Source organism: Delphinapterus leucas, chromosome 2 (genome assembly GCF_059928025.1).
Source record: "Delphinapterus leucas isolate spDelLeu-1000000601 "Yukka" chromosome 2, BTC_Dleu_Yukka2, whole genome shotgun sequence".
Taxonomy (NCBI): domain Eukaryota; kingdom Metazoa; phylum Chordata; class Mammalia; order Artiodactyla; family Monodontidae; genus Delphinapterus; species Delphinapterus leucas.
Genome location: NC_143130.1, coordinates 93,650,680 through 93,722,768, shown reverse-complemented (window position 1 = coordinate 93,722,768; position 72,089 = coordinate 93,650,680). Strand labels below are relative to the sequence as shown.

Genomic DNA, 72,089 nt, shown 5'->3' with positions numbered 1-72,089 from the left:
AGGAAGAAAAACAACATGAACATTTTTTTAAAAGAAAAAAGTTCTAAATATTAGATGTAGAACTTCCTGCATTTCAATAGGACATCTTGTGTGTTCCACTTTGGAGACTGTTAATTGCTCTGTCACATAGCATAGTGTATCACAAACTTGGCTAATGATTGAAACATCTGAGAGGTGCCTATTAAATATACAGATTCTGCTTTTGCATATATTGCCCATGTGATCAGGAAAAAGAGCATACTCTCTCCAGCTTGCCAGCAGCCCTTGACCCTCCCTATTGTGTTCTACCCAGTCCACTACATTTTTACCTTATCTACCAAACTCATGTAGACATTTGAGTTTTTGATCTCTGCTTTAGGGAAAAAATAGAGGGGATTCTGACTTTTCTGAAAAATTGAGATAAATTTTACAGACAGAAAAATTCACTGATCTTAAAGTGTATAATTAGATGAGCTGGGGCAAATATGTACATTCACAGGACCAGCACCCCAATCAAAATATAGAACAATTCCAGAGCAGTTCTCCTGAGTTCCCTTACCCTGTTGCTCTCCACCTGGGTGCCCCTTCCCAGTAAAGTCTTTTGCTTTGTCAGCAAAAAAATAAATAAATAAATAAAAATAAAAAAAATATATATATATACACATACATACACACACACACATATATATATAAAACAATTCCATCATTCCAGAAAGTTCCCATCTAGTCAATCCCCATCCCTCACAGGCAACCACTTTTTTAATTACTATCATCATAGATATGTTTGGGGACACTGAATTTTATTACTTCATTGTCTAGCCCAGATCATCTGGGAGGAAAGTTTGATAGGGAAATTTGGAATATAAGCATTAGGCAAGGGTCAAGGGTTTATTTTAGTGGGAGTATGACTTATTTTTCTTAAGAATTGAAGCAAGAAGTTATTAATAATGACACCTGCTATTTATTAAACAATAGCTATTTTCCAGGCACAGTACAAGGCACTTCACACATCACAGGCAGTCAAGGTATACATCTAGGCAACAGCAGGAACCCAACAGGATGTAAGAACAAAAGTTGAAGGAAAGGAGCTGCCACAGGCACATTAGTGTGAATAGGTTGGCTGACTATTGTACATGGCTGTGGGAAGAAGTGAGAACTAAAGCTAGAAAAGAATATTAAGGCCACATCATAAGTAGAGCATTGTGTGCTGTGTTATGGAGTTTAGATTTTATTCTACAGTTGCTAAGGAACCATTAAAGGCTCTGAAAAAGAGCCTCCAGAGAAGGATTCTTAAGGATTCAGCATGATATCAGTGAGGGTTGAAGATACTGCTTGAAAACTGGGGGGAAAATATGGAGGTAGGATCAGGAAGGAAAGGTCCTGGTGTTGATTTTCCTCCCAAAATAGAAGTGAATTTTCTGAAATGTATAAGAAAAAGGATGAAAGTACCCTTGGTCTGAGGAATGTGGTAATGCACTGGTACTCTCTTGCCCTTGATGTTAGCAGTTTCATTTTAGCACAGCCAGCAGGGCTGTGCAAGTCTTTTGAGCTATGGCAGCTCTTGGGAGAAGGCTGTTGGTCTGAGGTAGCAATGATAGGAATTGAGAGAACAGCTGTGGCGGTTTGGATTTAGCTTTCAGGTACCTTTCTGGAAAAGTGGAAGCTCATTTGACCAGAGTGGAAATGGATTAGAAGAGTTTGGACAATCAAATTTATCCACTTTATGACCGATCTAGCTTTAGAACAAGTTAGCCTCACAGTGAGATAATCTGGCAATTTAAATTAGCTGTTTCCTGATGTTCCCTGAGGTTACGGCAGGGAACTAAAGCCAAACTTCTTGAGCTATAATATGTGAGGATTTCATCAATCACTGATTAAAATCAAGCTGTTCAAGAAAAGGGTTAAGAGAGACAGAGTGGAGAAGTCAGAGGCATCTTTCAGCAAGGATTGGTCTTTCTATTGTCTGATCCACACTGAATTCATCCCTGCAGCAAATGTTAAGCACACCTGCCAGAAGAAACAAGTTACTCTCTGAGAACCTAAAATTGTTAAGATGGATAAACTTTTAGATCCTTTCCTTAGCTATATCAGTTAGATCCCACTGATTTCATATTAAAATCTGCATACTGAGATGACTATCCCAAGGAGTGTTAATAAAGTAGGTTTCAATGATATCATTGGCTCAGTGTCTTGTCTCTAAAACAGTAGTTTCCCTGCAACAAGAGCAGGGAACAGCAGCGGCACTTGCACAAATGCACAGGCACTCCCAATGGTTCTCTCCTACTGGTTTCCTTATTTATCATCGTTTTAGACATTTGTTAGTACATAGTATTTTGAAAGTAAAACATGTTTTCTTTTTCCATCTCCAATTTCATAGTTCAGTTTCATGGTATTATGTAGATGGATTTCCAACTTTGAGAAAATGTTTTTTGTTTCACTATCCAGGGACTATTTACAGACAGCTCTAACCTGATAACCCTCCTGTGTGGGGAACATTCATCAGGGCAGCATTGGACATGGGCCCTTCCCTGCCCCCTTAGCTTTCAGCAGGCAAAAAGATCCTACAGGGCATAGTCCTTTCTCCTGTGGAGTGGCATGGAGAAGGCATGTGGCCCCAGGTATGACTCTGCCAGCATCACTGACCCTCTAAAGGGAGGGCAGAGGGGCTGCCAGTGTGGTGTGACAAGATAGAGGTAGCAGTTACCGACAGCACTTGGCTTCCCTGCTGAGATGAGAGCCTTTAGAGAACAAATTTCTCTCTTCCTTTCCTCTGAACGAGGCCAAGTCACAGAAGTAGCAGCTGCTGTATTCTCCAACCAGAAAAGAGAAGGTGCAGTGCATTGCTGGGCATGGACCACTCATTAATTCTTTCATTCATCTGCTCATTTGCCTAGTATTTATTAAATTCTGATAGTGTGATAGACCTATATAGTTAAAAAGATGAATAAGACAGTCTCCAAGAAGCTCACAGCTAGTGGGGAAGAGATGTGAAAATAGTTATAATACAATAAAAGAAATAATGCAGTGAAATAAAAGCTATGACAGAAATATCTGCCAGGTGCTGCCGAGGCATAAAAGAGGAAATAACTGACTTCTCAGTAGCTTCCTTGGAGTCTAGAAGATGGAAAATTGAACTTTTAATTTATATTCAGCTCCATGGAGTCCTTGAAGATTAATACCTACTTACATTTCTTGTTATATTTCAAGACAAAGTTAATTTGAAGGGGCATTAGTTTTGTAAACTATTTTCTATACAAATGTTAGTGCAATAACCATAATAATAGCTATGACCATTTATTGGGTGCTCACTATGTGCCAGGTACTGTTAAGCACTTTACATACATCATCTCATTTAATCCTCACCACAATCCTATGAGGTAAGTATTATTATCTCTATTTTTATTTTAATTTTTTTATTTTTGGGCCACACCATGCGGCTTGTGGGATCTTAGTTCCCCGACCAGGGATTGAACACATACCCTCTTCAGTGGAAGCATGGAGTCCTAACCACTGGACCGCCAGGCAATTCCCTATCATCTCTATTTTATATACGATAAAATTGAGGCTTGGAAAAGAAAAGTAACTTTGGTTTATGACTTTGTTTTTGTTTCCCATCTCCTGGTACCAATTATATGGTAAAACCTGGTATGTAGTTTCTTAAACATCACTGTCCCACTGCACAAAACTTCATTTTTAAATAGTGAAATAAAAGCTCGAAGTGCCTTTTTGTGAGATTTGGGACCTCTTGCTACATAGGTTGTGGAATCACAAACTTTGGAGGTGGAAGGGGAGTCTTAGGAACTCATATTTTATGGTGGAAGAACTGATGCCCAGAGGAGTTAAACATCTTAACCAAAGTTACTCATTGTTCTGGTGGGAGACACAGCTTCTCTCTTCTTTTTTTTCTTTTTTAATAAATTATTAGTTTGTTTTTATTTTTGGCTGTATTGGGTCTTTGTTGCTGCTCATGGGCTTTCTCTAGTTGAGGCAAGCGGGGGCTACTCTTCGTTGCGGTACGTGGGCTTCTCATTGTCTTGGCTTCTCTTGTTGCAGAGCACAGGCTCTAGAGCGCAGGCTCAGTTGCTCCGTGGCATGTGGGATCTTCCCGGGCCAGGGCTCAAACCCGTGTCCCCTGCATTGGCAGGCAGATTCTTAACCACTGCGCCACCAGGGAAGCCCAAGGCTTCTCTCTTCTAGCCCACTGTTCTTGCCCCAGGGCCAAAGACTCAAGAATGTGCAGACTTCAGGTTTTCATACAATCATCTTTACTAGACATTGTTAAACATTTTAGCCAACAATAAAACATTCAAGATGAAACAAAAAAAATTTCTTTTTTTTACTTGGGGACATCGTTTCTAGGTGATCATCAGCATTTCATAGCCATTTATTTGACAAAGAATTTGATCCAATGAATGCCATGTACTGTCAAGGTAAGCAAGACACAGCACAACCCAGCAGTTGTTCATAACTTAGGGAAGGGGCAGACATGCAATCAAACAATTAAAATAATTATGTACAAGCATGTACAAAGGTTTAGGGTGCTATAGAAATGTGTAAAGCGATGATTCTCAGCTGGTGGTGGGTCCCACTCCCATATACCCAACAGACACTTGGCAATGTCTGGAGACATTTCTGGTTCTCACAACATGGAGGGGGGGGGCGGTGGTGGTGATACTGGTGATCAGAGGCCAGAAATGCTGCTAAACCTTCTAAAGTTCACAGGTCAGCGCCCCAGCAACAAAGACTTAGGCAGCCCAAAATGTCAATAGGGCTGAGGTTGAGAAACTGTGGTAGACAGCCAGAAAAATATTTTCTACAAGGGATGGGTGAGGGGGTTATATCTTGGGGGACTGGTTGTGGAAGAGTTTACTGAAGAGATAATGATTGGGGTTAGGGAGGGAAGATCCCCAAAATAAGGAACAACATGTACAAAGCCACAGAAGCGTAGCATATTTGGGCAATCCCACACACTGGTGGAAGAGTTGTAGGCATTAAGGCTGGACAGCTAGGCAGGAGCTAGACATTCAAGAAAATATATTGAGTTAAAGGAATTATTGTAAGAAAAACTGGTTCCATGATGGCTCTTTATAAGTCACTCAGGAGCACAGTCTAGGTATGTACTGCTATGAGCTAAAACTGCTAAAGAAAGCTGTTTGAAATGAAGCTTTTCTCACCTTGCTTCCTTATGGTCTGAAGTTTTCCAGGCATTTGTTACTTTCTCAGAGACAGAGTCCAAGCTGTTTCAATGGAATGTGAGCTCTGAGAGGTGGAATAACTATTAAAGCCACTTAGCTGGTGTCTCAGTGCTGTGAAGAAATTGTGAGCAGGGATAAGGTAGTTCTTGCTCATGTGTTAGACTTCTAGGCAGATGATAATGATTATTTCCTCTTTCGTAGAGTGCCCTAGGACAGAAATGGGGATATGTGACCCTTAAGATTAGACTGCCACCTTGGATCTAAATGCGTTGCCTTCCCCTCCCTCACAAAAAATGGTGGGCAGGTAGGCCATTCCAATCAGGGTTTCTCTTTCTCTTAAGCTAATGATGATCAAAGCAACTGACAAACTGTCACGGAATCTGCCGGACCTCACTCTGGCCTTCCCCGCCTCCCAGCTCCTGAACTTTCCCTCCTTCTGTCATGCTCTGGGCCCATTCTTAGCAAACTAACAGGTCACAGCCTTCTGGTCTGCAACCATCCTAGGCCTATTGAGCCAAGTGCCTGCCTCTGTCCCCTGGTGGCCTGATGATAGAGCTTCATGGAGGTGAGTTACCTTTTTCTAACTTAGCTGATTTCTGGAGCATAATGTGGAAAACTGGAACAAAGAAGAGGGTATGGATTTTACAGCATGAAAGAAAATTCAGGGGGATAGTTAACTTGTGGCAGCTTATAGCTTCTATACTCTCTCTAGGCCTTGGAATAATTGAGAATTTAGAGAAGAGAGTTTGGTAGAAAAGTGATGAAACCTACCAAAAACTTTTGAGAAAAATTAAAATACTATACAAAAAAGTATATACTATACAAAAATGTACTTTCTTTATTAATGTAATCACTTTATTATTTTAGATTGAAAAAATTTATTATGTATAACTTGATTTGCTCATTATACTATCACACTTGGTATTTTATACTTAAAGTGGAGTTGATTAAACATTTTAAATTGAATTCCTTCAAGATCTCTTCGGAACTAAAAATAAATGCAATTATATTCTGAATTTAGTGTTTTCTTGATTGTTGTACAGATAAAAGAAAATGTTTATTTACTACAAGAAAGGTAAAAAACCTCACTAAAGTTCATCAAAAAGAGATTGTAACACTGAGCCCTTAGGTTCTGAGTTGTTATTTCCACCAGTTACTTTTTTGTGGTACGCGGGCCTGTCACTGTTGTGGCCTCTCCCGTTGCAGAGCACAGGCTCCGTACGCTCAGGCTCAGCGGGCATGGCTCACAGGCGCAGCCGCTGCGCGGCATGTGGGATCTTCCCAGACCGGAGCACGAACCCATGTTTCCTGCATCAGCAGGCGGACTTTGCATCAGCAGGCGGACTTTCAACCACTAGCGCCACCAGGGAAGCCCCACTTATCTACTTGAAAAAAAAGTTTTTAGGGCTTTCCTGGTGGCGCAGTGGTTGCGAGTCGGACTCGCAACCACTGCGCCACCAGGGAAGCCCCACTTACCTACTTTTAAAAAAAAATTTTTAGGGCTTCCCTGGTGGCGCAGTGGTTGCGAGTCGGACTCGCAACCACTGTGCCGCCAGGGAAGCCCCACTTATCTACTTTAAAAAACATTTTTAGGGCTTCCCTGGTGATGCAGTGGTTGCGAGTCCGCCTGCCGATGCAGGGGACACGGGTTCATGCCCCAGTTCGGGAAGATCCCACATGCCGCGGAGCGGCTGCGCCCGTGAGCCATGGCCGCTGAGCCTGTGCTTCTGGAGCCTGTGCTCCGCAACGGGAGAGGCCACAAGAGGCCCACGTACAGCAAAAAAAAATAATAATAATAAAATTTTTTTTACTTTTGTTGGCGTAATGTTGTGTTAGTTTCAGGTGTACAGCGAAGTGATTCAGTTATACATGAACATATGTTCATTCTTTTTTGGATTCTTTTCTTTTATACTTATCACAGAATATTGAGTAGAGTTCCCTGTGCTATACAGCATGTCCTTGTTGCTTATCAATCTTATACATAGTAGTGTGTGTACGTTCATCCCAAGCTCCTGATTTATCGCTCCCCCCACATTTCCCCTTTGGGAACCAAAAGTTTGTTTTCACTATCTGTAAGACTGTTTCTGTTTTGTAAATAAGTTCATTTGTATCATTTTTTAAAAAAATCAGATTCCACATATGAGTGATATCATATGATATTTGTCTTTGTCTGATTTACTTCACTTAGTATGATAATCTCTAGGTCCATCCATGTTGCTGCAAATGGCATTATTTCATTCTTTTTTATGGCTGAGTAATATTCCATTGTATATATGTACCACATCTTCTTTATCCAGTCCTCTGTTGATGGACATTTAGGTTGCTTCCATGTCTTGGCTATTGTAAATAGTGCTGCAATGAACATTGGGGTGCATGTATTTTTTTGGATTATGGTTTTCTCCAGATATATACCCAGGAGTGGGGGTACTGGATCATATAGTAGTTCTATTTTTAGTTTTTTAAGGAACCTCCATTCTGTTCTCCATAGTGGTTATACCAATTTATATTCCCACCAACAGTGTAGGAGGGTTCCCTTTTCTCCACACCCTCTCCAGCATTTATTGTTTGTGTTTATAAAACACATGAAATAAAGTTCCTAAATGGCATTCACTTCCAAAAGATACTGCATTCACAAGGATTAAAAACTGGCTCTAGTAGGCAAGACTTTCTCTTAAATCACCTTCAATTGGCCAGGTTCTTCTACAAGTTTTATCTTATACAGAATGTATCTAATTTTAAAGTTTTCAAGATAGTCTGAGTGGCTTAAAATGCAATGTTTTTTGTCCTTTCATATTCCCTGATGGGCATAATTTTCTGAGTTTGATCTTCTGAGCACATATTGAGAGAGGGTGGAGAATAAACATTTTTTCCTCTTCACTTCCACAGTATTTCCCATTCAGCCTAGTACAAAAAAAAAAAAGGAATAATCTTTTAGAAAATCATTTGTTATCTTTGGTTAATGGAATTAAATGAATCATTAATATGTAAAGGGATGGTAAATTTAAAATTCTCACTGTACAACAGAACCATAGGAAATAAGACTAGAAATATGAGTTTGCAACATGTTGTAGAGAATTCTGAACTCTGGGGCCCTTTAAAAAAACGTATTTTGGTAGGTTATGGAGAGCAACAGAAGAGTCTTGAGGCAGAGGAGGGTTAGCAATTATTATTTCTATTAGCATTATTAACTAGACTCTGCAGCTGATAGATGACGGAGAACGAAGAAGAAAACGGCCAAAGATAATTCAGATTTCAAAACTGAGATACTGGTAGTGCAGTAGAAATAGGGAAGTCAAGAGAAGGAACTGATTTACAAAGAAAGGCACGCTCCGTTTAAGTCGTGTTGAGTTTCAAGGACCCAGTGGTGGGCTCGGAGATGTGGGCTCCCAGAGATTCAGATTTGGGAGTCACCTCTATAGCAGCTATACATGAAGTTATGGGCATGAATAGCTCACTTGGTAAGAAGAGAGTATAGAACTAGAAGATAGCTGAAGACAGTCCTTGGTGATTATTTACTCAGGAAGAGAAGAAAAGGAAGAGAAACCAGCTGAGGCAGGGGAGTGGTCAGAGGCAAGAGAACTAGGACAGTACTGCACCACAAGAGCCAAAGGAGAGACTCAATAAATCGAGGAGAATGAAGAATAAGTCATTAAATGAGTGTTTAGCAAACTCCATGGCAAGCTTTAAGAAAACAGTTTCTATAGAGTGCTGGGGTAGAGGGTCTGTAACAAGAGCAGAGATTCAGACAGGTTACCTTAAGCAAAGAGGTAACCTCACTTATCCTGAGGATAAACATCCATCCCTCTAAACACATTTGTTGAGGCCCTACTATGGCAAGGTGTTGTGTTAGGTACAGGAATCCAGGAAAAGCCAAAGGACAGTGCTGTGGTTAACATAACAGAGCCACTCTCCACATTTGTTTCTATGTGTAATTCTTGTCTCTACCAACTAATTGACTCTTTCCACCCTACACCTCTGCATTTTTTTGCCTCCTGTTTAAAATTCATCTCTTAGATTCTGTTTCCTTATGATTCTCCATGCCATGACCTTTCTGTCCCAAACTCTACCTCATAGAAATCTTTAAGCTTTTGCTTTGACTGTCAATTTTCTGATTCTCTCTTTTGTTTCCATAGCTAAATTTGCAAGAGGTTCTGGTTTGCCCAGATCATCTTTTTTCATTGAGTTGTTGAACAGCCCATGGAATCAGTCAGAAGCCCACCTGTATTTTAATCACCTGTGGCCCGGGAGAAGGCTTGAAGGCCACAAGCTATGTGCAGGCTTGACCTTTAGCATGAACTATGGGAACGACAGCAACTGTGATTAATGTATCGAGTAGGTATTGGGGGTGAATCTCAGTTGTGCGAAGAACAGTGCATAGCCTTTTCTATAACACTGTTTATATTGACTTTGAGTCCCCATTCCTGTGGCTGGAAGGAAATTCAACTTGCAGTCTTTGAAGAGAGGCATCCATATTGATTATTGCTGAAAGTTCATTTACTCAATCTGGTTAAGATGTGTATGGAGGACATATTGAAATAGCCTCCCCCTTCCCTCCCCCCAACCCTTCTCTAAATACATAAAAAGGTTGGATAAATTGTGAAAAACAGTTGAAGCTTTAGTTTTCAAGTGGCAGAATAAAAACAGTGATTTTTTTCCTCTTCTCAGAAATTCATCCTTCTTTAACTCAAAACTACAAGGAGAATGAAAAATAGACAAACTTTATTTGTGATGTAACTAGAAACACCTATAAGCCTGGACTACAACCTATGAGTAAGAACTGCCCAATATAGTGAAAGTCAAACAGGAATGTGATAATGGATGCCTAAGGGTGCAGATTTTATACAAAGTGAGAGTGACATAGCTCTCCAAAGAAAGTGACCCAAGACCCACAAGTCCTTATTGTACTGAACAATAAGAACAGGCAAGCAGACTGAAGTAGGGGCTTTTTTTCCACCCATTTGACACAAAGACTTGAGATACAGGGAAGGTGAAGTTGAAAAGGGACAAACAGCTATATTTGTAGAAAGCAGTCTGTTGGTGAGGAATAGTGAAGGACATAGACTCTGCATTGTAAGCAACCCTGAAATGCTAATCATGGGAAACAGCAAGGGCTATAAGAACTCATGCAAATACTATTTCATAAAGAAAATGGCCTTAAATATGGTGCTGCCTCCACCCTCTTGCAAGTCTCTTGCAAACAGCTGATTCAGGAAGAACTCACCTCATTCAGTGTTTAAAGAAACAAAAATATAAGTAGCATCCATCAAACAAGAGTGGGGAGAAATGTCCAGAGCAAAGCGCAGAGAACTATGGAGTTAGAGAATATGATAAGGAAATTAAGAGGAATGTGGGCTAGAGTGAGAGACTCTGACATTTGTCTGATAGGAGCTTCAGAAAGACTGCAGAGAATACACGAGAGGTAATATTCCAAGAGAAAATGGCTATATTCGGTTCAGGCAGGCAAGACCCCGGTTTGGGAAGATCAGGTGTCAGGGGTAAGGAACACAGGCAGTGTGGGAAACTAGGGAGTAAAGGTCTAGGGACTCAAGCTAAAGAATTTGGATAGAAAGAGGTGAAGATATAGGTATAGAAAGAGAGCAAAAGAGTCATCAATGAGTATGGAATTTGATGGATGGTGAGGCAAAGCATTTTTAGCCATGTTCCCTTGGCTAGAATAGATCTATGAATGAAACTAAGCTCACAAACAGAGGCAAACACAAAGTTATGACTGGGAATGGAGGGTTAGAAATGAAGAATAAGGAGTTCTGGACACTCAGATTCTCAAGGGGGTGTACAGAAGATGGAGACAGCTCTGGTCTTAGGGTTAGAATTCTTTAGATTCCCTCAATTCTACCACTGACTTGAGTGTCAAAGCAAGTTCTGAGTTCTAGTTTTCCTTTCAAGAGCATGAGACTAACCCATGGACCAATCCTCAGGGATTCTGCCTCAGAATAAATCTTGTCTATATTTAAGTTTTTCATCCTTCAGAGGCCACAATATGCAAATTGAAAAATAGTGTATGTACATTTAACATTTCTTTTCCCCCCATAATAATCTTCCTCACTTTTGTCTGCCCAAGATTTGATCTTTTAAGTCCCATCTTAGATATCCTATATATTTCCCTTGACCACACCCACTAGTCATGCATCAGGGACCCATCTATTATGCTCTCCTAAAACGTACTTATCTCCATTATATTGATACAAATGATCCTCCTACTTTGAGAAGGTTTCATCTCAGTCCCCATTTTTATACTCCTGGATCATAGTTTTTTGTTTTTTGGTTTTTTTTGCGGTACGCGGGCGTCTCACTGTTGTGGCCTCTCCCGCTGTGGAGCACAGGCTCCGGACGCGCAGGCTCAGAGGCCATGGCTCACAGGCCTAGCTGCTCCGCGGCATGTGGGATCTTCCCGGACCGGGGCACGAACCCGTGTCCCCTGCATCAGCAGGTGGACTCTCAACCACTGGGCCACCAGGGAAGCCCAGGATCATAGCTTTTCATCTTTAGCATTTAGGAAAAGGTAAGAATACAGAGAGCTGGTAATGGAATATGCTGGGAACAGTGGATCCTGGCATTGGAAAGTCTAAGGTGGGCAAGGTCACTTCAGGAATTCTGGCAGAAAATTCTGCAGGAAGTAGAGTCCAAACTCCTGGAATCTGGGAAGTCAATGGTGACAGCAAGGTCTTCCACACAGTTAAGTCAGACAAGCCCCACAGGGTCCCTGAGGCTCCAGAAATTCAGTTCTGGTAAAGATGTGACCTGTGAGATGAAACACCAGACTTTCTTTCAGGCCAGCCTCTCCTTGCTGATTCCAGAGCAGAAACAGGCTCTATCCATGGCTGGTGCTCAGATGAGACAGAAAAGGGTGAGTGGAGTGGGTAGGGAAGTACCACCCCTAGACCTGGGCAATGAAGGGCTTTTCCTTTGGCTTATGCTTTAAGGCTCCCACTCTGACCCTTCTCCAACTACGTTCCTCTTTACAAGATACGGAGTCCATGAGACCACAGAGCCCATGCTCTCTCCTACTTTAAATTACATGACATGTATCCAGGACTCTAAAATTCTCTGTCCAAAAGATTCTGAGTTCACCGTTAGAACTTCCATAGCTCCCATAGGCAACTGTGTGCCTAAAGGGCAGTTGTGTGTAGGGGTGTGTGTACATGTATGGAGCTTGGTTGTGTGGGCTAGGTTTTCCACACACATGCTTATGAGGTATGGGACAGGGTGAGGGGGTTGGGAGGGGAAGAAGAATGGGCCAGGGACTTCTAGTTGTACTTTGCCTTGACCCACAAGTGCTAGTGGAAACCCAGATATGAGCAGTCCATGGGCAGAGCTTCTATCTTACCCACTTCTATGCCCCAGCAAGTACGGTCATTAGAACAGAGTTGGAATTATTCAATGTTTACTTCATCAGACTCTTAGGTATTGAGCTCAGAGCCACTTCTGGTGGCTAGTTTTTGATAATAGTAGCTATAATACAGCATTCTTCAATGCAGGATACTGTCAATATAAAAATTCTTGCTCTGGAGTCAGATATAGCTTCAATCTTTTAAAATTGAGGTAAAACTTATGTAACATAAAATTAACCATTTTATTATTTTTTAACCATTTTAAAGTATACAATTCAGTGACATTTAGGTCATTCACAATACTGTGCAACCACCACCTCTATCTAGTTCCAAAATATTTTCATCGCCCTCCCAAAGAAACCCCATACCATTAAGAAGTCACTTCCCACTTCTCCGTCCCCCAGCTTCTGGCAACAACTAATATGCTTTCTGTCTCTATGGATTTACCTATTCTGGATATTTCATATAAATGGAATCATATAATATGTGACTTTTTATGTCTGGCTTCTTTCATTTAGCATAATGTTGTTGTAGCAGATATCAGTGCTTCATTCCTTTCTATGGCTGAATAACCTTTCATTTTATGGATATGCCACATTTTATCCATTCATTAACTGATGGAATTTGGGTTGTTTCCATCTGTGGCTACTGCAAATAGTGCTGCTATTAATATTTGCATACAAGTTTTTGTTTGAATATCTGTTTTCAACTCTTTTGGGTATATACCTAGGAGGAGAGTTGTTGGATTATATGGTAATTCTCTGGTTAACTTTCAGAGGAACTGACAAGCTGTTTTCCACAGCAGCTGCACCATCTTACACTTTCAACAGCAATATACAAGGGTTCCAATTTCTCCATATCCCCACCAATATTTGTTATTTTCCATGAAAAAATATAACAATCTTAGTGGGTATGAAGTGGGATATCACTGTAGTTCTTATTTGCATTTTCCTAATGATGTTGAGCATCTTTTCATGTGCTTGTTGGCCATCTGTCTATCTTCTTTGAGAAATGTCTGTTCAAGTCCTTTGCTAATCTGTAAATTGAGCATCTTTTTGCTGTTGATTTGTAAGAGTTCTTTATATATTCTGGATTCTAGACCCTTAGGTATATATATTTGCAAATATTGCCCCCCACTCCCACTATTCTGTGAATTGCCTTTTCACTATCTTGCGAAAAGAAAACTAAAATCAGTTTCTTTTTTTGTGATGTCTTTATCTGGTGTTAATATCAGGATAATGCTACCCTCATAGAAAGAGTTAGGAAATGTTCCCTTCTATTCTATTTTCTGGAAGAGTCTGGAAAGGAGTGATGTTAATTCTTCTTTAAATGTTTGGTAGAATTCACCAGTGAAGTTATCTGGTCCTGGGCTTTTCTTTGTTGGGAGGTTTTAAATGATTGATTCAATCTCTTGTTATAGCTCTGTTCAGATTTTCAATTTTTCCTTGGGTCAGTTTTGGTAATTTCTGTGTTTTTCTATTTTATCTAGGTTATCCAATTTATTGGCATACAGCTTTTCATAGTATTCTCTTATAATTCTTTTCTATTTCTGTACAGTCTGTGGTAATGTCCCTACTTTCATTTCTTTTTTATTTTATTTATTTTATTTTTGGCTGTGTTGGGTCTTCGTTGCTGTGCATGGGCTTTCTCTAGTTGTGGCGAGCGGGGGCTACTCTTCGTTGCGGTGCGCGGGCTTCTCATTGTGGTGGCTTCTCTTGTTGCAGAGCACAGGCTCTAGGCGCGCAGGCTTTAGTAGTTGTGGCTCATGGGCTCTAGAGCACAGGCTCAGTAGTTGTGGCACACAGGCTTAGTTGCTCCGTGGCATGTGGGATCTTCCCGGACCAGGGCTTGAACCCGTGTCCTCTGCATTGGCAGGTGGATTCTTAACCACTGCACCACCATGGAAGTCCCCCTACTTTCATTTCTGATTTAGGTAATTTCAGTCTGTCCTCTCCTCTCCTCTCTTTCTCTCCTCTCCCCTCCTCTGCCCCCTTTCATCTCTCTCTCTCCACCTCCCCCCCTCCATCCCTCCCTCTCTCTCTCTGTCTCTGTCATCAGTCCTGTTAAAGGTTTATCAATTTTGTGGATGTTTTTCAAAGACTGAACTTTTGGTTTCATTACTTTTCTCTATTGTTTTTCTATTCTTTTTCATTTATCTCCACTCTAATCTTTATGTCCTCTTTTGCTAGCTTTGTGTTTAGTTTGCTTTTCTAAATTCTTTAAGGAGGAAAGTTAGGTTGATTTGTGATCTTCCTTCTTTTTTTAATGTAGATGTTTATCAGTAAAAATTTCTCTGTTAACACTGCTTTCACCACATTCCATAAGATTTTGTATTTTGTGTTTTTGTTTTCATTCATCTCTAAGTATTTTCTAATTTCACTTGTAATTTCTTCTTTGACTCATTGTTTAATAGTTGTTCCTTATTTCCACATTTGTTAAATTCCAGGTTTCCTTCTCTTATTAATTTATAATATCATTTCATTGTAGTCAGAGAAGATAGTTTGTATGATTTTAATCTTCTATGACTTATTTTGTGTCCTAACATATGGTCTATGCTGGAGAATGTTCTCTGTGCACTTGGTAAAAATATGTGTTCTGCTATTGTTGGGTAGAATGTTCTATATATGTCTGTTGGGTCTAGTTGGTTTATAGTGTTGCTCAAGTCCTCTATTTCCTTACTGATAGATACTCTGTCTAGTTGTTCTATTCATTATTGAAAGCTTAGTATTGGAGCCTACAACTATGAATGTAGAACTACCTATTTCTAACTTCAATTCTGTCAGTTTTTGCTTCACATACTTTGGTGCTCTATTGTTAAGTGTGTATATGTTTATAATTGTTATCTCTTCTTGATAGATTGACCCTTTTATCAATATATAATGTCCTTATTTTCTCTTGTAACAATTTTTGTCTTAAGTCAATTTTTGTTTAATATTGGTGTAGCCACTCCATCTCTCTTTTGGTAATTATTTGTACGAAATATCTTTCCCATCCTTTCACTTTTAACCTATTTATTCTGGGCTTCCTTGGTGGAGCAGTGGTTAAGAATCCTCCTGCCAATGCAGGGGACATGGGTTTGAACCCTGGTCTGGGAAGATCCCACATGCCGCAGATCAACAAAGCCCGTGCGACACAACTACTGAGCCTGCACTCTAGAACCTGTGAGCTACAACTACTGAAGCCCACGCGCCTAGAGCCTGTGCCCCACAACAAGAGAAACCACCGCAATGAGAAACCCACGTACCGCAACGAAGAGTAGCCCTTGCTCACCGCAACTAGAGAAAGGCACACACAGCAACAGAGAACCAAAAGCAGCCATAAATAAATAAATAAAGAAAGAACTATTAAAAAAAGTGAATCTCCTGTAGACAGCATATAGTTAGATCATGTTCTTTTTATCCATTTTCTCAATCTCTGCCTTTGAATCACAGGTTAATCCATTTTCATGTAAAGTAATTACTGATAAGGAAAGACTCACTTATGCCATTTTTCTATTTATTTTCTACATGTAATATCTTTTTTGTTTCTAAATTCTGTTACTGCATTCAAATAAATTTGTTCTTAGTGTCCCATTTTGATTCCCTTTCCTTTTCTTTTTCTATATATTGTTTTTATATATTGTCTAGTATTTTTCTTTATTGGTTACTCAGGGGATTAAAATTAGTATTTGAATTTTCTAACAAGCAAGCTACAAATTCAATTCACATTAATCAAGTGTGAATTAATACCAACTTAGTTTCAATAATACACAAAAACTCTGTTACTTCCCAGCTCCACTTCTCCCTTTATGTTGTCATTGTCACCAATTACATCTTTATACATTGTATGCCCATTAATGTATGCTTATAATTATTGTTTTATGAATTTAAAAAATGATAAAGCAGTTAAAAACCAGAAACTGCATGGGCTTCCCTGGTGGTGCAGTGGTTTTGAGTCCATCTGCTGATGCAGGGGACACGGGTTCGTGCCCTGGTCTGGGAAGATCCCACATGCCGCGGAGCACCTGGGCCCGTAAGCCATGGCCGCTGAGCCTGCACGTCCGGAGCCTGTGCTCCGCAACAGGAGAGGCCACAGCAGTGAGAGGCCCACGGTAGACATATATACATGTAGGGGTTTAAAAACCAGAAACTGCAACAATTTTGTCTTTTATATTTACCTATGTTTACCTTTACCATTGTTCTTTATTTCTTCATGTCTTCAAGTTACTTTCTAGTGTCCTTTCATTTTAGCCTGAAGGACTCCCTTTAACGTTTCTTGTAGAGCAGGTCTACTAGTGATTACCTCCATCAGTTTTTATCTCCTCTTTCATTTTTGAAGGTTAGTTTTGATGAATATAGAATTCTTAGTTAACATTTTTTTCCCTACATTTTAAATATATCATCCCACTGTCTTCTGGCTTCCATGTTTTTGAAGGAGAAATCAGCAGTAAATCTTATTGAGGCTCTCTTGTACATGATGAACTGCTTTTTTTTTTTTTTTCTGCTTTCATGATTCTCTTTGTCTTTGTCATTTGACAGTTTGACTATACTGTGTCTTGGCATGACCTCTTTGAATTTATCCTGCTTGGAGTTTGTTGAGTTCCTTGGATGTTTATAGATTCATGTCTTTCATCATATTTGGGAACTTTTCAGCCATTATTTCTTCAAATATGGTTTCTGCACATTTCTCCCTCTCCTCTCTTTCTGGGACTTCCATTATGCATATGTTAGTATGCCTGATAGTGTCCCAAAGGTCTCTTAGGCTCTGTTCATTTTGGTCATTCTTTTCTCTTTCTGCTCTTCAGTGAATTTTTAATTTCAGTTATTGTACTTTTCATTTCCAAATTTTCTATTTGGTTCCTTTTCATTATTTCTATCTCTTTATTGATAGTCTCTATGTGATGAGACATTGTTCTCCTGGCTTCCTGTAGTTCTTTGTCCATGGTTCCTTTAGCTGTTTAACCATATTTAAGATAGTTGATTTAAAGTCTTTGTCTAGTAAGTCCAAATCCTGGGTTTCCTTAGGGAAATTTTCTATCAATTTTTCTTCCCCTGTGAATGGGTCATACTTTCTTGTTTTTTTGCATGGCTTTTTTGTTTAAAACTGGATATTTTGAATATTATAATGCGGCAACTCTGGAAATGAAATTCTCCCTGTTTTTCTTTTTCCTGCTTATTTTGGGTTGCTGTTTTTCACTTAGTGACTTTTCTAAACTATTTTTTTACAGTTTGCTATCTCTGTCACGTGTGGCCACTGAAACTTATGTTCCATTAACTTAGTGGTCAGCTAGTGTTCTGACAAAATTTGGCTCAAATGCTTGGAGCCAAGAAGAGAAAAAAATAAAATAAAATTTAATCTTCCAGTCTTTACCAATTGGCTCTGTGTTGGGCACTCCTTCAACATTTAGCCAGGCCACTTACAACTCTGTCTTAGCCTTTACTTCTCACTCATGTGGAGCCTGACGGTCAGCCAGAGGTGAAAGCTTAGTGTCTTCTCAGGCATTTTCTGTACACATATCCAGACCTGGGCATGCACTTGGGCTTCTTGACTCCCCAGTATACACTGGAGCTTTTAAAAGCTCTTATGCCCCACACGTCTTATTTTCTAATTTCCTTCCAAGGCTTTTTGGGCTTGTCCTATTATCCCTTCCCACAGGCTGCTGTATCCAATCCTTTTGCCTTTAAGTACATTCAGCAAAAGCCTCCCAGGAGCTGCCCCAGCCCTGGGAACTCTCTGGGTTGGACAAAACAAAGGCAAGCCCTTGTTCTGACCCTTGAGGGAGCCACCAAAGTGGAAAATACTACCACAATTCTTTGAGAATAAAGTACATATTTCCTCTGGCACTAGCAAACTGCACCAAGAGTGCAACTGCCATCTTCATGGCTGCCACCAATTTGGAGAGTGAGGGATGGTAAGTGAATGAAAACACTACAGTACATTCTTACTACAATGTGGCAGCTTCTTTCTTCCTTTAGTTTTCCCCTAGTTGTTATATATATATATATATTTTTTACTAGGTCCTGGAGTTCTGCAAAGGTTGATTCTGACAGTTTTTGCAAGTTTATTAGTTGTTTTTTTGGAGTTCTCCCTTGACTTCCTCCTCTGCCATATTTAGTGAAGTCAGTACTGAACTGAAAATTTTAATCTACTGCATTTTGTACTTAAATTTAAAACTCAGAGCTTAAGCATATTTAGTACAAGTGAGGAAATAAAATGAATCAGGCAGCTGCTAAAGGCCCAGTTCAATGTTCTTCTGTAGAAAAGTGTGCAATGGTTACTATTAATCAATAGGAAGGGTTGGGCTTCCCTGGTGGCACCGTGGTTGAGAGTCTGCCTGCCGATGCAGGGGATGTGGGTTCGTGCCCCGGTCCGGGAAGATCCCACGTGCCGCAGAGCAGCTGGGCCCATGAGCCATGGCCGCTGAGCCTGCGCGTCTGGAGCCTGTGCTCCGCAACGGGAGAGACCACAACAGTGAGAGGCCTGTGTACCACAAAAAAAAAAAAAAAAAAAAAAAAAAAAAGAGGAAGGGTTGGGATCCTTTTTCAGTTTAATGCTTTGCCTGACCTATCAAAGCTACTCTTGTTTTATTGACTCATGTTCTTAAAGTCTATCTGAAGCCTCTGCTGGCTCTGCAAATTGAAATCCCCAAAGTGTTCAGAACTACAAAGAAGGTATTTTCTTCCTGAGTTCTCTTCTCAAAATGAGGGGTGGGAAGTACTAAGTAATGATAGTGCCTGCTTGGTCCACTGAGTTTTGACTTGGACACCTGAGTCTAGGTAGAGTGAGAGCATATTTGTTGGCTCCAGAGATCAGCTTGAGGGTAAAAAAGACTGGCTTATTTAAATCACTCAGAATCTGGGTCCTAATTGGCCAGAAAAGAATCTTTCCTGCCCTTCTCTCTTCTTCCCCTTTTACTTTTTCTGTGTGTTTTTTTCCCCACAACTTGCCCTTGATTTGTGGCCCTTAGCCTTATACAAAGACAGAGAGGTGGTCATGTAAGTGGTATAGTTAGAGTATAGCCAGGAATGCAGCATCTAAAAGAGTACTAAAGTGGGATTTCCCTGGCAGTCTAGTGGTTAAGACTCCACACTGCCACTGCAGGGGGAGTGGGTTCGATCCCTGGTCGGGGAACTGAGATTCTTCTACATGCTGCGTGGGATGGCCAAAAAAAATTTTTTTTTCTATTATTGTACCTTTATTTTATTTTTTTCTTTTTCTTTTTTTAACATCTTTATTGGAGTATAATTGCTTTACAATGTTGGGTTATTTTCTGCTGTATAACAAAGTGAATCAGCTATATGTATACATATATCCCCATATCCCGTCCCTCTTGCGTCTCCCTCCCACCCTCCCTATCCCACCCCTCTAGGTGGTCACAAAGCACCGAGCTGATCTCCCTGTGCTATGCAGCTGCTTCCCACTAGCTATCTATTTTACATTTGGTAGTGTATATATGTCCATGCCACACCCTCACTTCTTCCCAGCTTACCCTTCCCCCTCCCCGTGTCCTCAAGTCCATTCTCTACTTCTGCGTCTTCATTCCTGCCCTGCTCCTAGGTTCATCAGAACCATCTTTTTTCCTTTTTTTTAGATTCCATATATATGTGTTAGCATACGGTATTTGTTTTTCTCTTTCTGACTTACTTCACTCTGTATGACAGACTCTAGGTCCATCCACCTCACCACAAATAACTCAATTTTGTTTCTTTTTATGGCTGAGTAATATTCCATTGTATATAGGTGCCACATCTTCTTTATCCATTCACCTGTAGATGGACACTTAGGTTGCTTCCATGTCCCGGCTATTGTAAATAGAGCTGCAGTGAACATTGTGGTACATGTCTCTTTTTGAATTATGGTTTTCTCAGGGTATATGCCCAGGAGTGGGATTGCTGGGTCATGTGGTAGTTCTATTTTTAGTTTTTTAAGGAACCTCCATACTGTTCTCCATAGCGGCTGTATCAATTTACATTCCCACCAACAGTGCAAGAGGGTTCCCTTTTCTCCACACCCTCTCCAGCATTTATTGTTTGGTTTTTTTAACATCTTTATTGGGGTATAATTGCTTTACAATGGTGTGTTAGTTTCTGCTTTATAACAAAGTGAATCAGTTATACATATACATATGTTCCCATTTCTCTTCCCTCTTGAGTCTCCCTCCCTCCCACCCTCCCTATCCCACCCCTCCAGGCGGTCACAAAGCACCGAGCCGATATCCCTGTGCCATGCGGCTGCTTCCCACTAGCTATCTACCTTACGTTTGTTAGTGTATATATGTCCATGCCTCACTCTCACCCTGTCACAGCTCACCCTTCCCTCTCCCCATATCCTCAAGTCTGTTCTCCAGTAGGTCTGTGTCTTTATTCCTGTCTTACCCCTAGGTTCTTCATGACATTTTTTTTTCTTAAATTCCATATATATGTGTTAGCATATGGTATTTGTCTTTCTCTTTCTGACTTACTTCACTCTGTATGACAGACTCTAGGTCTATCCACCTCATTACAAATGGCTCAATTTCGTTTCTTTTTATGGCTGAGTAATATTCCATTGTATATATGTGCCACATCTTCTTTATCCATTCATCCGATAATGGACACTTAGGTTGTTTCCATCTCCGGGCTATTGTAAATAGAGCTGCAGTGAACATTTTGGTACATGACTCTTTTTGAATTTTGGTTTTCTCAGGGTATACGCCCAGTAGTGGGATTGCTGGGTCGTACGGTAGTTCTATTTGTAGTTTTTTAAGGAACCTCCATACTGTTCTCCACAGTGGCTGAACCAATTCACATTCTCACCAGCAGTGCAAGAGTGTTCCCTTTTCTCCACACCCTCTCCAGCATTTATTGTTTCTAGATTTTTTGATGATGGCCATTCTGACTGGTGTGAGATGATGTCTCATTGTAGTTTTGATTTGCATTTCTCTAATGATTAATGATGTTGAGCATTATTTCATGTGTTTGTTGGCATTCTGTATATCTTCTTTGGAGAAATGTCTATTTAGGTCTTCTGCCCATTTTTGGATTGGGTTGTTTGTTTTTTTGTTATTGAGCTGCATGAGCTGCTTGTAAATTTTGGAGATTAATCCTTTGTCAGTTGCTTCATTTGCAAATATTTTCTCCCATTCTGAGGGTTGTCTTTTGGTCTTGTTTATGGTTTCCTTTGCTGTGCAAAAGCTTTGAAGTTTCATTAGGTCCCATTTGTTTATTTTTATTTCCATTTCTCTAGGAGGTGGGTCAAAAAGGATCTTGCTGTGATTTATGTCATAGAGTGTTCTGCCTATGTTTTCCTCTAAGAGTTTGATAGTTTCTGGCCTCACATTTAGGTCTTTAATCCATTTTGAGCTTATTTTTGTGTATGGTGTTAGGGAGTGATCTAATCTCATACTTTTACATGTACCTGTCCAGTTCTCCACTGTACATTCCTGCCACCTTTATCAAAGATAAGGTGTCCATATGTGCATGGGTTTATCTCTGGGCTTTCTATCCTGTTCCATTGATCTATCTTTCTGTTTTTGTGCCAGTACCATACTGTCCTGATTACTGTAGCTTTGTAGTATAGTCTGAAGTCAGGGAGCCTGATTCCTCCAGCTCCGTTTTTCGTTCTCAAGATTGCTTTGGCTATTCGGGGTCTTTTGTGTTTCCATACAAATTGTGAAATTTTTTGTTCTAGTTCTGTGAAAAATGCCAGTGGTAGTTTGATAGGGATTGCATTGAATCTGTAGATTGCTTTGGGTAGTAGAGTCATTTTCACAATGTTGATTCTTCCAATCCAAGAACATGGTATATCTCTCCATCTATTTGTGTCATCTTTAATTTCTTTCATCAGTGTCTTATAATTTTATGCATATAGGTCTTTTGTCTCCTTAAAAAATAAAAATAAGAGTACTAAAGCTTGAAATTCTGTGATTTAAAATGTATTACTTTGAAGTACCAGTTCAAGATGGCAGGCTGCACATACTGTCCACCTTCTCAAAAATCCCATACAAATTTCATGAAGTATATATATAACAAAGAATAAATCCACAACTGTGCTAGAACATAGTGAATTGCTAGGAGTGGACCAAGAACACTGGGGAATGTTTGCATGATATAAAGAAAATGGGATTTAGTGGTATAGAAACCAAACTGATAAAAAATCTGCAGCACAGCTCTAGAGAAGGAGAGACTGTTGAAGTGTTAGATCCTGACAAAACACTTTATTAACTTTAAGTTCAAAGTCAGCTGTGCTTACAGTAGAATAAGGCTAAAGAAAGTTCAATTGAGTATTAATTGAGAGGTTGGCAGAGATGGACCAGTTCTTGGCTCTGTGTAAACCAGCTTTGTGTTAGCGCCAGGTACAGCTGGCAAGAGCCTCTCCCTGAACAATGCAGGAATATGCTCTCAGTGTAGGAGCGAAAGCTGGAGAGAGAACAGGACAGTGTTCCTGGTAACTTCAAATTCTTACAACAGACATGGGACCTTCACACACTGAAGGGATGTTTATCTGTTGGCACATTCCATCTGATTCATTTAAATCTACCATTGCACTAACTTCTTATATGCCAAAGAGACCCACAGAACTGCAATGTAAATAGCTCTAGGCTTTCATTTATAAAATGGATATTTAAGAATCATCAGAAATTTTGAGTAATACCCACAATATGAAAGAGAAATCTCAAGCTCACCAGCAGAACAAATAACCAGAACAAAGAAACAAGAGTTACTACCGGAAACAAAAGAGAACTAAAAAGAATTTTAATCTACATCTCAATAGAGATTAAAGAGAACAACTTCATCCTGGAATATTTGAGAAAGGAATAACTAAACAACAAGAAAGCAGTCTTGGAAGTTAAAAACATGATTGCCTTCTAGCCAAAAATAGCTCTGAGAAAGGATTGAATATCAGAATGAATGCAGCCAAAACTGAATTAGTGGATTAGAATATCAAATTTAAGAATGCTTCTAGAATGTAAAGGGGCGGCGGAGGGAAAGAGAGCAAGACGCTTTAAAGAAAAATTATGAGACAAAGATGTTAGATGTAGTAGATTTAATGTCCATCTAATATGAAGTCTAAAAGAAGAAAACAGAAGATAAAAAGGAAGAAATAACCAATAAAGTTAAATAAAAATTATCTGAGCTAAATATTGTTTAGGCTAAAAAGATCACTTAATACTGAGAAATATTGAAAAGAGAAATAAACTTAGGGCCATCCTGCTAAAAATTTGTGAATTTCCAAATAAAGAGAAAATCCTACAAGTTTCTAGAGGGAAATAAACTCATTCCTAAAGGAAGTGAGAATCAAATTGGCACTGGATTTCTCATCCGTAACACTAAATGCAAATAATGGAAAATGTCTATAAAGTACTGAGAGGGAAAGGTTTGGAACTGAAAGTTCTAAACCTACACAAGCTATCATTGAAATGCTAGGACAAAATAGGGTTACTACTACTGGAAGTGAAATTATTCCAATGGAATATACTCCCTATTCAGACTTTCTTTAAAAATTACTTGAAGATATACATTTTAAGTTCCATTTCTGGCAAAACTGTGAACCACTTATCCTGGAAAACCTACCACTACAGAACATCTAGAAATGCCAGTTAAGCTGTAACAAGCATCCTCTGTAATGCATACTTGAGTGTAAAAGAAAGTAAAGAGAAACTCCAAAGAATATAGATTAGAAAGCAGTGAGATGGGCTAGAGTTACTGAGAGCGGTATCTGCACTGAGACCTTTTGTGTATCTCAGGAAAACCCAGATTTAACAATCTTTAGACCCATATCAAGTATGTAGTTGGACCTGAGAACCTTGAATAAAGGTAAAACATTTGAAGAGCTACATCCTCAGTGAAGGAGTAACAAAGAGAAAAAAAAAAAAAACTTAACTATCTTGATCTGGGGTCTGAGTGATAAACAAGAGTGTCCCTAGAGAATTTTTAACCACAAGCTTGCCCTCATACAGGGTTAGGCTTAAAATTTACAATCCCTTTATGATCTAGAGATTTGAAACCAATAATACTAACATAAAATAGTGGAGGTTGGTAGTAATCTGGATCTCCAAGCAGAAATAAACACAGATATTCTCTGTAGGGACTCACCTTTAATCTAGGCAAAGTATAAAATAGAAGAGATTTATAAACCAAATTACACTAAAATTAAGAACTTCTGTTCATGGGAAGACACTATAATAGGGGTGAAAAGACAAGCCATATATTGAGAGGTGGGAGAAGATATTTACAACACAACCAAAATAGAACTAGTATCTGGAATATATAGAGAACTACTCTGAATCAATAAGAGGACAAACAACTCATTAGAAAAAAATGAACAAAAGACTTAATGGACACTTCTTCTCTTAACAAAAGAGGATCCACAAATACATGAAAAAATGTTCAACTGCATTAGTAATCACAAAAATGCAAATTAAAGTTATATTAAGGTACCATTACATACCTGCTGGTTTGGCAAAAAATAGAAAATTTGACAATAATATGTGTTAGTGAGGATATGGAACAACCAAAATTTTCATCCTCTGCTAGTAGAGTGTAAATTGCTACATTTATTTTGGCAAACAGTTTGGTATTATCTAGTAAAGGTAAAGAGTTACATATCCCATGATCTAGCAATGCTATTTCTAGGTACAGATCCTTGAGAAATGCTTACACATGTTCACAAAGAGACACAAACAAGAATGTTATTAATAGCATTGAGCATTTTTTACAGATTGAAGGTCTGTGTCAACCCTGTGCTGTGCAAGTCTATCAGTGCCATTTTTCCAAAAGCATTTGCTCACTTTGTGTCTCTGTGTCACATTTTGATAATTCTTGTAATATTTCAAACTTTCAAGTTATTATATTAATTATCTGAGGTATTATATATTATTATATTTATTATTATATAATTATATATTATTATTCTATTTATTATCACAGATAATGTTATCTGTGATTAGGGATCTTTGATGTTACTATTGTAATTGTTCTGAGGCCCCACAGATCACACTCACATAAAACAGGGAACTTAATCGATAAAGGTTGTTTGTGTTCTGATTGCTACACAGATGGGTCATTCCTTTGTCCCTCTCCCTTTCCCTGGGCCTCCCTATTCCCTGAGACATAACAATATTGACATTTGGCTGACTAATAACCCTACAATGACCTCTAAGTGTTCAAGTGAAAGGAAGAATCACATGTCTCTCACCTCAAATCAAAAGCTACAAATGATTAAGCTTGGTGAGGAAGGCATGTCAAAAGCCAAGATAGGCCAAAAGCTAGGCCTCTTGTGCCAGTTAGCCAAGTTGTGAATGCAAAGGAAATGTTCTTGAAGGAAATTAAAAGTGCTACTCCAATAAGCATGTGAATAGTAAGAAAGTGAAACAGCCTTATTGCTGATAATGGAGAAAGCTTTAGTGCTCTGGATAGAAGATCAAACCAGCCACAACGTTCCCTTAAGTCAAAGCCTAATCTAGAGCAAGGCCCTAATTCTCTTCCTAAGAAGGCTTAGAGAGGTGAGGAAGCTGCAGAAGAAAAGTTTTGAATCTAGCCGAAGTTGATTCATGAGGTTTAAGGAACCATCTCCATAACATAAAATTCAAGGTGAAGTAGCAAGTGCTGATGTAGAAGATGCAGCAAGTTATCCACAAGATCTAGCTAAGATCATTGGTGAAGGTGACTACACTAAACAACAGATTCTCAATGTAGATAAGACAGCCTTATATTGGAAGAAGATGCCATCTAGAACTTTCATAGCTAGAGAGGAGTCGTCAATGGTTGGCTTCTAATCCTCAAAGGCCAGGCTGACTCTCTTGCTAAGGGCTAATGCAGCTGATAACTTGAAGCCAATGCTCAGTTACCATTCTGAAAATCCTAGGGCCCTTAAGATTTACATTAAATCTACTCTGCCTGTGCTCTATAAACAAAGCCTAGATGACAACACATCTGTTGACAACATGGTTTACTGAATATTTTAAGTCCACCATTGAGACCTACTGCTCAGAAAAAGATTCCTTTCAAAGTATCATTGACAATTCATCTGATCACTCAAGAACTCTGATCGAGATGTACAATGAGATTCATGCTGTTTTCATGCCTGCTAACACGACATCCATCCTGCAGCCCATGGATCAAGGAGTAATTTCAACTTTCAAGTCTTACCATATAAGAAATACATTTTGTAAGGCTATAGCTGCCTTAGATAGTGATTCCTCTGATGGATCTGGGCAAAGTAGATTGAAAGCCTTCTGGAAAGGATTCACCACTCTAGATGCCATTAAGAACATTCATGATTTGTGGGAAGAGGTCAAAATATTAACATACACAGGAGTTTGGAAGAAGTTGATTCCAACCTGCATGGATGACTTTGAGGGTTTCAAAACTTCAGTGGAGGAAGTACCTGCAGATGTGGTGGAAACAGCAAGAGAACTAGAATCTGAAGTGGAGCCTGAAGATGTGACTGAATTGCTGCAATCTCATGATTAAACTTTAATAGATGAAGAGTTGCTTGTTATGGATGAGGAAAAAAGTGGTTTCTTGAGATAAAACTTACTCCTGGTGAAGATGCTATAAAGAGTGTTGATATGACAACAAAGGATTTAGAATATTACATAAAATTAGTTGATAAAGCAGTGGCAAGGTTTGAGAGGATTGATTCCAATTTTGAAAGAAGTTCTACTGTGGGTAAAATGTTATCAAACAGCACTGCATGCTAAAGAGAAGTCATTCATGAAAGGAAGAGTCAATCAATGCAGAAAACTTCATTGTTGTCTTATTCCAAGAAACTGCCATAGCCACCCCAGCCTTCAGCAACCACCACCCTGATCAGCTGTCAACATCAAGGCAAGACTCTCCACTAGCAAAAAGATTACCACTCGCTGAAGGCTCAGATGATGGTTAGCACATTTTAGCAATATAGTATTTTTAATTAAGGTATGTACACTTTTTAGACATTATGTTATTGCACATGTAATAGACTACAGTAATAACTTTTATATGCACTGGAAAACCAAAAATTTTGTGTTACTCACTTTACTGTGATATTCACTTTATTGTGGTGGTATGGAACCCAACCTGCAACATCTCCAAGGTATGTCTGTATATAACATTTTTTCACCAAAGAACATGAGCAGGAATGTTCTTAGCAACACTATTTATAATAGCTCCACACTGGTAATTACCTAAAAGTCCATCAACAGTAGAACGGAGAAATAAATTATGGTATATTTACACAATGGATACTATACAGCAACGAGGTTGAATGGACCACAATTATATAGAACAATATGAATAAATCTCACAAATATAATGTTGACCAAAGAATCCAACAACAAAAGAGTATATATTGCATGGCTGCATTTATATAAAATTCAAAAACAGGCAAAACTAATGTATAGTGTTGGAAGTCAGGATGGGGGTCAACCTTGATGAGGGATAGTGACTTGAAGCAGGCATATGGGGAGCTTCTGGGATGCTGAAAATGTTTCTTGATTGGGGTGATGATTACACAGATGTGTCCATTTTGTGAAAAGTTATTGAGCTGTACACTTATGATTCTGCATTTTTCTGTATAAATGTTATTTCCGTAATGTGTTTTTTAAAAAGGATGGGTGGTACTTCCCTGGTGGTGCAGTGGTTGAGAGTCCGCCTGCTGATGCAGGGGACACGGGTTCGTGCCCTGGTCCGGGAGGATCCCACGTGCCGCGGAGCGGCTGGGCCTGTGGGCCATGGCCGCTGGGCCTGCGCGTCCGGAGCCTGTGCTCTGCGATAGGAGAGGCCACAGCAGTGGGAGGCCCGCATACCGCAAAAAACAAAAACAAAAACAAATAAAAAGGATGGGTGGAGGGCCTGGATGATATTATAGTTGGTGATATTATGCCATTGACTGAGGAATCTGACTGATCTTCCAATTCTTTGCATATGACTTCCAGAAAACAAAACAAAACAAAAAGGTAATAACTAGTAGAACAGAAGCTGGAAGTAAACCTTTCAACTGATACATAGAGAAAGTGGGTGGAAGAAGCGATGTACAACGAAATACATTTCTTTGATTGAGTACTCTTTCTTCTTCTGCCTTGGTTCTCTATTAAAGTTTAATAATGTTGGGAGTAGTAATAAACTATGATGTTAGATAACAATGAATTTATTGATCACTTTCAAAGAAGAGATTATGGTGCTTTTACTCTGACTGCATCAATTCTCAGCTCCTTTAGGAATAGAGCCCACTATCCTGGAATGCTGAAATGGGCAATGAGAAAGAGAAACTCATTTTAGCTGTTATTTTCCAAAGGTATCTTCCAACACCTCTGTCAACATTGACCCAGACAACTACGTTGAAGTGAATGATTTCATCACCCAGGTACCCTCTAAAGTGCAGATACAAGATATTACTATGGAGTTACACTGCCCACTGTGTAATGATTGGTTTCGTGATCCACTGATGCTAAGCTGTGGCCACAACTTCTGTCAGTCTTGTATCCAAAACTTTTGGAAGCAGCAAGCACAAGAAACATTCTGTCCTGAGTGTAAGATGCTATGTCAATACAGCAACTGTACATTTAACCTTGTACTGGAGAAGCTGGTAGAGAAGATTAAGAAGCTACCCCTATTCAAGGGCCATCCACAGTGCCCAGAGCATGGAGAGAACCTGAAACTGTTCAGTAAGCCAGACGGGAAACTGATATGCTTCCAATGCAAAGATGTTCGATTGTCTGTGGGGCAGTCTAAAGAATTCCTGCAGATCTCTGATGCTGTCCGTTTCTTCACGGTGGGTGAGCCCTGGGTTTTGAGCAATCCTGAGCAATTCCTTAGGAAGGCTGGGAAAAATCTTTTGCTGGACTTCTTCTCTCTTCCAATACCACCCCTTTATCCAGATGATTACTAGAAAGCTCAGAGTGCTCAGAAAATACAATATATCTTGCAAAGTTCTTTTTCTATAGTTGCCAATTATAGGAAAGCAGTGAAGGAGCTCTGGTCTACTCCCTCAGTCAATCAAATATTTACCCAAACCCTGCCACGACAGCATTCTACTAGACACTGTACAGAATATGGACATATAAGATATTGCTTTTGTTATAAAAGTCTTGAAATTTAGTCAAGTTTAAAATGAATAAAACAACCAAAGCAATATAAGATAGTCTACTGTTGTGAGCTAGATTTTTGTCACATTTGTAATTCACAAATGCTTAGAATTTCAGAGGAGATCAGAGAAGACTGAAATAGTCAGGGGAGGCATGGTGAAAGAAAGCTTGAACTGGAAAATTATTTGAATTTGGACGGGCAGAAGGAAGAAATGAGAGTTCTAAGTGAGAACAGTGCAAGTAAAGGTATAGGGAGTGAGAACAGTGTAGCTAGAGGAGAAAATATATAGAGCTCTGTTATCTTCTTCAAACCCCTGAAGTTAGCTAATGAGAGGATAAAACTAAGTTTTTCTGCTGCTTGTAATTTTCTTCACAATTTTTGGAAGAGACAGGAATTACGATACAGGCTAAAGGAGACTTTTGTAACAAGAGCTTGCTTTTTTTTCCCCTGACACCCTGGGGCTTTGGGGGAGATGTCCCTTATGGCCCTTTATCTCTCAATTACCTTGTGTTAATTCTACACGGTATTCCCAGGAGGAGCTTACTATCCATCAGGGTCAACTGCAGGCAACCCTGAAGGAACTTCAGTCCCTGAGGAACATGCAGAAAGATGCTATTGCTGCTCACAAGGTGAGGAGCAGGGTAGAGGGGTTATGAGATACAACCGGAATATACCCTCCTTGTAACTTCAGCTATGTGAGTGGAAAGGTACCTTTACATACCAGGCACCTTTGAACCCAGGTCTCTCAGATTGCTGGCTTTTCTCATCTGATTTGATTTTTTCTAGCTTCCCTAAAACTAAATAAAACTATTGCTTATACTTTCAACTTCACAGGAGGTTAATGGTTAGAGACTTGGCAAATCAGTTCCTAGGTTGGGGGAATAAACTGGGAGTTCTGTTTCTTCATTAATTATTCTGTAGAGGGGTGTCTTCTCTGGCATTTGGCATCTGGAAGAAATATGTACAATGAGGGAAAGAAGAAGGATAGATGGAAATGATGTCTCAAGAGAATCTTGTTCTTGTTGTAAGAGTTCCTAGTTCAGCTATTATAGTCAACATTCATTCATTCAACAAATATTTATTGAGTGGGTCAGGTATTATACTAGACACTATATTCCTACCATGGTGGGAGATAGATGTTAATTAAACAATCCCACCAATAACAATAAAACAACAACTGTGGTAACTACTATAAATGAAAATATAGGGTATATTAGAGCATATAAATGCAGAACCTAATCTAGACTGGGTGTTCTTTGAAGAAGCCACTTATTAAAAATTGAGAATTGAAAGGATAAGTGTTATCCTTAGCCAAGTGAACTGGGTCAGGTGAATATGAAGGAAATTGCCTGGAAAATGTTCTGTGAAGAGGAAAGAGCATACGGAAAAGTTCTGAGACAGGAAGTTAGTTGTTATGTTAAACAGAGAGAAGGCCAATTAAGCTGGATCATGGTAAGCAAGATGAGACTGAAAAGGCAGATATGGGGCCAATCATGTAGGCCCTTGTAGATAATGTTAGGAATTTTGAACTTCATCCTGGGAATAATGAGAAGTCATTAAAGGGTTTAAATAGGACATGGCTTCATCTCATTTTGAAAGCATCAGTCTGGTGGCTATGTGGAGTATGGATTGGAGAAAGACAATGACAAGGATAATGGTTAGCAGAGGACTGCGGCAGTGATCCCAGAGAATGATGATGGCTTGGACTAGAAAGGCAGTAGAGATCAAAAGAAATAAATAGCTTCAGCATATGCTTTGGAAATAAAAATTACCTGCATGTGGGGATTGATTAGATGTGAGAGGTGAGTGATGATATCAAACAGACAGCTGGATATAGGAATCTGGAGCTCAGAAGTTGCTCTAGGATGAAAATAAGAAGTCAGCATATAGATTGTATTTAAAGTTGTGAAAGGAGAGGCTATTACCTAGAAAGAGAGTGTAGAATGAGAAGGGAAAAGAGCCCCGGGAAGAATATCAAGTAATTTAATATTTAGAGTTTGGTTAGAGGAGACAGAACCAACAAATAAGACTGAGAGAGAGTGGTGAAATAGGTAAAAGGAAAAATGGAAAAGTCTGACCTAGAGGACAGTGAGAGTTAAGACTATTTTAAGAGTGCAATTATAATGACTGACCATAGAATGTAAGCTGGATAATAGGGGACACGAAGAGAGAGAAGTTGATGAATGGAAATGAAGGGGTCAATGAACAGGAAGTTTCAATGAGACCCGATAATTGTTGCAATAGGGGTACCTGAGTAACTGAGCATAAAAAGTAATTTTAGAGATGGTACAATTGCTGGGGATGAAAAAATCCTCAATGTGACTAAAAGAACGAGTAGACAAAGGTAAAAATCACTAGAAATGATGATGAGGAACTGAGAAGCCAGGATGTCAGATGGCATACCCATGAGGATGTTGAGGTCACCTAAGAAAAGAGATGCCAGTGTAGCAGTTATCAATTTCAGTGCTTCAGACATTGCCCATCTCTTGCTTTTTCTATATTGTCCTGGCAGCAGAAATGGCATCTCCCCTAGTTCTCATTTCTTAAAAAACGACAGTTCTTCCAGCCTCATATGGACCCAGTCTAACAGAATCACTTGGTAGATATTGGTTTGTACTTCTGGATAAAAGGGAATTATCATTCATTTAAAAATGTTTGATTAACCCCATGGTCTTATTTAATATGGCATTGGTTACCACCTCAGTACTGTAATAGGAACCTAGGATGACTTTTGACTATTTCGTGCTGAACTATTAAACTAGCTGGGAAAGACAGAGTAAGTCTCCCAAAGGGCTCCTTTTAGTACAGTTGAATGTTGATACTCAGCCATTTGCATGCATTTTTCTGTTATAGTGTTTCCCAAGTTGTATGAGTGTTAGTGGTGTGGGCCCCCAACCTCAAGTGTTAATCTCAATAATTACCATGGTGATGATCATGGAGTTTTCCAGGAAAACAAGCTACATCTGCAGCAACACATCTCCTTGGAGTTTCTAAAGCTGCATCAGTTCCTGCACAGCAAAGAAAAGGACGCTTTAAATGAGCTCCGAGAAGAGGGGAAAGCCTTGAATGAGGAGATGGAGCTGAATCTGAGCCACATTCAAGAACAGTGCCTCCTAGCCAGGGAGATGTTGGTGAGCATCCAGGCACGGATGGAACAGCAGAACTCCTTCGACTTTCTCAAAGTGAGACTCCATACCAACATGACTATGGGTACAATAGAGGGGGAAAGAGGGTTGGAAAGGGTGTAGAAGCAGATTTTCCCTCCAGGAGGGTAAAAAAACTGCTGTAGTGCTTTTAAGATTCCTTGGGAGAAAAGCAGGAGGCTGCTTTTACCTTATACTCAGTTGAAAGCTTTACTTTCACACTCCTAGAAAAGAAGATAATAAAATGCCATTAAAACCAGCATGTTTTAATATTTCTCCATAAAGAAATTTGAAGCTTTATTTCTCAAAAGTAAGAATGTTGCCAAAAAGTTGTATCTTTTACTGGCTCTCAGCAATCATAAATTGACCTGTTTGAAAAGCTGTTGGTCAATTTTTGCTTCCTCACGCTTCACCTCTAAAGTGGCATTGGTTACTACCTCAGTGATCAGAAGCTTGATTAGCCAGAGTAAGGAAAAGTGGCCTTGGGGTTGGAATACCTACTGTGTTTTTCTCCTGAGACTATGTGGCCGTGTAGGCAAAAATAGCTTAACCTTAATTTCTTTCTTGTTCCCTGTAAAAGGGAACTCTAGAAAATCAGAGCAAAGTAAGCCAGTTTATCCTGGGATAGATGAAGGATGAAGATCAGAAAAGGCATATGGAGGATGAGAGGAGCTGGTGGCAATGGGATGGGGACCATCTGCATAGGATCACAGTTTTGACCATCAAATTCTGGTGGTGGCCAGTATGACCAAAGAAATTTCTGGAGCTGATGAACAGGCATCTAACCTTTCTATTTCTCCTTTCCTCTCCTAGGACATCACACCTCTCTTGGATAGGTAAGTGTTTCCCTGTGGTATTAATACCCTTCCTTCAGTCCCTGGAGGATGTCTAAGAATAAATGATTTATGTCCCCTGCAGCTTGGAGCAAGGAATGAGGGTGCTGACACCCAGAGAGCTTATCTCCAGAAAGCTGAACCCAGGCCTGTTCAAAGGTCCCATCCAGTATATGATGTGGAGGGAAATGCAGTCCACTCTCTCTCCAGGTATCAGTGGGTAGTAGTTATTTGTTCCTGGGGCTCCCACTTTATGTTTCATCTGTGGGATGTCTTCTGTGGCCCTAAATAGTACGTTAGAGTCTGGACAGAGGGAGGGGTGAAGTTTAGCCAAAAGAAGGCTAGTTGGTACGACTGAATTTCTTCTCTTACCGTCATCTAAGAATTTATGACTTTGTACTGGTAAACAGAGTCTGATGTCCGAATTACTTCTCAGCCTACGATTTTGTTTGATTGTTCTATCAAATGTGACAACCAATATTTTAATGTTTTTCTAAAACAGTTATGTAACTCCCTGAGGCATCTCTGCCCTGGAGGAGGAGGTTACTGTACATACTCATTGTGTGTATGAATACAGTTCCTCTTGTGCTTGACGTTTATAACATGGAGTTATCTCATCTTAGGAGACTGTTTAGAGATCTATAAAAATCATTACAGAAATAAAGCTCTAAATAAAGTTTTTTATAGACTTCATATAGACTCATTATTATTTGTAGTTACTGATTTAATGAAAATCACAAATCTATCCCTGTTAATTTTTCCAGGTAACTGACACTGAAAAAAAAAAACAGTACTGAGGTATAATTAACACAGAATAAAATTCACCAATTGTAAAGTACAATTTGATGAGTGTGACAAATGTATACACTTATGTAAACATCTCCAAAATCAAGATATAGAAAATTTCTGTCATCCCAGAAAGTTCCCGCATACCCCTTTGCAGTCAATCCTTTTCTAGCCTCAGCCACTGACACTCACTGATCTACTTTATTTCACTTTAGTTGTCTTTTCTAAAATCTCATATAAGTGGAACCATACATTATGTAGTCTTTTCTGTTTGGCTTTTTTCACTTAGCAAAATGCTTTTTGAGATTCACCTATGTTGTTGCATGTATCAACCACTTTATTTTATGGATACATCACAATTTGCTTATTCATTCACCAACTGATGGACGTTTGGGTAGTTTCTAGTTTATGGCTAGTATGAATAAACTTGCCTGAACATTTGTTTACAAATCTTTGTGTTTTAATTTCTTTAGGGGAAATATCTCGTGATGGGATTGCTAGGTTGTATGTTAGGTATATGCTTAACTATAAGAAACTATCACATTTTTTTTCTTAAGTGGTGGTACTGTCTTAATTCCCACCTCCAGTGAATGAGAGTCCTGGTTTCTCCAAATCCTTGCCAGAACTTGATAATGTCGATCTTTTTGATTTTTTTAACTCCATCAAAAAAGATATTTTAGGGGGCTTCCCTGGTGGCGCAGTGGTTGAGAGTCCGCCTGCCGATGCAGGGGACACGGGACACGGGTTCGTGCCCCGGTCTGGGAAGATCCCACATGCCGCGGAGCGGCTGGACCCGTGAGCCATGGCCGCTGAGCCTGGGCGTTCAGAGCCTGTGCTCCGCAACGGGAGAGGCCACAACAGTGAGAGGCCCGCGTACCGCCAAAAAAAAAAGGATATTTTATTAAAGTTCCCAAAACAAATTTGAGAAGTTACGCTGCGTTTAAATTGAAAAAGGCTAAGTTAAAATATGGAAATAAAGTTTTCATTTGGTGGAAGCTGAAACTAATGTATACATTCTAATCAAAGATCTATCCCATGTGACATTTTTCGTTTTTAAGAGTCTACCAGGCCAAACCCTTCACTGCCTTTACTGCCTTTGCTTTGCTTTCCCCCTTTTCTTTCTTTCGCTTTGCCTTCAGCTTCTTTTTTTTCCCTCCCTTTGGCCTCTGGTTCATCCATATGGAGTACTGTCCACGCTGATCTAGAAGACTCTTTTTGTTTCTCTTAATATCAATCTCCATTTTTATGTCACTTTTTTCATCTTTCACTACATATTGGGTTTTCTCTTGACAATGTTTGGATACCACCACAGTTTTATTTTACCTTATTTTTTTGAAAGATATATTCCCTCATATAGAATTCTGGGTTAATGGACTTCTTTTCACTAATATAAAAAGTCACTCCATTGTTTTCTTACTTGTATAGTTTCTGATGAGATGTCTATTATCATTTTTATATTCATTTCTCTGTATGTACTATGTCTTTTCTCCTTGTAAGATTTACTTTTTTTGTCACTTGTTTCCACCAGTTTGATTATGCTGGATCTTGGTGTGTTTTCTTTTTATTTATTTAGTTTGTGGTTCATTGAGTTTCTTGGATCAATGGGTTTATTGTTTTCACCAAGTTTGGGAAAATGTCAGCTATTATTTCTTCAAGAGCTTTTTTTACCTATCCACCTTTTCTTCTCTCCTTCTGGAACTCTAATTTTACATATGTCAGACCACCTAAAATTGTCTCCCTTGTCATTGATGTTCAGCATTTTTTAGCCTTTTTTTCTTTCTGTGCTTCATTTTGAATAGCTTCTCTTGCTATTCAAGTTCTCTCTTTTTTTTTTTTTTTTTTTTGCGGTACGCGGGCCTCTCACTGCTGTGGCCTTTCCCGCCACGGAGCACAGACTCCGGACGCGCAGGCCCAGCGGCCATGGCTCACGGGTCCAGCCGCTCCACGGCATTTGGGATCTTCCTAGATGGGGGCACGAACCTGTGTCCCCTGCATCGGCAGGCGGACTCTCAACCACTGAGCCACCAGGGAAGCCCAGTTCTCTCATCTTTTCACCTGCACTGTCTAATCTTCTGTTAATCCTGTTCAAGATGTTTTTCATTTCAGATACATTTCATTTCTTCAAAAAGTTGGGTCTTTTTATATCTTCAGTTTCTCTCCATACCATGTTATTGTTTTGTCTACATTTTCATGCAAATGGAAGATATATATAATAGCTGTTTTAATGTCTTTGCTAATTCCACCACTATTGTAATTTCTAACATGTTGTTATTGCGTGAGTTTTCTTGAGACTGTAGGTCATATTTTCCTGCTGCTTTGCATGGCTGGTATTTTTTTAAATTTTTAATTGACTTAATTTTTTTAGAATACTTTTAGATTTACAGAAAAATTGAAAAGATAGTACAGAGAGTTCTTGTATACCTCATTCCTAGTTTATATTATTATCTTATATTTAGTGTGATACATGATTTATAATCAATGAATCAATACTAATACATTACTATTAACTAAAGTCAATAGTTTCTTTAGATTTCCTTCTTTTTTTACCTAATGTCATTTTTCTATTCCAGGATCCCATCTAAGGTTTCACATTACATTTAATTGTCATGTTTCTTTAAGCTCTTCTTGGCTGTGACAGTTTCTCAGACTTTCCTTGTTTTTTGATGACTTTGACAGTTTTGGGGAATACTGGTCATGTATTTCATAGGATGCCACGTTATTGCAATTTGTCTGATGATTTTCTCATGATAAGACCAGGCTTATGAGTTATTGAGAGGAAAACCACAGAGTTAAAGTGCCATTTTCATCACATCATATCAAGCATACATACTGTCAACATAATTTACGACTGTTGATGTTGGCTTTAATCACCTAGCTGAGGTAGTGTTTGTCAAGTTTCTCCACTGTAAAGTTATTCCCCCCTCCCTTTTCCATACTGTATACTTTGGAAGCAAGTCACTATGTGTAGCCCACACTTAAGGAGTAGGTAGTTATGCTCCCTCCTCCTTGAGGGTGGAGTATCTACATAAATTATTTGGAATTTTGCATGAGAGATTTGTCTCTTCTGGCTGTCAAACATGATCAGTTTTACATTGCTATTTGCTGAATTTTGTTGTAATCCTTTAAGCTCTATGGATTTAACTTTGGCATTTAGTGAAGTTATTTGAAATAACTTTGTTCCTTTTGACACTTTAAGCTTTGCTGAGCCTTTAAACTTTGTGAGAGTGGTTCAAGAGCAGCCTTTAATCTAGGGTTAACTTTGTCAATTTTCTAAGGTATTAACCTTCTGAGTACTCTGTCTGATGTTCTACATACTATAACATTTTTCCATTCTGGCTGACAGGATTGAAAACTATTCCCAGTCTTGTGTGAGCTCTAGAAATTATTAGGCCTACTGCTTTCCGGAGATTTTCTCTCTGGACTTAGTGAGTTTCACCGCATGCATGTGGCAATATTCAGCCACAGCCTTGAGGGAATCCCTTTGTAGATGCTTGAAAGTCTATGTACAGCTCCCTCCTCTGTGTTACTCTACCCTGCAAATTCTAGCTGTCTCAGGATCACAGTGTTTTTCTTCTTGTATTCTTTGCCTGTAAAATCAAATTTCACTTTTAGCAATCATTGAAAGCACAAACTGATTTTTTTCTTTTTGGTATAATTTTACATTTAAGAACATCAAATGGGATTTATTTAATAGATGGCTATTTTAATAATAATGTACCATAGTCAAACGCTGGTAAAATATACTTCATACTTCTTATTTCTAGGCCTTTGCTTATTCTGCAGATTCATATTTTCTTCTTTCCTGCCTTATAAATGAGGCTGTTGCTTTAGGATAGCGGCTGATACTTTTTCTGTAAAGGGTCAGACAGTAAATATTTTAGGCTTTTTGGGCTGTTTGGTCTTTGTTGAAAGTACTTAACTATGCCATTGCAGTGAAAAAGCAACCATGGACAATATGGCTTTTCATGTATTCCAGGGTAGGGAATTGTTTAACTTAAAATATTTTAATATATTTCCTTTAGTTTTGTGTGTATTAGTAAAATATCACCAAAGTTCACTCATTCATTCAACACACTCTTCTAGAGGGCCTCCTACATGCTAAGCATTAAGTTGGGCTCCAAGGATATGGAAATAAAAGACAGTTTCTGCTCCTCAGGAAAGGCTAGAAGACCAAGTTAGAGTCTATAGCAACCCTCTAGGTGAAACATTATTAAGATGTAAGCCAGAGGCATGGGAATGGGAATGGAAAATAAAGAATAGATTCTGGAGACAGAATTCCTGGAGCTGAAATATACAGGACAGTAACTGGTGGTAAGGGATAGAGAAAGGTGATGTCAAGGATGGAAATACAGGAGATGCAGATTTTGGAGGGTGCTGATGAGTTCAGTTTTGGCCATGTTGTGTTGACCTACAGGACAACTAAGTGAATATACTCAAATGGGTAATTATTCTAACTGGAGCTTAGGAGAGAGGCCAGGGCTGGAATAATCAATATAGAGTCGGGGTAGCTGAAGCTATTCATGTAAATGAGATTTCCTAAGGAAACTGAGAACATACAGTCAAAGAGAGAGCATGTTATAGAGAATAACAACAGATGAAGGTCAATGAAGCCTCAGAAGAGACTGAGGAATTCTGGCAACAGAAATAAAAGAAAAACCAGGAAATGAAGTCCACATGGAATCTAAAACAAAAAGACTGTCAAAGAGAAGGGAATGGTCATTCACGCCAAATGTGAAGATCAATTTAGAAAATGACTGGAAAAGAGATATTTTAAACCACAGCTGGTGACTTTGGCAAGGCTAATTTCAAAAGAGTGGAATGAGTAGAAGTTACTGTGTAGGGTTCAGGAGTAATTTGGAATGAGGCAGTAATGAAGTGAATAGATCACTCATTTGAGAAGTTTCACTAAGAAGGGAAGATGTATGAACGGAAAACATGCTGAAGGGAAGTAGCCTGTAGAAAGGCAGAAATCAACAGTATAAGAAAGGGAATAATTGGTGGAAGTAGGGAAGAGTGAGAGCTACAGCACAGAGAGGTATTGACTTTCCACAGTTTCCTCTGAAACTGGAGAGGAGATAAAGATGGTAGAAGTGAACAATTCTGTGGGGTGGGGTTTGCAGTATGAGTGGGAAGAATTGAGGGATTCCTATAAGACGTACCGTAGCTTCTCTGTGAAACAGGAGATGAAGTCTTCTGCCTGGGAGTGAGAAGGGAAGTGGTGGAATAGGGGTTTGAGGTGGGAGTTGAAGGTTTGAAATTGCTGTTGTGAGGAATTGGAGAGGATTTGATTTGGGAAATATAAGAGTTCTGGGCAGTGCTGATGGCCAAGCATAAGAGTGGAAATAATGAATTTGTAGCGGTACCTGTATGCACAATTTTGTGATTTTCCTCCTGCAATGGTCAGGAATTGGGGTGTTAATTTGAATAGTTGAATAAATCCAAGGTTAGAGAGTTGCATGGCAGATGCTGCAGAAATAGCATAAGAGGATAAAAGTGTTGAGGCTATTGACAACAAAGCTATCACTGCTAACTGTTTAGGGAAGGATTTTAAGCCAGGAAGGAAAGAGAGATAATAAAGAGAGATAGGGGACCAGAGATGTTAATGAAGTCAAGTAATGGTTGTAGGGGGAGATGAGAGTGAGAAAGCTCAAAAAATAAAGAGTATGGCATATCTGAATTGAAGATTTTAGAGAATGAATAGTTCCTGATGACTACAAGATCCAGAATATAGTCATTGATATGGACAGCTTGGATGTAATGGAGTCAAAAGTCACCAGCAGTAAAGTCAAGGACATGCAAGAATAGAAGAGTAGCTGTATATAAAAGATAGTAAAATCACTTGAGATGATGGGCTGGATTTGGGGTAGAGAAGTAAGGTTAACCCAAAGTGCAGGGGGTATAACCAGGAACTTTGTACATAATAGCATCAAATAGAGATAGAGGGAAATATAAAATGGAGTGACAAGAGTCTCAAATGAAGAGTGATGTTTTTACATGAGGATGAGGAGTAGAGTATGGGTCTGGAAGTAGCAGTGGTGGCAACCTGATCTCTGGCATCTGAATTTAGAAAATGAATAGTCTCATGAACTTCTGGAAGCTGTTTTTTAGTTAGTTTGTTTTTTGGAAGAACCAGCCAGATTTATGTTAAATTAAGGAGGTGATGAGAGAATTCTGTAAACTGAGGATGCAGGAGAGATAATTAGGGAGGTAGTTCTAAAGGGCAGAGTGGAAAGGGTTGGGTGGGAACAGTGGAAGGATGCGTGAAGGCAGAGGAGGTAAAGAACAGAAGAGTGGGGATAAAAGTACAGTAGAGAATAAATCATTAGAGGAGTCTACATTCTGGGCGTTTATGCCAAGGATAACAGGAATATGAAGCATGGTGAAATTAATTAGTGTCAAGGTTTCAAATGGAACTCTAATTGAAGTTCGTTTATTTGTTTAACAAATAGTTACTTGAATACCTAGGAACAGTTCCAAATTTTGAAGATATATGAGGAAACAAAACAGATATGGTCCCTGCCCTTCTAGAGACTATACTCCAGTGGAAGAGACAATGAACAAGTAAATAATTTCACATAGTGATAATTACTGTGAAGAAAACAAAGCATGGTATACTCAGTAAATAATTATTCATGAGAGAAAATAAAGCAGGATAAGAGTACAAACAGTGATAGACAGATGAACATGCTATTTTAGATAGAATGGCCAGAGAAAACCTCTCTGAGCAAACAGTCCCCTCTCCCTATGTTTTACTGTGGACATTTCTAAACATACTGAAAAGTTTAAAGACTTTCACAATGAACACTCCTACACCTACCTAGATTCTATCATTAACATTTTATTGAACTTGCATGAATAAAGGCCTGAATGATGTGAAGGAGTGAACATATGGGGAAAGAGTGTTTAGGGACAAGGAAGGAAAAGTGTAAAGTCTCTGAAGTAGGAATGAGCTTAGTATGTTCAAGGAACAGCCAAAAGGCAAAGGTGGTTGGACCAAACTAAGTGGGGCGAGGGGGTGGTAAGTGGTGGGAAATGAGGTCAGAGAAGTGGGTAAATCAGGTATGTCTTGTTTGCTCTGTAAGGACTCTGGATTTTACCTTGGGTGATGGGAAGCATAAGAGCATTTTGAGTAGGAGAACTGGATGATCTCATTCGTGTTATGGGCAGAATAGGCTGCAGACAGGCAAGAGTGGAAACAGAACAGTTAAAAAGCTACTGCAGTAGTTCGAAGCCAGTGGTATTTGTGGAAGTTATCTGTCTATATATTCTGAGTAGGCTCAGAATATATTTTAAATGTGGAGCTGACAGAACTTATTGTTGGATTGAACATGGCATAAGAAGAAAAGCGGGGATGCAAAGCTGACTCCTAGGAATCCTCAAAACCAAGGCCGGCTGAGCTAGCTGGAGGTGTCAGAGGTTTGGTGATGAGAGCAGACTGTGGTTCTTAAAAGGCTGGCAGGAATTCTTTATGATACCTCCAAAGAAATCCTAGTTCCCACACTGGAAAAAGTAACAACCCAAAGTGGATGAGGATCTGTGTGAGAGAGAAGATTCAGCCTATATGGGAAAATTTCAGGATTCTTCAAAGCCTCTTGTTAGAAAGAAAAAATCCTTGGGATGATGGAAAAGATTCAAGCTTTTCTGAGAAGAGAGAGATGGACTGGATTGATCTTCCTTCCAAGTATAAGTAAATCCATTAACAACAAATGTATGCATATTTGTATCTGTGTCCATGATGTGAACATACGATAGTTTTTGTGTTTCCTGTATCAAATTTTGTGCCAAGGTTCAATTATCTCACATCTAGAATTTGTGTCACCTTCTTGCTGATATGCTTCCAATCTCTCTTCATTTAGAAATTCTTTTTTATACTGCTGCCCATTGATTTGTCTAAACCAATACTTCTCAAACTACCTGTGATAAAGGACCAGTTTTTAAAACTGATATGTTTGTAGAATACGATATAAAATAATTACTTGAAAAAGTGGAATTAAAATAACAAAGATTACAAAGTGCAAGCCCAGTTTTTTAACAAAATCAACTGACAAAATTACTCTGTCAGAATTCTATGAAAGTTTCCAAGAGCTTACTCTCAATTCTGTACTATACTGTCACAGACTGGCAATTACACAGTTTGTGAACCACATTCTGATTATCAGTGGCATCAACCATTCCAGACCTCAAAAGTTCCAGTGTCTATTAAACCAAATGTAAACTTATCACCATTGTCCTCTAAATTCTGTGCCAGTTAGCTCAGTCTCACCTGCTTCTAACAGGCAAGCCCTTATCTTCTCTCTCATGCAAGCTACTGTTTTTAACTCATTCCTTTTTTGCCTTTTTTTACCCAAAGCATCCTGATACATCTCATAGATGTTACATCAAAACTAAAATGCTTATTGCCCTTAGAAAGCTTTCCTAGGACCCACTTACCTAATCTTTACCCTTTCAGCATTTGTATTTTCTTATATTTATTAGTACAGATTTATCTTATTTGCATTTTCTATTAGAGTATAATAATTGCTTCAGAGTAAAGTCTGATTTTTACCACAAATATAAAAATGTCTAGAATATAGCCACATGGATATCAAAACAATATAAAGTATATAAGTAATTACCTGCCTGTCTAAGAGTATATGGCATGGGGAGATAAAGCACTGGTGTCTATGTAAATACTATCTATGGGAACCTGCATTCATCCCTTTTCCCCCATGCCCTGCTTTCTCTTATTTTCTTACTAGGCCTATCTCCATTAACTCTGGACCCTAAAACTGCTCACCCAAATCTAGTGCTCTCCAAAAACCAAACCAGTGTGTGGCATGGTGACATTAAGCAGGTAATGCCTGATGATCCAGAGAGGTTTGACTCAAGTGTGGCTGTGCTGGGCTCAAAAGGCTTCACATCTGGAAGGTGGTACTGGGAAGTAGAAGTAGCAAAGAAGACAAAATGGACAGTTGGAGTCGTCAGAGAATCCATCCTTCGGAAGGGCAGCTGTCCTCTAACTCCTGAGCAAGGATTCTGGCTTTTAAGACTAAGGAACCAAACTGATCTAAAGGCTCTGGATTTGCCTTCCTGTAGTATGAAACTGACTAACAATCTCAACAAGGTGGGCATATACCTGGATTATGAGGGAGGGCAGGTATCCTTCTACAATGCTAAAACTATGACCCACATTTACACCTTCAGTAGCACCTTCATGGAGAAACTTTATCCCTACTTCTGCCCTTGCCTTAATGATGGTGGAGAGAATAAAGAACCATTGCATATCTTACATCCACAGTAATTTGTCATACTATTGTATAAATTCAGAGCATTATTAAAGAGGTAATGAAATAGTTTACCAGTCTCACTGGTTTCTCTTCCCAATTTATGGGGAACTCTGGAATAATGAAAAGAGGATTCACAAATTGAATTCTGTTCTCACTGTTCTAAGTGGATTTCACTGGAGGTTTTCAAGCTGTCATTCTAACTCTCTGGGGTCTACTATGACACAGGAGCCATTCTCATGAGCATGATCATCATCCTATTATAACTGGAGCAAAATGCAACTTGAGTTTGTGACGCTCAGGAACCCTTTTCAAACGTGCTCAGAAATTCTATCATACTGTCCTTATTCTCCAACATAATGACTCAATAGATAAATTTTTAGATGTGTGCTCTTCTTCCTATTTAATTATCTTTTAATATACATTTTGCAACATATTTATTTTCTGGAACTTGTTACTGTAATTAAAAAAAAACTGTTCCAGAGATTTAAATAAAATGTTCTGGGCTAGTTTATAATCTTGTCTTGAATTCTCTCAAGATACTTTTTAGTCCAGCGAATCTCTGACTCTTTCTCAGTTCCTTTTTCTTGCTTTACCTACCTATGGAGCACTTGTTTTTCTGTATTCAAATACATGTAAGTATTTCCATTTACTTTTGACTATATCCTTTTAGTCATTCCTGCCTATAATTTAAATACCCGTATATTTCATCGTGTCCTCTCCAATATACTCATCCTCTAGCTTGTTCCTTCTTTCTAAGCCTAAACTTCTTAGGCTTATTGATCTCAGCAGTACCCTTGATGAACCACCCCTATTTCCTTTCCTTTGGAAGTCCCATCTAACTGGGCTTCATGCTCTATCTCTGACAGGTTTTTTGGGAGAGGTGGGGGGCAGGGGTGCAGTACTTAGGACCTGCAGTATGGCCCTCTAAAATTACAATTAGCACAGCTCTTTGGGCAGGATAAAAGCCCTCTGTCCTATCTGTCATAGTGGGAAGGATACATACAACTACAGGTAATATTCGTGTAGTGTTGGTATGTACAATATACATACATTTATAGCTGCTGATTTGGGCAAACAGCCATGACATGTTATGGCTACATTTAAGAAATTACCTTTTTTGAAAAAAAATGAATTCATTTTAACTGGAATGTAATAAGGACCTATTTTGTGCCTGGAGCCTTGCTAGATGCTTCGAAGGATATAAAAGAAGCATAAAAAGAAAAAAAAAGGTTCATCTAGGGGGATATAAAAGAAATTCAGGTGCCTGGACTCCACCTAAGACCAATTAAATAAAAATCTCTAGCAGATAGGGCCTAGGCATTCACAGTTTGTAAAAGCTTACTAACGTGTGGCTAGGGCAGGGAACCACTGAACTAAAGGAACATGATTTCTCTCCTTTTTTAATCTTAAAAAAAAATTCAAACGTAGAGGAAAAATTACATATTTATATGATAACTCCCATACTCTCCACCTATAATACCAGTTATTAACATTTTGCTACATTTTCTTAAGTCTCTCTCCCCCACATCCACCCCATATGATTTTGTGTGAGTATAATTATTACTAATGTTATTTTTGCTGAACTACTTTAGATTAAGTTGCAGGCATTATAATTCTTATTCCTAAATACATCGGCAAGTATCTTCTAAGAACCAAGGTATTCTCTTACATAATCACAGTACTAAATTACCAAATTCAGAAAATTTAACATCAACACAATACTACTTACTAGCTAATATACAGTCCATATAAATAAGTAAATAATTCTAATGGTGGGATTTTAGGCACTGTAAAATTTCAAGTAATGTGACAAAGAATTTGGGAGAAAGAAGAGGGTCTAGTTAAGTCATAGACAGAATTCTAGATAATTGATATCTAAAGTCTGTCCTTGGGGACAGACAAGTGCTACAGAGTTCAAAGAAAGGGGAGGTCAATATTCACCAGAATAGAAGAAAATTCTCAGGAGAAGATTGATTAAGTTGGACATAATGAAAGATGAGTAGGAATGAATATAAATTCTAATCTAGATTTGGAAAATAAACTTCTTAAAAATGAATGTTTTGTATTGATGGTTGCATAGCTATATAAATATACTAGAAATAAATGAACTGTAAACTTATGGGCAACTTTTTGAGAAGCAAATTATACCACAATAAAACTGTGTTTAAAAAAAGGGAAAGAAAAAATGAATGTTTTATTCAGATCACCAGGGGAATTAGAACAGGCCACAGGTGTATACATATTTTCCACTATCTGTAGGAGTCAACCTTAATACTTTTTCTGATATACTATCTCAGCTCTCCAGTACTTGTCTTAACACAGATGACACAAATTTTCCCCCAGTTTTCCCAGATAATTGGTTATTTTTATAATTGGTTATTCTATACTGAGTAATTTGAACAATCCCTCTACTTAGAACTCAGACTATAATTAAAGGCAGGAATTCGGGACTTCCCTGGTGGCGTGGTGGTTAGGAATCCACCTGCCAGTGCAGGGGACATGGGTTCGATCCCTGGTCCGGGAAGATCCCACATGCCGCGGAGCAACTGAGCCTGTGCGCCACAACTACTGAGCCTGCGCTGTAGAGCCCGTGGACCACAAGCCCCTGCTCACCGCAACTAGAGAAAGCCCACGCGCAGCAGCGAAGACCCAACGCAGCCGTAAATAAATAAATAAATAAAATAACATTAAAAAAAAGGCAGGAATTCTTCTAACAAGTATGAATTATGAAACACCAATACGGGATTTCCCTGCTAGAAATAGACTCTGAATAGTATTCACTAAGAAGCATGACTGAGGCTATCTTATATACTGTTTTCTCTCAGGCCACAGGAGATGAGGCTGATAGTAACCAAAAAATGAAGTAGAGTATAAAGAGGCCCCAGTCAGTGTGTTGGGATTCACTGAGGTGAGAACCTCAAAAGGAAAATGGCTTGTAAAATACATTCAGAAGCATGTATGCAATGTATATGTACAGTTTGGAGAATAATACGAAGAAACAAACACTCATTAATTCACCATCTAGCTTTGGAAATAGAACAGTATCAAAACCTTTGAAGGCCCCTATGTATCTGTCCCAGCCCTGAGGTAATCACTATTCTACATTTTGTGTCTGGATTTTTCTTTTTTGCAAATAATTCATAGGTATGTTTTTCCAACAAATGTATTGTTTAGTTTTTTCTATTCTACATATGTATGTATTCCTAGAAAGTATAGTATCATTATGTCTGTTCTTTGAACTTTAAATGAATGGAATCATGTTGTACGCCTTCCTTAGCTTTTTTAAAATTCAAACTTATGTTGTATTCCAGTGTATGAAAATTCAACAATTTAAACATCCAAACTACTGTTAATAGGTAAGTAGTTGTTTCTAGTTGTTTTATTTTTTTAATTGTTGCTGTTGCTATTGCTATTAGCAACAATGTTGCCATTAACATTATTGGATATGTGACCTGGTAAATGGGAGCAAGAATTCTCTAGGTTTACACCTGATAAACACTGGTACATAGGGTATGCACATCTTCAAGTAAGTAATGCTGAACAGTTGGTCAACTATATTGTGCCAATTTACACTGCCACCAGCAGTGGGAGTTCCCATTAATCTATGTATTTGACAATTCAGTTTTTATCAGTAAGGTGGGTACACATAATGGTATCTCCTGGTTTTAGTTTGCATTTCCCTAATTACCACTGTGGTTGAGCATCTTTTCATAATTTTATTAACCATTTAAGTTTCCTCTTCTGTGAAATGCCTATACAGATGTTTTGCCCATTTTTGCATCAGATTGTCTCTTATTGATTCATAGGGTTACTTATATGTTCTGGATACCAATCCTTTGTTGGTTATTTGCACTGCAAATATCTTCTCCTATGGCTTAATACTTGTGTCTCATTTACAAAAAAATCCTTCTCAGAGGTCAGAGAGATATTCTCCTGTGTTTTATTCTACATGTTTTAAAGTTCTGCGTTTTATATTTCAATGCTTAATTTTTCAATCAACTAAAAGTAACAAGTATAAATTTGCATGCACCTAACAACATAATTTCTGTATAGATAAAGCAGTAATTAACAATAAATTAATAAATCTACAAACAACTTAGGAGATTTTTAACATGCCTCTCTCGGTAATTGATAGAAGAATCAGACGATATGATTAACAAACTTGACTCAATGAACATATGTTAGAACAGTGTACCAAACACCTGAGAACATCCAACAGCTGCAGGGCATTCTTTGTAAACACACACAGAACACTGACCATATACTTCAGTCAGAAGGAAAATTACAACAAATTTAAAAAGATTATAATCACACAAGCTATATTCTTTGACCTTAATTCATTTAAACCAGACATCGATAACAAAATAACTAATCACATGTATTTGGAAATTTTTAAATATTTTAAATAACCCATGGATCAAAAAAACTCCTATTGGAAATCTGAAAATATTTTGAATTGAATGATAATGAAAAATGACATCTGAAAAACTGGCACACAGTTTAAAGGGAATCGATAAGTCTTATATGCACATATTAGAAAAACAAAGGATGAAAATCAGTCATCTCTTTCAAGAAATTAGAAAAAGAACAGCAATTTAAAGCCAAAAAAAAAGTAGAAGGAAATTATAAGGGCAGAAATTAAGGATATACAAAAGAAATATATGGGAGTCATATAAAAAATGTCATAAGTTTGTTCTTTGAAAAATCTAATAAAAATGACAAATTTCAGGCTTCCCTGGTGGCGCAGTGGTTGAGAGTCCGCCTGCCGATGCAGGGGACACGGGTTCGTGCCCCGGTCCGGGAAGATCCCACATGCCGCAGAGCGGCTGGACCCGTGAGCCATGGCCGCTGAGCCTGCGCGTCAGGAGCCTGTGCTCCGCGGCAGGAGAGGCCACAAAGGAGAGAGGCCCGCGTACCGCAAAAAAAAAAGACAAACTTCTGGTGAGACTAAGAAATGAAAAGAAGGCACTAACATCAGTAACTAGTATCAGAAATGGAAAAGGAACCACTGCCACAGAGCCTGCAGACATTACAAAATATTATAGAAGGTTTTATGGTCAACTTTATATCAATATTTTTGAAATTTTAGATTAAATGGACCCAACGCCAGAAAAATATAGCTTATTAAAACTGATGTAAGGTGGGGGATGGGGAAACTGTAAAGAAAACATAATTTGAACACTGGTGATATATGACTATATTGAAGAATTGTTATTTTTTAGTTGTTTTTCTTTTTGCCTGCACCATGCGGCATGTGGGATGTGCCATGTGAGATCTTAGTTCCCGGAACAGGGATAGAAGCCCTGTCCCCTGCAGTGGAAGTGCGGAGTGTTAACCACTGGACCGCCAGGGAAGTCCAATGATTTTTTTTTTTTTTGTGGTACGCGGGCCTCTCACTGTTGTGGCCTCTCCCGTTGCAGAGCACAGGCTCCGGACACCCAGGTTCAGCGGCCATGGCTCACGGGCCCATCCGCTCCGCGGCATGTGGGATCTTCCCGGACCGGGGCACGAACCCGTGTCCCCTGCATTGGCAGGCGGACTCTCAACCACTGCGCCACCAGGGAAGCCCCAATGACATTGTTTTTTAATAAGTCTTCATCTTTTAGAGATTCCAGCTGAAACATTTATAGATGAAGTGATAAAATGAGTTTTGCTTCAAAATAATAACACAGCACAACAACTTTGTTAATACTTAGGGTTTAAATTTCACAAGCACGACTGACCTCCGTGCTCCACCGAGTCCGGGGAAGCTGACTGGCCTCCTCACAATACCATGAGCTGGTCCGCACAGGCTGGCAGCGACGGGAACCTTATCCGTTGCGCTTCAGGCTTTCCCCGCCCATTACTCTGAGAACCAATCATGGAGCTGGCTTCGGACGTCCGACCAATCAGTGATCTCGACTCCTGCCCCCCCCCCCCCCCACGTCCTCGCTTGTGAGGCGTGTGAGGCGGCGCCATGTTTCAAGGGCAGCGGGCTTGGTTCTGCCGCAGCGTCAGCTGCAACCTGAGGCAGTTCTGGGGTAGGAAGCTGGGCAGAAGCGGGTGGGTGAGGTGGGGAGGGGAGCACCCCCTCCTCTCTCTGGTACCTTGGCCGCAGGACACTTGATGGGCTTACCCTGTGCTCTTGCCTCCACAGTGGCCGAAGGGGGGACCATCAGTGACCCGAGGGCCGCCGATTTCTTGTTCAGCTGCGATGCCTCACACCCAGACACGCTGAGGTACCTGAAGCCCACCTGGCAGTACGTTTTGGGTCATGAGGAGCCAGGAGTTGGAGATAGAAGTTGCAGTCCACTAATAAATATTTATAATAGGAAGATACTGGAAACGAGCAAGTTTTCAGTCCAGTCCTAAATGTTCGGGGAGGAAGTAGGCGTGGGAATAGCTAACCTTTCTTCTCTCTTTTCTGCCGCAATGGCATGGCTTCCTACCTGGTCCTCAGATCTTTTCCCGAGTTCCAGTGGTGTGTTTCCATTTGAATCTCCCACATCCCCGTGGCGCCTTGAAGGACCCTCATATTCAACATGTTTAAACCAAATCTCCTGATTGCCTCTCATACCTGTACCAGCTGCTGTGTTCTTAAACTTAAAACCTTGGTAGTTTCTTTTGAATAATAACCCCTATCCCCATTAATCCATTAATTAATCCAATTAATCCATGACCAAACACCATGGATTGTGCCCCTGTAAATGTTCTTTGTTCTTCCTGCCACTATCTTAGTATACACCGTAAATTACCTCTTACCCCCAAATCACAGTAGTCTATCTGAGAGGTTGCTGTGCCTCCAATCTGTCCACCTGTGATCCCCCTTCACATTGCGGTCCGATTATGTTTACAAAACAGACGTCTGATCACCGTCCTGGCTGATCCCCTTCTCACCCCTTCACTCCCCTGCCCCCAGTCTCCTGATTACCTACCAATAATTCTCTTTCCGTTCATTTATTCTGTTTTGAAATGTTGAGTACATTCTTGTTCATTTCATAATTTCAAATATTTCCTTTCTTTCTCCTAGAATATATCAGAGTCTTGATTACATAGAAGATAATGCTACAGTTTTTCACGCCTGCTATCTCTCTGCAGTAGCTAATGCTGAAATAAAAAACTCGGTGGCTTTAGGTCATTTTATTCTTCCTCCTGAATGCCTTCAAAAAGGTTAGCAAAGATCTTTCATCTAATCTCTGTTAGACTGCCAAATCCAGCTGTGTCACCCAACTTTACTGATCTTTGTTCTCAGAGATTTTTGTGTTTTGTATCATTTAATATAAATAGAAAAGCATGTACTTTGGATCAGATTGCCTTGGGTGTGCATCCTCGCTTTATTTATCATTCATTCACACGTTCACTGAGCTCTTATTGAGCTCTTATTGTGTGCCACGTTTCAACCAAGGTGCTGGGGATTCAGTGGTGAGTAAGATACAGATCTTGTCCTCACAGTGTTCACTGGCTAGGATCCAACACTTACTAATTTTGTCACCTCCCGAGTTGTTTTGAAGATAAAATGAGATAATATATTAAGTAGTCTGACCTGTGAGTATATAATAAATGTTCGTTGCTAGTTTTGAATCCACCATTATTTTTCTGGATGTTTTTCCTGATATTTCAAGATTCAGTGTGATAATAAACCCATATATTTATATTGTTCTTTATATTATTGAAAGTACTTTCACATTAATTATTTCAGCAACCCTATCAAGTAAAGGGCAAGTGAATAAATTGCTTCTGAGATTGGTCCTTTTAGTTTTCCCTGCTTGGAACCCCCTTTCTTATCCTGTTCTGTCCAAATCCTACCTATCTTTTATGGACTAACTTTAAATATCCCATTTTTCTAGGTCTTGCATTATTATCCAATTCCTGATGTGTTTTTCTATGTGTATGTGTCCATCCCTAGAAAGACAGACTGAAAGTAGTAAAAATTCCCAGTGAGCAGAGTATTTAAAAAAAAACAAAAAAACTTGAAAAATGTTTCTATAGAAGAGCTTTGGAAACCCCAAAGATTGGGTTCCTTCTATAGTTGATGTCCTGGTGAGACCTAGTTATAATTTATAAAAATAAATTGTTCTAAGTGGTTATGCAAATAAATTAATGACTGGATAGGAGAATTGACTTACTCAAAAACTGGAAATCAGAGAATACCCACCTTCAGGGAACTTATATTGTGGAATGACTATCTGATCTAATTTTAAATTATCACTCCTATTAAGTCTTTGTGTTTAGCATCTTACATTAAAATGCATTAAATTTTTTTTTAAAAAAATCTGTTTTAAATGGAAACATGATCCTTTTTAAAAATGAAAAGTATGCATTATTATTCACCTAGACCAGGATTGTCTAGTAGAAGTGTGAGAGGCAAACAAGCAAGTGTAAGCCACATACTAATTTAAAATTTTCTAATACCCACATTAAAACTAATAAGAGATGAAGTTAATTTTAAGAAATGTTTTATTTAACCTAATGTATCTAAAATATTATCATTTCAATATATAATCAATATAAAAATTATTGATAAACTTTACATTCTTTTTTGATACTGGATTTGAAATCCATTGTTTATTTTAAACTTACAGCACGTCTCATTTTGGACTAGCCACACATCTCAATATGTATCTAGTCTAGTGGCTGCTATATTGGACAGCTTAGGTCTAGAGGAATGTTAACTTTTTGTCCTTTAGTGGGCTACTGTGGAAACTTTTGAGATCATTGATTTAAGATAATTTCATAGTCCTTTGACATGCTGAGCATTGTAGAATTCCTGTACTACCACGCCCACTAGACATGTTGTTCATCCAACCTCTTTTTTAACGAAGTAAATTCTTGAAGCACTCTACAGATTCAGGAATTTTATGCCTTTTATTTATTTATTTATTTATTTGCGGTACGCGGGCCTCTCACTGTTGTGGCCTCTCCCGTTGAGGAGCACAGGCTCCGGACGCGCAGGCTCAGCGGCCATGGAATACGCCCAGCCGCTCCGCGGCATGTGGGATCTTCCCGGACCGGGGCACGAACCCATGTCCCCTGCATCGGCAGGCAGACTCTCAACCACTGCGCCACCAGGGAAGCCCTATGCCTTTTATTTTGACTAGACAGTTGTCTTCTTTATAATGCTTGGCCTAAAGACACTGACATCGGATGAAGATATGTATTACAGCTAAGAAAGTTTACAACAATGATTCTCATAATGCACTGGAGTCATCTGGAGAGTTTGTTAGAAATGCAATTCCCCAGCTTCTCCTCAATGATCTGGTTCAATAAGAATCTGCATTTTAAACAAGTATCTTAGGTACTTTTGATGCAAGTGGAATAATACTGACTTAGAAATTTGAAACCTAAACAAAATTCAGAAAATTCTACAAAGTTACTTTTTAAAAAACAGTATTGGATTTGTTTTTCTTACTACAGAAATAAGAAGAAAAATTGGTAGTTTTATTTGGGAACAAGACCAACATTCTCTGATAGAAAAGGTAAGAGTAAATTAAGGTGTTCGATTAGAATCTACAGTTTCAAAAATTTTGAAAGCAATGTAATCTTAAAAATGCTTACTTGTGATATGTTAGCACCAATGACCCAGAGTAAGGAACTTAAAGGACATGCTTTTATTGAACATATCTAGTTTGACATTATTTTTACACTAGTACCTTAGTAAAATTGAGATATTTTTGTATGAATAAAATTATTCACGTAAAAACTTGAAAATTTGAAAAAACTTGAAAATCTCAGTAATATTAAGGGAGTAATAGGTACACAGTATTTACCAGTTCTTTACTGCCAGTGTAGATGCTATTTGATTAATTCCTGTGTTGTACCATTTGTTAAATGTTATGAATAATACCCCTTAATAAATGTGTGCAATACTGAAAGTTTTTTAGCTTTTGCCATCCTGCCTCAAATTTGCCTATGCTTGTGACTTACTTCAGAATCTTTATGCAAAGCCAAATTTGGGATAATTTGAGCATCAAAAAGAATAATGGATTATAATACATTAATTTTTAAAAATATAAATTTATTTATTTTTGGCTGCATTGGGTCTTTGTTGATGCTCACGGGCTTTCTATAGTTGCAGCGAGCGGGGGCTACTCTTCATTGTGGTGGGTGGGCTTCTCATTGCGGTGGCTTCTCTTGTTGTGGAGCATGGGCTCTAGGCGCGCGGGCTTCAATAGTTGTGGCATGCAGGCTCAGTAGTTGTGGCTTCCGGGCTCTAGAGCGCAGGCTCAGTAGTTGTGGCGCATAGGCTTAGTTGCTCCGCGGCATGTGGGATATTCCCAGACCAGGGCTCGAACCCGTGTCCCCTGCATTGGCAGGTGGATTCTTAACCACTGCACCACCAGGGAAGCCCATACATTAAATTTTTTTAAAAAATCCGTGATTCCATAGTGATACTCCAAAAGCATAAAGAAAGAAAAAAGGAAGAACAGAGGAAGGAAAGGAGGAAGAAAGGTGGAAAAGAAAGAAGGAAGGAAGCAAGGAAGGAAGGAAGGAAAGGGTGGGATAAGGGAAAATTTCCTTTCAGAATAAAAGGTAATAAACGAAGAAAGGATGATAGAATAGAAAATTCGCACTGTACCACCCCCAGTAAAATAATTGGTTTAGGCAAGTGTCATTAATGGGTGTTAAAATCATGATCTAAGATGATCACTTCATTGATGATCACTTATTAATTACAAAGGCAAGCAATGCTTGTACCTTTACAATGGAGGGACCTGGCAGACGCCACCATAACCAACTGATAAAATTTAGCATCACCAATATTGGAACAACCTCTTGTTATGTTCAGCTCGATGTGATATAATAAAAAGTACACAATATAGGGAATTCTCTGGGGATCCAGTGGTTAAGACTCGGCACTTTCACTGCCATGGCCCCGGTTCGAATCCTGGTCGGGGAAATAAGATCTCGCCCACCTCATGGTGCCAAAAAAAGAAAAGTACACAATATTATCTTGTAGTGTTCTTGTTCAAAATTGTGAATCTAATCATGAGTAAATACTCAGATAATTCCAGATTATGGAACATGTCACAAAGCAACTAACTGGCTTAGACTCTTTAAAACAATGTCATAAAAAAACGAAAAAAAACAGGGAAGACTGTTCTAGATTGAGACATAAGTACCAAATGTGATGTATGAACCTTGAATGGATTGTGGATTTTTTAATTTAAAAAAATGTAAAAAAGAAATTTTGAGAACAGTTGGAAAAATTTAAATATGCAATGTATATATTAGGTGATATTGAGTTAATGTTAATTTTCTTAATTATGATAGTGGTATTAAAATGATAAAATAATGTTGTTGTTTTTTTAGAAAATGCATGCTAAAGATTGAGTGAAATGTCATAATATCTGCAAATATTTTCAAATGGTCCAGCAAAAATAAAAAATGAGAGAGAGAGGGCATGCAGGGTGGCAAAAATGTTAACACTTTGTGAATCTGGGCAAAAGGTATATAGTACTTATTGTATTATTCTTTAACTTTTCAGTAAGCTTGAATTTTTTCAAAATAAAAAGAGAGAAAATCTCTATGTCTAAAGCCCAGCAATTAATTTATGCATTTTGTATTCCTTTCATTAACTTGTTATTTCTTCCCAAAGTGTCATCATCTGAAAATAATAGCTCTTTTAGTATCGTTGGCTATGTTGTACTAAGGATCAAATATCTAATCCTTGACTTGTCAGAGTGTTTCCAGGGACATGAGTGGTGGTAGAATGGTTATTATTTGATAATAATTATTGAGTGTACCGAAAGGCCCTTAAAGTTCGTTAATTTAATCATTCTGTTTTAGAAATGAGAAAACTGAGGTAAGAAGGTAAAGACCTGACTTAGTTCACATAACCAGATGTTAGCAAAGTGGAACCAGATTTTCTCAGCTCCAACCCAATCCAATGTTTTTTTCTACTAAAAAATTAGTAGCACATGCCTGTACTGACTGTTGACTCTAGAAATTGTATGATTATACGATAAAGGATTTTGTTCTTTCAAATATTGATTGATGTTGAATATTATCCAATTATAATAATGTAACCATGGAATATGTAAGTAGAAGGTACTTCATCCAATGGCAATAATAAGGGTAAATCTGGGGACTTCCCTGGTGGTCCAGTGGTTAAGAATCCGCCTTCCAATACAGGGTATGTGGGTTCAATCCCTGGTCAGGTAACTAAGATCCCGCATGCCATGGGCAACTAAGCTCTAGAGCCCACGTGCCACAGCTAGAGAGAAGCCACAGACAAGCCTTCACGCTGCAACCAAGACCTGATGCAGCCAAATAAAGAAATAAATTTTTTTATAAAGGGTAAACCTGGAAGGTAATTTGGGGAACATTATTATTGTTTGGAGTGGATTTGTGACCAAATATAGAAATTTCCTAATGGCATATTAAGTAAACATATTATGTGATAGGTACCAGTATCTGAGGTCAGTCACTTTCACATAATCTTTTGGAAAAGCTTAATATACATTTAGTTCTTTTGTAACTTCATAGCTAAATACTCCACTTTAATTTTTAAGGGGAAACTTAATTTGTTCAGCTTACTTCATATTTTTGATTTGTAGCTCACAGGAAGCCTAGGAGTTTTCAAGTCAAGGATTTTAAGAAAGTTTAAATTAATAATACTTTTTTTGGTTTCCTTATTTTTTTTAACTAAAAAGTAATATGACCACATTAGGGAAAATTTCAAAAAATCAAAAAGAGAATAAAATCAGTCAGTTTTACTATCTAATACAAACACAGCTGATATTTTAAAAATCCTGGTCTTCTTTCTTTACATATATCTAAAAATATATAATATAATTCTGTGTGTGTATGTGTGTGTGTACAAAATTTTGTGAGTTTTTCCCACCAAGCTAGATGGGATGGACCTGAGTGTATAAATATTTTTGTGACTCTTGATATATATTGCCAATTTTTTTCTTTACTTTTTTAAAAAAATTATTGATTGCATCATTGGTGTGCTGATTTTTTTCAATGTGATTTCTTTTGCTCTCCTCAGCATGATGAAGTAACACCAAATGAAATAAAGTCCCTTAGGGAAAGCAGTGTACTAGCAACAGATCACAAAAAAGAATTATCTAAAAGGTACTGAATTTGTATACTTCACTGATATTCAATTAAGTATAGACACCTTTGAACACTGTGTGTTTATTTCATTTAATTTTCACAGTCGTCTTATGAGATTGATATCATTATCACCATTGCCATTTTACAGAAAAAGAGATCAAGTATATATAGATTAAGTAATTTGCCCAAAGTCATACAAACTTTTACTAAATGGGAAGAAGCAGGATTTGAACTGGGTCAGTCTAATTCCAGAATGCATGCATTTAACTATTATGCTAGACTATCCTTGCAGAAAATAAACAAAAATTTTATGTATATTTTGATCACTGTTACATTATTTTTAAACTATGTATTATAATAAGAAAGAAAGAAATATTAGCAGTAATTTTATTAGGATTGGAAGTTCTGGGTGATTTCCCCCTTTCCTTCCCAAATTGTTCGTAAAGTGGCTACTTTGGTTTAAGAAATTAAAATTATATCTTAAAAGACAAACAGACATGAACTTGCCATTGTGTTAGGTCCAATCTCTGAGAGGCCCCCTTGTTTCAGACTTACTCATTATCTAGTCCTAATTCTGTATTTTCCAGTTCAGTGGTTTTCATATGTTCATAGGGAGCATTAACGATATGAAAGTCTGGTATTTAGCTGCTGAAATAAAAATGATCTTTCTTCAATATAAGAATTAATGAGTTTAATTTATATAGTTTTTTAATTTTAAGTTTTTTCCCATAATTTTTTATACCTTTTGTACCTCCTGTTTTTCTTTAATTTGAAATAAGTTATTATCTGATTTAACACAAAGTTTTATATTTAATTATTTTAAGTTTAGTAAACTATTGCTTCATGGTCCTATGACTTCTAGATAATCCACCACTTGGGTTTGAGTATCCATATTCTAGATCTTTGGGATCTCTATGTATAGCACTCCTTTGAACTTGTTATGGTTTCTGAGATAAGAAGCTGGTAAGGAGAGGAAGAAAAATGAAATAGAAGTAGGAGAAAATGGTTATTCTAAGTGACCTTGTAAGAGAAGAATGGGAAATAGAAATTAAAAAGTAAAGTAACTCCCAGTGATTCACTTGACTTGGAAAGACATCAGATATATATATGGTTTGTTTTTTTTTTTCAAGAAATGGTTGTCCTGGGACTTTCCTGGAGGTCCAGTGGTTAAGACTCCACTCCCAATGCATGGGGCCCACGTTTGATCCCTGGTCAGGGAACTAGATCCTGCATGCTGCAACTAAGAGCCTGAATGCTGCAACTAAAATATCCCACATGCCACAACTAAAGATCCCGAGTGCCGCAACTAAGACCCGGCACAAGCAAATAAATTTAAAAAAAGAAGAATTAAAAAAAAAAGAAAAAAGAAATGGTTGTCCTGCAAAATGCAGAAGCATAAGGAAAAGATTGATAATATGACTACCAAAAATATTTTAAACTTGCACATGGAAATAAAAATACCATAAACCAAGACAAAAGAAAAATATACACTTGAAAAAGTATTTGACAAAGGCTATTTTCCTTAATATACAAAGAGGGCTTACAAATCTGGGGAAAATATGTCCAGTATTTTCCAATAACAACAACAAAAATAGACAAAGTAGGTGTCTACTTAGAGCCTTTTTCTTTGTAGAACCACCAGAGGGTGCAGTGCAAACATAGATAAAATACACTTTGTCCCTACTCGAAGTTTATTTTTTTGGCATGCTACTAGTGATAGTGAACACTAAGTGGTGAGCTAGTTTTTGAACACTTGCCAAATACAAGACATTTGTGAGCTAAGCAGTTCACAGTATTTCATTTGATTCTCACAACCTTATAAGATAGTTAAATAGCATTAGCCTCGTTTTACAATTGAGGAAACAGGTTCAGAGAGCTAAATAATTCATCCAATATTATTTAAGTAGTGAACATAATTTGACACCGACTCTAGCTGATCCAGAGTCCAAACTCTTAATCACTATGCTGTTTTCCTTTCCCAGTAAGTTCCCAGATCTTCTGAAAATGGCATGAATTTTTGCTTATTGTTCTTGTTCTTAATTATTTTATTATAAATATAATGCATGTAATTTGTCAAGATGGAAAATGCTAAAAAAAGAAAAACTACTAAAAAAGAAAAGAATAAAGAAAATTTAAATTATAAGCAAACCCACCACTCAGATAACCACCATCAACATTAGTACATTTCTTGCTAGCTTTATATAGACATACACATTAAGCAGAGTTGAGGTCAGACTGCAGATATAGTCTGTCTCTTGATTTTCCATTTAATATTCTATGGCCAGTTCCCCATTCTGAAAAACCTTATTTAATATTATGATTTGTAATGGCTGTATATGGCATTTAATCTTATTGTCTGTTTAACCACCTTCCTTTAATTTTTTTTTTTAAAAATTACAATTTGTTACTCTTGTGGCACCTTCTTGAACATCTTTTTAAAAATAAATCTTTCTCTACTTTTTAGATTTTTTTTTCTTTTGGCCGTGGCACGTAGCTTGTGGGATCTTAGTTCCCCAACCAGGGAAGAACCCGGGCCCTTGGCAGTGAAAGCACAGAGTCCTAACCACTGGACCACCAGGGAATTCCCTTGATAATTTTCTTAATGTAAATTCTCAGATGTGGAATTTACGGTATTAATGAGGTATGAGTGTTTTTAAAGGCCATGATGCCTATTGTCAGTTGCTTCCCTCAAAAGTACAAATTTAAAACTGCCACCAGTGTTGGTCTCACCACATCCTCATCAGTATATTGAGTATTAATAAGAAGGCTTGTGCTAATTTAATAGATGAAAAATAGCATCTTGTTTTTTGTGGGGCTTTCTTGCAGTACGCGGGCCTCTCACTGCTGTGGCCTCTCCCATTGTGGAGCACAGGCTCCGGATGCGCAGGCTCAGCGGCCATGGCTCACGGGCCCAGCCGCTCCGCGGCATGTGGGATCTTCCCGGACCAGGGCACGAACCCGTGTCCCCTGCATCGGCAGGCGGACTCTCAACCACTATGCCACCAGGGAAGCCCAGCATCTTGTTTTAATTTGTATTTTTCTTTGATTACTAGTAGGTTTGAATCTTTTTGAATTTATTAGCATTTTACATTTTCTTTTCTGTGACTTGTTTTTATCCTTCCTCCATTTTCTATTGGGAGTTACTGCTTTTCTTATCAACTTGTCTGACATTTTTAGCTATATTATCCTTTTGCCAGTTTGTCACATTATTTCCTCAGATTGTTCTCTGGCTTATGTTTTTTAGAGATACAAGCTTTGAGTTTTTACATTGTTAAACTAATCACTTTTCCTTTATTATTTCTTCTATCGCTTTTATGTTCAGAAAAGTCCTTTCCCATTCAGGTATCAAATTGGTTTTTAATTCTGCAGATAGTTATTTTGATGTATGGTAATAGGTGAAGATCGAAGTTTATTTTTGTCTTACAAATAAGAATTTTCCACCAGTTTTTTAAGAATAAATCTATCTCCAACTGATGTGATTTCCATTCTCATATGTTGTGTTTAATGTCTGGAGATATGTTTTTAGACTATTTGTTTTATTCCATTAATCTATGGATCTATTTTGATATCAACATAATATTCTTTTAAATTATATAACTTTATGTATTTTAATACCTGACAAGGCAAGTAAATACCAAACTCATTACTCTCCTTTTATTTTTATTTATTTCAGATGATACTGTTCATATGTGGAATCTAAAAAAATTATACAAATGAACTTATATGCAAAACATAAACAGACCCACAGACATAGAAAGCAAACTTATGGTTACCAAAGGGGAAAGGTGGGGGGAGGGATAAATTAGGAGCATGGGATTAACATACACACTCTATATAAAACAGATCGTCAACAAGGACCTACCGTATAGCACAGGGAATTTTTTTTTTAACATCTTTATTGGAGTATAATTGCTTTACAATTGTGTGTTAGTTTCTGCTTTATAACAAAGTAAATCAGTTATACATATACATATATCCCCATATCTCTTCCCTCTTGCGTCTCCCTCCCTCCCACCCTCCTTATCCCACCCCTCTAGGTGGTCACAAAGCACCAAGCTGATCTCCCTGTGCTATGCGGCTGCTTCTCACTAGCTAGCTATTTTACATTTGGTAGTGTATATATGTCCATGCCACTCTCTCACTTTGTCACAGCTTACCCTTCCCCCTCCCCATGTCTTCAAGTCCATCCTCTAGTAGGTCTGCGTCTTTATTCCCGTCTTGCCCCTAGGTTCTTCATGACCACTTTTTTTTTTTTTTTAGATTCCATATATATGTGTTAGCACATGGTATTTGTTTTTCTCTTTCTGACTTCACGCTGTATGACAGACTCTAGGTCCATCCACCTCACTACAGATAACTTCGTTTCTTTTTATGGCTGAGTAATGTTCCATTGTATATATGTGCCACATCTTCTTCATCCATTCATCTGTTGATGGACACTTAGGTTGCTTCCGTGTCCTGGCTATTGTAAATAGAGCTGCAATGAATATTGTGGTACATGACTCTTTTTGAATTATGGTTTTCTCAGGGTATATGCCCAGTAGTGGGATTGCTGGGTTGTATGGTAGTTCTATTTTTAGTTTTTTAAGGAACCTCCATACTGTTCTCCATAGTGGCTGTATCAATTTACATTCCCACCAACAGTGCAAGAGGGTCCCCTTTTCTCCACACCCTCTCCAGCATTTATTGTTTGTAGATTTTTTGATGATGGCCATTCTGACCGGTGTGATACTCTCCTTTTAAAATTCTCTTCCTTAGTTCTTCATGTTTACTTATTATTTTTCTACTTTCAAATTTTAATTATTTTTTAGGAAATATATTCATATGGTTCAAAATCCAAGATACACAAAAGGGGAAACTATGAAATATACTGGCTCCTAGATAGCCAGTTTCCCTCTCAGAGGCAACCAGTGTTATCAGTTTCTTATATATGCATATACTACTTCACAAATAGTAATATTCTATAAACATTGTTCAGCACCTTGCCTTTTTTCTCTTAATAATTTACCTTGGAGATCATTCCATATTACTACATAAAGAGCTTTTTCATTTTTGTGCTGTGTAGTATTTTATTGTATGGATTACCATAATTTATTTAACTAGTCTCCTATTTTACTGGACTTTCAGGTAATTTCTAAGTTGCTGTTAAAAACAGTGCTTCAGTGATTGATCATGTAATGTCATTTTGCATGTGTGCGAGTGTCTTTAGGGTAATTCTTAGAAGGGGAATTGCTAGGTCAAAAGGCATATACATTTTGTATCCTTGATACAATCATTGTCAAATTGCCCTCCATAGAGGTTAAACCAGTTTACATTCCTATTGTTTGAGTATTTAAGTACCTTTTCCAGGCTAGGGTAACCAGCCATCCAGGTTTGCTTGGGACTGTCCTGGTTTTAGCACTGAAAAGCCCATGTCCTGAGAAACCCCTCAATCTAGGGTAAACTGGGATGGTTAGTCACCATTCTTTCTTCTATACTTTCTCCAACACAGTGTGCTAACATATGTTTTGGTCTTTCCTAATCTGATAGATATAAAGTGGTATCTCACTCTAGTTTTTTGTCTGAATTGCCATTATGAGTGAGGTTGAATGTCTTTTCATATGTTTAAGAACCATTTATAATTCCTATTCTGTGAACTGTTTGTTCATATCCTTTGCACGTTTTTCTATTGACTTTTATTTTTTTGCAAGAACCCTTTATGTTTAGGAGAATGAATTTTTTGTGAAATAAATTACAGTTATTAGCTTATGTTTGTCTTTTGACTTTAAAAACGTTGGATTTTGCATGCAGAAATTTTTTACTATATGTATTCATTCTTATTAATATTTTCTTTAATGGCTTTTTGAGTTTTATGTCATAATTAGGAAAGTCTTCTCTAAGATTACTATTATTTTGCTATGGTTTCTTCTTAGTGATTTCTTTATTTTTAAATTCAAATCTTTGATACGTTTGGAATATATGTTGGTGTAAGATATGAGGTGGCGATTCACCTTCTTTTTTTTTTTTTCAGATAGTTACCTACTCTTGGCTATTGATTGAATAATTCATCTTTTTCCCCACTCTACTGAAATGCCACCTTTATCCTAGGTTAAATCCACATAAGTATCTGGGTCTATTTCTGGACTTTATATTCTATTCCATTAATTTGTCATGCAACAGTGCCATTCTGTTTCAGTTGTTTATAATATGATTTAATATCTAGAGCTAGTTCCTCCTCCTTACTCTTTTCCAAATTTTCTTAGTTAACTATTCTTCCTGGTTTACTTTTCCATCTGAGTTTTGGAACCAGCTTGTTCATATTAAAACAAAAATTTCTGTTGTTATTTTTAGTGACATTACAAAAAAATATAGATTAATTTAGGGAGACTTTGATGCTGAATCTTCCTATCTGAGAAAATGGTATTTTTTTCCTTACTTGTTCAAGTTTTCTTTTGTGGCCCTTAAAAAACACTTTCATATTTCCTTCATATAAATCTTATACTTCTTTTAAGATTATTCCTAGGTTTTTTTTTTCATTCTGTTGTAAATTTGTTCTTGCCTCCTATTAGATCTTCTAACATGTGATTGTTCATGTGAATTTTAGAATTATTTTTTTCTTAAACACTAAAATCCCTTTGGGATTTTATTGAGAATTGTATTAAAGGTTGAGAAGAATTGATGTCTTTATAATTTTCAGTATTCCTATCCAAAACAATGCTTTTTTGTTTTTCTTTATTTTTCTTTTCTATATCTTAGTAAAGTTTCCTGATTTTTCTACAGATAGAATCAGAAACTGCTAATTATGTTATTCCTAGATTTTTATGAATTTTGTTGCTATTGTGGATTAGATCATTTCTTCCTTCATTAGTTATTGCTGACATAGAAAAGTCATTTATTTGGGGGTATTTGTCTTATATTTACCCACTTGGAATCTTTAAGATTCTAAAAATATTTCAGTTGATTCTCTTGGCTTTTCAGGGTACACGTTTATATCATTTGTTAATAATGAAACTATTTCTTCTTCCGTTTCACTATATAACTCTTCCATTTCACTAGATATCTCTTCCATTTCTTTCTCTCCCCTCCCTCATCTCTTTTTGCTTGGCCAGAAATTTTAGAGCCATGACAAATAATAACAATGATAATGGGTATCCTTGTTTAGTCCCTGAGTTTTCTGGGAATATTGTTTTGCTTTATTTGTAGGATCTCATCCTAACTGAGCTATGGTTTCTTTTAGAAGAGCTTAGATGAACTCTAACTTTTAAACAAATTGAAAGTGAAACCTTTGTTATCACTCAGTGTAATTTTAGAATTTTTAGGAAAATAAATTTAAGGATGACTCCAATTTTTTATTAAGGTTTTTATTTTCATACAATTGTATTATCTATGGATTATATGTAGTCTAAATATAGTAAATTGTTATTTGGCAGTTAGAAAATAGGATATTTTAGTTGAAAACTGCTTAGCTCTTTAAAAATTAGAATATAATTAGTTATATACTATACAACCACACTCAGAATAATTTAACTTTTTTTCTTTTTAACTCAGAAGTCACTTAGTATACCTCATGATTTTCCCAGACATCATTTTTTATTTATTTTAAAGTGTGGAAATACGAATTAATAGAGTTCCAATTATTTGAACACTGAATAATAATAAATGCTGTGATTATTTAAAATGGAGCCTTTTCTTTTAACATATTTGAGATTACATATGTATATCTGTTTTTTATCTAATTATAAAGTATTATTGCATTATTATACTTTCAAAAATATTGAGAAAAAGACCCACGTCTGTATTTACTCAGTAAATATTTGTTTTATGAAGCAGCCCAGAAAGCCAAAAATATCTATATGGGCCCTTGTATTACTTAGAAGCACAAAGAAGTTCATAGTTAACGTTTTCACCCAGTAAGACTGAAGTCTGATCACAGAGCAATTAGATTGCTATAGATATTGACTGGAATCATTTCTCATTTGTAAAACAAGTCCAAAAAAATATAAAAATGACTTTCTATGTGTTTCTATATTTTATAGCACAGAAAAGCATTTTATAAGGACTCCAGTTGTAGAAAAGCAGATGTACTTCCCTCTTCAGAATTATCCAGTGAACAACATGGTAACAGGTAATTTAAAATAAAATTTAGAGTCAACCCAAGTAGGCAAGAAACAAGGGAATATTTTGTACAAAGTACAGCCCCCTCTATTTTACATGCTAATAGAAGACATCATTCACACGTTAAATAAATTCATCTGCAGAACTAATCCAAAGATAGGCTCCATATTTTCTGTGTTAAATTGCTGGCCTGTCCTGCCCCTAGACGTAGAGAATAGACTTGAGGACACGGGGAGGGGGAAGGGTAAGCTGAGACGAAGTAAGAGAGTGGCATGGACATATATACACTACCAAATGTAAAATAGATAGCTACTGGAAAGCAGCCACATAGCATAGGGAGATCAGCTTGGTGCTTTGTGGCCACCAAGAGAGGTGGGATAGGGAATGTGGGAGGGAGACGCAAGAGGGAGGAGATATGGGGATATATGTATATGTATAGCTGATTCAATTTGTCATAAAGCAGAATCTAACACGCCATTGTAAAGCAACTATACTCCAATAAAGATGTTTAAAAAAAATCCTGGCCTATGGGTAAGGTGAAAACACACCCCTGTTTACATAAGACAGTCCCAATTTATGCGTGTTGTCCTGGCATTAGCGTTTACTCTTTTTTATTTTTTTAACATCTTTATTGGAGTATAATTTCTTTACAATGGTGTGTTAGTTTCTGCTTTACTCTTAAGTGTCCCAATTTGGAAGATTAATTGTATGGACAATTCTAATTATAGTTTCCTTTGAGAATCTGATGAAACATAAGTCCCTTTCCCTAAGCATACACACACACAAACATAACATACAAATTTACATGTAATTTAAAGAGGCTCACATATGCCCAGAAGCCCTTTCATGGATCACCCAGGTGTCAATGGACTCCATATTTGGGTTTCCTAGTGCCCAACATAAAGAGAAGACAGCTAACTGAGGCTGACATTGAGAGGGTGCAAACAAGGGAACTAGTTGAAAAGTGACCATTGGGATTTAGATAGTGCTACGTGAGGTGAGATAAGGAAATAATATTTGGATAATTTGATCTGGGTAGTATTCAGCAGGGTCATCGATAATTTTAAAAATAGAGGGTTTAAAAAATTGTTTTTAAGACACTGCAATTAAACAGTATAGGCTTTTTGACATTTCATTATAAAATCATTTGTACATTTATCATTTTCTCTTTATTTAGCAGTGTCAAAACTACCTCTTGCAGCTAGTTCACAAATTCCTAAATGTCTTCTCTCATATTACTGTTCCTTCTAACCAATTTGTCTAGCCATTTGTTTTATTTTTTTTTCTTCTGTTCATTTGAGTGATGTAAAATAGCTTTCAGAAAAGCACTTCAAAAAGAACGTTTAATGTGTAGTTTTGGGCTGAGTGTTGGAGACATCAAAGAAAACTTCTATCCAACTGTGATAGTAGAAAAGTCAGTTTTGGAACTCTTAGGAGCAATTGTTGACTCCAAAGGACAATGAACTAAGTAGAAGTACAGTTGACCTTTGGACAACATGGGTTTGAACTATGAGGGTCCACTTATAAGAGGATTTTTTTCAATAATAAATGCTAGAGTTCTACATAATCCTCAGTTGGTTGAGTTCGTGGAAGTAGAACCACAGATAAGAGGAACCTTGAATCCCCAGGGCTAGCTATATATTATAAGTGGATTTTCGACTACAGGGTGGGTTGGCACCCTTAACCCCAACCTTACTGGTGAGTCAACTGTACTTAAGTACTAAGACTGGGAGTAGCTGATTGCTGCCTAGATTTATCCTTACACATACATATTCAGATAAAGTGTAGGTACCTTAAACCATGGTTGTGGTATAGTACTGGTATTGATTTTGCTTCAGGCAACTCCATCACCAGGTACTAAATATCTTTTGTTCATTTGGACTTACCAAGTGTTTGATAACATATTATAAAGATCAATGATAAATATTAAAATCAGCCACACAATAAAGACAAATGCTTAGTTTTGGACAAGTAACAATGTTGCTCTATGTTTCATTGCCATCTGACTGTTCAAAAAGACATGACAGTGTTATATAAAAGCAAACTAAAAAAGAACTGTAAAAATAATCATTAGTAGAATCTTTAAAGTATAATTTTAACCTGTGGTAAGCTGGTATTGATTTTATCAGTAGAAGTAAAATTTTTGATTTTTTTAATTTGTGCAATTGAATAATTATCTTCCTTCTTTATATTTCTAAATTAAATTTTAAAATAACACTTTCTTGGAAGAAAGCTTCATTTTTTAAAAGATAATTCAGGGACTTCTCTGGTGGTCCAGTGGTTAAGACTCCATACCCCTTAAGACTCCATGCTTCCATTTCAGGGGGCACGGGTTTGATCCCTGGTTGGGGAACTAAGATCCAGCACAGTATGGCCAAAAAAAAAAAAAAAAAAAAGATAATTCATTTGTCTTTAATTTTGAGGTAAAGTCCTTCCTTTTTTGTCATGCCCATCTGCTTGTACAGGAAGAAATAACTTCTTGTTGGGAAAATCATCTTGTGTTAATTGAAAATGTAGTGAGTGAGAGTTCTAATTTAGGCAGTGGTATCAATTTTTGTGACTATACCTTGACTGTCTCTTCCTCAAAATGGGTTGAGTTCAACTCAGTGAATGTTAAATCTCTTAAAATAAAACGAATTAGATGTTTGGTTTTAGAAAGTACAAGTTGGACTATACTGTAGAACAGGGTTTCTCAGTCCTGGAACTGCCGGCATTTTAGGACAGGTATTCTTTGTTGGAGAGGGCAACCCTGGCCAGTGCCCACTAGAGGCCAGTAGTATCCCATCCAGAAACCTTCCCCCACCCCCGTGACCCCTAAGTTGTGACAACCAAAAATATATACAGGCATTACCAATGTCCCATAAAATATCAACGGATTTTTTTTTTTGGTCTGTTTTTTGTTTTTGACTGGAATTAAATCCTCTAGGTCTGATATCACTGGTTATTACCCATGATAAAAAGTTCTGATTAACAGCTACATGTGTGATTAATAAAAGGAAAAAAATTACTAATAATGATAAATACCTTGCAGGCAAAAATTTTTAAACAAAAATTCTGATAATTAAAACTTTGGGAACTTATAGTAGATACTGTATTAATTATCTATTGCTGTGTAACAAATTGCTCCAAAACTTAGCAGTTTAAAACAATAGACACTTACTATTACATAGTTTCTGAGGGCCAGGAATCCTGGAGCATCTTAGTTGGATACTTCTGTCTCATAATCTCTAATAAGGTTGCAGTCACGTTGTTTGCCAGGCTGCAGTTATTTCAAGGGACAGCTGGGACTGGAAAATCCATTTCAAAGCTCATGGATGTGGTTGTTGGCAGGCCTTGGATTTTTGCTGGGTTTTGGCAAAAGGCTTAGACTCCTCACCAAGGGGACTTTTCCATAGGGCTGTTCACAACATGGTAGCTTTCTTTCCTCAGAGTGTGAAATGCAAGTGGGAGAAAGAGTGTGCCCAAGAGAGACAGGAGCCATGTCTTTTTTATATCCTATTCTCAGAAGTGACATATCATTACTTCTGCCAAGTGCTGCTGGTCATATAGACCAACCCAAGTACAAAGTAGGAGGAGACTACACAAATTCATAAATACCAGGAGATAGGGATCATTCAGGGCCATCTGGGGGGCGCTGGCTACCACAGACTCATATGGAATTGTCCACCAAGAATGCCTTTCCTAAGAACTCTCTTTTCTTCTTCCCAATTCATTTGGGTTACATTTTCTAAAACATGAGCTTGCTCCTACCCGCAACACTTGGTTTGGGAGTGAATGCCTGATCTGAGCTGGGCCAATCACAGTTCTTTGTCTGGATTTCTAGACATGGAATGCAACAAGTCATGTCATTCTTATTCAAGTGACCATAGCTCTAAGATATAAAACTTAAGAGCTATCAGCGGGCATGTTTTCTACCATGTACGGAAAGCCAGCTTGTGTCAAGAGAGGAAAATGAAACTAACATGCAGAGGAAAAAACTGGAGGTTAGTGACATGGCCATGAGAGCTGGTGCTAGTTATTTCTGACTCCCAGCAATATGTTTGTTATTTCCAACTCCCAGCAATATGTTTGCCTTCCTCATAGTTTGACTGATATGGCAATGTCCTTCCAGTAAACTCCCCTTGTGTTTAAGCTAGTTTAAATTGGGTGTATGTGAACTTCAGCCTAAAGTCCTAACTACTCCAAAACTGCTACAATAATCCATTTTTATGCATAAATGTCCTATCCTTCTTTAACTTACAGGAATATTTTTATTAATACGGTAATTATTTAAAAATTTTGTACCCTCATATATATCTTTAGAAACTTCACACAGTGTATATGTGCAATTAATTAAACATTAATATTTTTATGTGCTAGTTTATTTTACATAGAAATCTAGCTGTTAGGCAAAGACCATGAACAATATGGAGTATAGTAATTGTGCTTTAAAAGATTTTCTGAAGTAAATGGCTATGATTGAAATATCTTTAAAGATACGAGTCTATTTTATATGATTGGCTTCATAGTTAATTTATTAACTGTGAATTTATTATCTATTATTATAAACAATCAAACTGTATAGATAACCTGGTGATAATGGTGGTGGTCTAAATTCAGTCATCCCTGAGCTCTACCAGAATTTTTTTCATACAGTATCTACTTTTAAACCAGGTTTCAACTTTAGTATAAACCACAAACATATATTACACATGAAACATTATCACTCAGATGAGCAACTGCTATCAAGGAAATATTGCTTAAAGTCATTGAGTCCTTAAGCTCTCCCCATTCTAGGTTTTCTTTTTGATTCTCATATCTATTTCAGATTATTAATGACATCAGAATTCCTCACACCTGTAACCTTTGTTGACCAAGCAGTGATAACAATTTTCCTATTAATTTTTTAATAAAGACTATTATCTCAGTGTTAGCAGTGCAGGAAAGTGTCATTGCTCTACTAGGGAAGATGAGCTAGCTGTTTGTGCTGTGAGTAGCTAGTTGGATAGGTAATTCTAAGTGATTACATTCTAAGCCAGACACATGTCCCAGTTATTTTGGTCTAGGTACTTTTATGTTCCATCCCTAACCTGTACATCACACTCTCTGTAGTCAAAGTGCCAAATCAAGAATCTGTGTTTTAAAAGGAGGTAGAAGCCTGGGGGGATAGTGGTGAAGGGGGGAGGAAGGTGTTCCCTGATAATTATCAAGTTTCACAGAGAATCTTCTCACTGGTATTTCTTCTTTTTACTTCTTTTCTAAAAACATTCTTTGGGAATCTTATCTAATAAGTCAAAGACATTGAAAAGCAGATAATATGATAGAATTTCCTATATATATTTTATTCTGTAGGTTATATATCAATTGATGCCATGAAGAAATTTCTTGGGGAGCTACATGACTTCATTCCTGGAAGTTCAGGTTATTTGGCATACCATGTTCAAAATGAAATTAACATGTCTGCTATAAAAAACGAATTGAAGAGGAAATACTAAGTTAAATATTGTCCTTCTATCTCGGCATTTATTTTCTGTAAAATATTGCCAAAGATGTACATAATTTTAAATTCTCCTCTTTGGGACAGAGGGATGGGGAAATGGAAAAGAAAGAATTCATTCTTCCTCAAAATGTATCTTTAGGAAATTCAGATTCATTTGGCTCTGTGTTTTGACATTTGGGCTGGACTTTTCCCCTGCTTGTAAGGTTATGTCCACAAATTCTGAGTGCACAGTTGTTATGGAGTAATTGTCAATGAAACATACTTCATAAGAAGTCTTAATTTCTCTCTCGCTCTGTCAGATATTCTTTTGGCTTTAATGTTCTATTAATTATGCATATTTTTCTAGGATTAATGTTGTAAATGCTAAGTTTTATGATTCTGGTCATCTTATTTTGTCTAAAAAATTAGAACGCGATAGTTGAGTTTTGAATTACTGTTTCGGACTTGAAAAATATGTAAGAAAGTAAAAGTAAAACATTTTAATAATTCAGACTTCATGTATGGACAGTTTCTGATAATAAATGTATCAGAAGTGATTTCATGTAAACAAGTGTTATGTCTTCTGAAATGAACCCAAAAGGCGCCATAGAATCACAGCGCTGGAAAGGACCTTAGAGAATACTGAGTCCAGCCTGTTTGTTTTTAATGAGAAAATGAAGGCCTTGAGAAGTTGCCTTGCTTAGAGTGACTAACTGGGAGCTAAACCAGGACTGGAACACAACCCTCTTGATTTTCCAGGCCAGTGCTTCCCCACTCTCCCACATGGTATATGCTGTAGTCTATGTCAGATATAATAGCAGATCTGCAAAGGGGACTCAGAAACAAGCAAGCATGCTTGGCTTGTCTTTTAAATAAGCTGAAATAGTGTTGAGATTTAGTGATTTCAAGAGGCAGCTTCTTATCTTTATTCATATGATCATGCTATGTAGAATCTGGTGGGTTTATTACATTTTGGAGACTTGTAAATGACATACCTGTGAAGCCATGATCTTATTAAAACTGTACTTTCTTCTGGGAAGTGCATACCAGTTGTAGAATTATCTAAAGAAAATGAAATTTTTTTAGTGTTTGGATCATTTGTGTATATGTGGGCCCCGGACTTTCTCTCATGACTCAAATTCATAATACAAAATTTTAACACTAATCTCAGCATCAGCTGAGAAAGTTCTGTTTTTTCCATATGGTAACTTTTGCTTATATATCTTCATATTTGTGGTTAAATTCTTCTGAACACCTAAGTATCAATTATCTTTTTCCTGAAACGTATTAAATATTATCTCTCCTGAACACTTTATCTTAGTCACATCCAGTTGATTATGTTTCTTATGTAAAAACCAAGCCTGTCTATTTTTTTTTTTTTTTTTTTTGCGGTACGCGGGCCTCTTACTGCTGTGGCCTCTCCCGTTGCGGAGCACAGGCTCCGGACGCGCAGGCTCAGCGGCCATGGCTCACGGGCCCAGCCGCTCCGCGGCATGTGGGATCTTCCCAGACCGGGGCACGAACCCGTGTCCCTTGCATCGGCAGGCGGACTCTCAACCACTGTGCCACTAGGGAAGCCCCTGTCTGTGTATCTTGAATTGATTAAAAGGATTAAGTAAATTTACACCAAGTTATGTACTTGGGATTTCTTGGGAGTGTTCAGGTATTTTTCTGACATAGGTAGTATGCATGTATTAACAAAGTAAATAAAAAATTACAACAAAAGTGATTCCCAAACAAAAGTGATTATATCTTTAAGTGTATGTAGAAAAGGTCAGACGCAATATATATGCTTGAAATAGAACCAGAAGCAATAAAATCAGTTGATAATATAACCCTTTCAGGAATTAGAAGCATGTGAACAAATAAAATAGGCAAAGATAAACTGTTTTGTTAAAAATCTATTGTCTTCTTTATC

At 37.8% G+C, this 72,089-nt stretch overlaps 2 protein-coding genes across 2 annotated transcripts; both read left to right on the top strand.

The window, feature by feature from the left end:
* The first annotated feature begins 11,723 nt into the window (after positions 1–11,723).
* Positions 11,724–44,415, top strand: TRIM69 (tripartite motif containing 69). The gene is made up of 8 exons (XM_089906247.1): positions 11,724–11,920; positions 20,243–20,309; positions 28,760–29,236; positions 30,084–30,179; positions 32,499–32,732; positions 33,507–33,529; positions 33,612–33,736; positions 43,051–44,415. Exons 1-8 carry the CDS (start codon positions 11,724–11,726, stop codon positions 43,590–43,592), a joined length of 1,761 nt encoding a protein of 586 aa, XP_089762373.1. The 3' UTR covers positions 43,593–44,415.
* A 5,116-nt stretch (positions 44,416–49,531) lies between these two features.
* On the top strand, positions 49,532–70,606 carry TERB2 (telomere repeat binding bouquet formation protein 2). The gene is made up of 7 exons (XM_022587085.3): positions 49,532–49,598; positions 49,715–49,796; positions 50,588–50,727; positions 52,972–53,033; positions 56,552–56,637; positions 64,635–64,723; positions 70,045–70,606. Exons 1-7 carry the CDS (start codon positions 49,535–49,537, stop codon positions 70,185–70,187), a joined length of 666 nt encoding a protein of 221 aa, XP_022442793.3. The 5' UTR covers positions 49,532–49,534; the 3' UTR covers positions 70,188–70,606.
* The last annotated feature ends 1,483 nt before the right edge of the window (positions 70,607–72,089 follow it).

Bases quoted from the DNA above. Each gene is read 5' to 3' on its own strand.
- TRIM69 (XM_089906247.1), top strand. From the start codon at position 11,724: ATGCTGGGAACAGTGGATCCTGGCATTGGAAAGTCTAAGGTGGGCAAG. The intron at 20,310-28,759 runs GTAAATAGAGCT...TATTTTCCAAAG, and splicing joins GCTTCCATGTCCCGGCTATT to GTATCTTCCAACACCTCTGT. The intron at 30,180-32,498 runs GTGAGGAGCAGG...GGAGTTTTCCAG, and splicing joins ATGCTATTGCTGCTCACAAG to GAAAACAAGCTACATCTGCA.
- TERB2 (XM_022587085.3), top strand. From the start codon at position 49,535: ATGTTTCAAGGGCAGCGGGCTTGGTTCTGCCGCAGCGTCAGCTGCAAC. The intron at 50,728-52,971 runs GTTAGCAAAGAT...TTCTTACTACAG, and splicing joins TCCTGAATGCCTTCAAAAAG to AAATAAGAAGAAAAATTGGT. The intron at 64,724-70,044 runs GTAATTTAAAAT...TTTATTCTGTAG, and splicing joins AGTGAACAACATGGTAACAG to GTTATATATCAATTGATGCC.